This window comes from Sarcophilus harrisii, chromosome 1, assembly GCF_902635505.1.
Source record: "Sarcophilus harrisii chromosome 1, mSarHar1.11, whole genome shotgun sequence".
NCBI classification, from domain to species: domain Eukaryota; kingdom Metazoa; phylum Chordata; class Mammalia; order Dasyuromorphia; family Dasyuridae; genus Sarcophilus; species Sarcophilus harrisii.
The window spans coordinates 440,049,553-440,121,641 of NC_045426.1; positions in this window are offsets into that span (position 1 = coordinate 440,049,553).

Below are 72,089 nucleotides of genomic sequence, written 5' to 3' on the forward strand. Positions count from 1 at the left end.
CTAGCAGACCTGGGGGTTAATCTAGGTAACTCTCATAATTTGGCTATAATTGGAATCACAAGATTAGAGTTAGAGGTGATTTAGAGATTGGTCAATTAAATTCAATTTAATATAAGGAGAATTTATTAAGTAGCTAATAAGTAAATGAGGCTGTGCTTAGAGGTTGGGGTACAAAGGTAAAATGAAAACTGCCCTTTTGCACAAAGAGCTTACATTGTATTGGGTAAAGAAGTGATCAGGGATCAGAGTGGGAAGGAGATAGGAGACAAGATACAGAATGTATTGATATTTTATATAAAGTAATTTTAGATGATGGTTGGTGAATTTTAGAGTGATGATAGGAAAAATATTAGAATTTGGGGAAAATGGGAAGGTCTCAGGTAAAAGGTGGCACATGAGTGAAAATCTGAAGGAAACTCAGAATTCTGCAAGGAAAAGGTTAGGAGGGAGAATTTTCCAGGCTTGGGAAATGGCCTGTATAAAAACATAGAGCTGTAAGATGGAATATTACATATAGGAAAGAGCAAGTAAGCCTCTTTGGTTATTGGAACATAAATTACATGAGGAGTAATATGAAATCCTAGAACTAATAGAGTCATTGAAATTTCTTTTTATAAAAAAATTTTTAATTTATTTCATTAAATATTTCCCAAATACAAATAAACCTTTTTTAATAATCATTTTGAAAAATTTTGGCTTCCAAATTCTCTCTCTCCATCAATTACATTTTCCTTGAGAAGGCAAGCAATTTGATATTCATTATATAAATCAAGTCTTCCAAGATATATTTCCATATTAGCCATGTTTTAAAAGAAAGGACAATTAAAACAGTAAAAATAAAGGTTTTTTTTTTTTTTAAGTATGTTTCAATCTGGATTCAGAGTTCATTTGCTCTCTTTCTGGAGGTAGATAGAATTTTTTTCATAGGATCTTTGGAATTTTCTTGGGTCGTTGTCTTGATCAAAGTAGTCAAATCTTTCACAGTTGATTATCCTTAATAGGAGGGCTGCTACTGGGTAAAATGTTTTCCTGGTTCTGCTCACTTCACTTTGAATCAGGTCATTTGGTCTTTTCAGATTTTTCTGAAACAATTTCCTTTGTCATTTTTTTTTTAAAAAGTCACAATACATATTTATCCTTAACATGTCATATTCTTCACCCTATTTAAACCGAAGAGTTAAAGACATTGTGTGTGACAATAGATTAGAGGTGTTCATCATTTTGTTTCCTATTATTAATCTAGAACACTCAAACCTCAATTATCTTCACAAAAAGGCACCCTGAAAGCAACAGAGCAGTTGCCCTTTCCATTCCACTTTATGATACAAGACTGAGACACTATCATCTTGTTTCAATTATAAGTTTCATGATTCATATAGATAGGTCTCCTTGTTTTCTTTCCCCACCAATCATTTCTTATAGCACAATAGTATTTTGCCACAGACACATACCATAGCTTGTTCAGCTATTCCCCAATTAATGGGTTTCCTTTCAATTTCTAATTTTCTTGAAGGTGAGGAATATTGGTCTTGATGCATGATATAAAATAGCCAATTGACTTTTTCATATATGGTATCCCATTTCTCATCTCTGTGCATTTGGATTGGATGTACCTTATGCCTAGAATGCACTTCTTCCTTACCTTTGCCTCTTAGAATCCCTAATTTCCTTCAAACAACACTCTCCATTCTTCCCTTTTCCAATGCCAGGTTCTAGTGCCTTCCCCTGAAAATTACTTTTTGTCTTTTTGAATATAATTATATTTGCGAGCTCCTTGAAGACATGAACTGTTTCACTTTTGATTTTATATACTTGCTACTTAGCATAGTGCCTGCCTTATAGTAGAAAGTTAATCAATACTTGTTGATCTATGACTTTAAGAAAAGCATTTTGCCAGCTATGAGGAGGATAGATTGAGAGGGGAAAGAACTTCAGGGAGGGAGATCAATTAGAAGGTTATTGCTATAATCCATAGCAATAGTCTATAGCAAAAGAAGATGAAAGTGTGAACTATGGAAATGATTATGTAGGTAAAGAGAAGGGGATGAATGTGAGAGATGTTGTGGCAATAGAATCACTAAAACTTGGCAGTTGATCAGACATAAGAAATGGTAGAGAATGGGGAGTTGAGTATTTATCTGGCATTGAGGACAGAGACCCCTCCTTTCTTCCCCCACATACTCCCATTCTCAAGGTGCTGAGGTTGCATGCTGGGGTAACTGGAAGGATGGTAGGGCTCTCAACAAAAATAAGAATGTCAAGAAGAAGATTTAGGTTAGGGAGAAAGATATTAAGTTTTATTTTGGACATGGTGCATTTGAGATTCCTATAGGAGCATCCAGGTTGAGATGCCTAGTTGATAGTTGTTGATGTGGGACTAAGACTTAAGAGAGAGATGAGGATTAGACATGTAGATTTTGACTTCATCAGAGAGAAGTGACTGTCATCACAAAGATGATAATTGAATCTATAGTAGCTAATGAGATCATCAGTGATGAAAATTTATATAAAGAAGAGGCCCAAGAGTCTCAGAGTATCCTCATGCATATGGGGTAGGAGCCAGCAAAGGAGGTTGACAGGTAGAAGAAGACTGGGAGGGAGCAGTGTCATGAAAATCCAGGCAGGCGAGAGTAGTAGAGAGAAAAAAATGTTCAACAATGTCAAACCTTGAAGAGAGTTCAAGAAAAATGAAGACAGAGAATATAGCAATTAAGAGATCTTGGAAAAAGCATTTTTGGTATAGTGGAAGAAATAGGAAGCCAAATTGCAAGGGACTGAGAAGTGAGCTATGAGGATTTAGAAGCAATAAGTTTAGGAGGCTTTTTTCTAGGGGTTTGAGTGTGAAAGGGAGGAGAAATATAGGACAGTGGCTTTCAGGAATCACAGGTTCAAGTGAAGTTTTATATAGATGAGGAAATTAGTAATATTTCTTTAAACTATTCAATATGAAATGATACATTTATCACATGTAAAACATTTTAGCATAAAATAGGCTAAATTTCTTCTATTTAGTTCCTGAAATTCTGTGAACTCTCCACTTTTATTGTGTATGAATTATATTTCTCCAGATTCCATGTACCTCCAATTATGAGTCCTGCCTATATATATATGTGTATGTGTGTGTGTGTGTGTGTGTGTGTGTGTGTGTATGTGTACACCCACAGAGTCCCAAAATATTCCCTGGACAAATTAGTTTGCAAAATGCTGTGCTAGTCCATCTTGTGATTATATTTTTCTGAAGCATGTACATCAGAGAAGTCTTTTGTAATAAACCCAATATGCTGGAAACCTTTCATGTATGTGACCCAGGTAGAAATGGAGATAGCTTAACAGCTCAGCCCAGTGTACTTTGAGATATCTGTGCTTCTAAAGACTATCCTTGTGAATTGTTCCCATAAGTAAGAACTTTTATTTCCATGTGAATTTCAATGTACTGAGTGGAAATATTTTTTCACTTTAAAGTTTTAAAGAAAATAAAACATTCTCCTACATAAACTACTGGACTCCAACATATTAGCTTTATAAGGAGGAATATAGCCACAACGAGCAATTTCATGAATCACTGAGCTCTGCTGTTACACATAAGGACATTTTTTAGATTAAATCTAAAATACTGCTATGAATAGTTCTCTTCATGAGTAGACTTAAGTTTAGTATCCCTACAGGGAAACATTACCTATTCTTTTAGAACAAAATGTCCTTAAATATAAGGAGAGAGAAAAACAACAGTAGGGCAATACTTAAAAAGGAAACAATATGCAAAATTAACCATGATTCTTATATGGATGAAACCAATTGCAAACTGCTCTGGGAAAAGTCTAGATGATCCTTATCTAGACTCAAATCTGGAAAGGAAGGGAAAAACAAGTCACATTCAAGATCTCTCTCTTGCTAATCAATTGTTGCTTGTATTGCTCCTCTTCCTCCTCCTCCTCTTCCTCCTCCTCCTCTTCCATCTTTTTTGATTTAACATGTTAATTATGGCATGCAATGTTAGAAAAGGAAGAGCTGATAACAGGGGTTTTTAGCCTATGTCTATGAACTTGTTTTATTAATATTTTGATAACTATTTCATTATAGCTGCTTTCCTTGGAATACTTTCTATGCATTTTATTTTGTACATTTAAAAATGTTTTTCAGAGAAGGGTCTATAGGCCTGAAAGATTGCCAAAAGTGTTTATGGTACACAAAAAAAGGTAAGAGTTGCTGCTCCAATGAATTTATAAGTTAGTTTATTAAGAAGAATCAGACTGATTTTATGTATCTATAATTATATTGTTTTCCCTTCCTCTCTTTAGGAGTACCTAGGGTGGTTAGGACTTTCATGGTCTAGGTGGGGTTGTATACTACTATCAGGCCTCAATCAGTGAGGAACAAAAAAGCAAGATTTATGTCCTTCAAGTCAATAGTATTAATTAACAAAGCATCTACCATGAGATAGCCAGCAATAAGGGGTTGAGAGTCTAAGGCATGTCCAAGATTATAGAATCTCAGAATTATAGTTAGAAGAAACCTCAAGAACATCTGGTTTGCCCCATTTCTGAAAAATAATTCCCTCTTAGAATACTTGACAAACATTTATACAGTCTTTTCTTGAAGACCTCCACTGAGAGCAACAGCACCATCTCTTAATCCTAATGATGTGGATTTTGAAACCAGTTTATTCTCTTTCCTTATCAGAGAGGAACCCATCTGGGCTATAATCAACCATAATTAAGTAAGCTAGTTCTTCTAGACGATTCTGTTGGTATAAAATGGTGATATGTAAGATTGTTTATCAACCTCCATTATCTCAATTCCCTCTGAGATTATCTTGATCAGCATATCTTTAAACACGTCTGGGACCTGATCAGCTAGGTGGATTCCACCTGGCTCCTTCTTGTTCCCATTTTTATTTCCTTCCACTCCTGAGATGATGTGAAACCTCTGACGTATCTATCCCATATAAGAGATGTGCTTAAGATTTTTGCCGAATTCTTTTTTCCAAGCCTAAGTCCTTTATGAGATACACACCTTGTAGTGTCTTACTTCTAATGACTTCTTCCTCCTGATAAATTGTGAGTTTCATTTAAGGAATCATATTTTTGTGAATTCACGCAATAAAGAGCAAAACTGTAATCTAATGGAAATTTTGTCATGGTTATTCCATGTAGCAAACAATCTCTATTGTGCTATTTTTATATTATACACCTATCTATATCTACATATTTATATATTTAATATTTATTGCTCTCCTGAAACTATTTCTATTTACCACTTCTGGTGCCTACTTCATCTAGTCACTAGTACCTTTCTCTTTTCATTATTTCCTATTTATCCTGTACATTGTTTGTATAATTGTTTTTATGTTTTTTTCTCTTATTAATTGCGAGTTCCTTGAGAACAACATTTTTTTTCTTCTTATTTCCAGTACTTAGCACAGTGGCATATAGTAGGTGCTTAATAAAAGTTTATTGACCATCTCATGAGATAGACCCTTTCACATTTGGATGATTTTATTAGGAAATTTGTTTTTACATCAAAGCTAAATTTTGAACTACTATTACTGCTAGTTCTGCTCTCAAGAAGCTTACATTTTCTCTGGAGAGACATTAGATAGCTATATGAATGTGTGTAAAAGAAATACATGTGTAATAAAAACAAAATATATTCAAGATAATTTGAAAGGGAAGACACTAGCAGAGCATCTATAATTTTGTGCAGTGGAAATGCCAGTTTGGGCATATTGATAGTTTTGGGGGGCATGCTGTAAAAATATCTTACTGGAGAACTGGCAGGTAGAACACTAAACTTTATAAAAGGCAGAATTTGGACTCTCGGTTCATTGCATTTTCCATTTGTAGCTCTGCTTAGTTTTAACTCCACAGAACAAGATGTCCCCTGCCATAGCCCCCATCTCATATCTCCCAATAAAGGTAACCCTGGGTAGCAATTTAAGAAGTTTGTTCAAATAAAATTGGATTCCAACAGTTTTCCATTTATGGAAAAGACTCATTAAATGTCATGTATAGAACTTTATGTTCTATAAGTGAGATTTTTTTTTTTTTGCACAACTTTAGGAATTATGTGACTGGGAGAAATTGATAGGGCCAAGAATATGCCATAAAATCAAAGATCTCTCTAGCTTTCTTTTATGGATTGTCTTCCCTCATTAGAGTGTAAATTCCTCTAGGGTAGGGAAGTGTCTTTTTCTTATTTGTTTTCCTACCATTTAGCATTTTGCTTAGCACACATTAGCTATATAATCAATGTTTATTGAATTGAAATTAATTGAAAATCATTTTTATTGTTTTATTGTTGTAACAACTACTTCTTTATAACAATGCAGCTTCATCTCCATTTTTCCACTACTCTTTGAAAATTAATGACTTGGCAATAATTATAGCAATGTAGTGTTTGACAAACTTAAAAACCTCAGCTTTTGGGATAAGAATTCACTATTTGACAAAAACTGCTGGGAAAATTGGAAACTAGTAGGGCAGAAACTAGGCACTGACCCATACTTAACACTATACACCAATATAAGGTCAAAATGTGTTCATGATCTAGGCATAAAGAATGATATTATAAATAAATTAGAAGAACATAGAATAATTTACCTCTCAACACTGTGGAGGAGGAAGGAATTTGTGATCAAAGAATAACTAGAAGTCATTATTGATCACAAAATAGAAAATTTTGATTATATTAAGTTAAAAAGTTTTTGTACAAACAAAACTAATGCATACAAGATTAGAAGGGAAACAATAAACCGGGAAAACATTTTTACAGTCAAAGGTTCTGATAAAGGCCTCATTTCCAAACTATATAGAGAATTGACTCAAAATTATAAGAAATAATCAAGCCATTCTCCAATTGATAAGTGGTCAAAGAATATGAATAGACAATTTTTGGATGAAGAAATTGGAACTATTTCTAGCCATATGAAAAGATGCTCCAAATCATTATTTATCAGAGAAATGCAAATTAAGGCAACTCTGAGATACCACTACAACCTGTCATATTAGCTAAGATGACAGGAAAAGATAATGATGAATGTTGGAGGGGATGCGGGAAAACTGGGACCTTGATACATTGTTAGTGGAGTTGTGAACAGATTCAACCATTCTGGAGATCAATTTGGAACTATACTCAAAAAGTTATCAAACTCTGCATTCCCTTTGACCCAGTTGTTTTACTATTGGGCTTATATTCCAAAGAGATCTTAAAGAAGGGAAAGGAATCCACATGTGCAAAAATGTTTGTGGCAGCTCTTTTTGTAGTGACTAGAAACTGTAAATTGAATGGATGCCCATCAATTGGAGAATAGTTGAATAAAATTGTAGTATATGAATGTTATGGAATACTATTGTTCTGTAAGACATGACCAGCAGGATGATTTCAGAGAGGCTTGGAGAATCTTATATGAACTGATATTAAATGAAGTGAGCAGAACCAAGAGATCATTATATACTTCAATAACAATACTATATGATGATCAATTCTGATGGATGTGGCTCTCTTCAACAATGAGATGATTCAAATCAGTTCCAATTGTTCAGTAGTGAAGAGAATCAGCTACACTCAGTGGGAGAACTATGGGAAATGAGTGTGGATCACAACATAACATTTCTACTCTTTCTGTTATTGTTTGCTTGCATTTTTGTTTTCCTTCTCAGTTTTTTTTACCTTCTTTCTGGATCCTATCTTATTTGAGTAGTAAGATAACTGAATAAATATGTATACATGTATTGTATTTAACATATACTTTAACATATTTAACATATATGGGACTACCTGCCATCTAGGGGAGGGGGTGGGAGGAAGGAGGGAAAAAGTTGGAACAGAAAGTTTTGTAAGTGTCAATGTTGAAAAACTACCCATGCATATGTTTTGTAAATAAAAAGCTATAATAAAAAATTAATGACTTGAATTTTCTGAACAGGCGCCTTTTATTTATTTATTATTTTTATAATAGCGTTTTATTTTTTCAAACTACATACAAAGATAGTTTTCAACATTCACCCTTGCAAAACCTTGTATTCCACATTTTTCTCCTTTCCTCCCCTCTTCCCCTAGATAACAAGCAATTGAATATAGTTAAACATGCACAATTCTTCTTAATATATTTCCACATTTATCACGTTGCAAAGAAAAATCAAATCAAAAAGAGAAAAAAAGTGAGAAAAACAACAAAAAAAAGGTGAATCACTATGCTGTGATCCACATTCAGTCCCCATGGTCTTCTTTCTGGATGCCCATGGCTCTCTCCATCACAAGTATATTGGAATTGGCCTAAATCACCTCATTGTTGAAAAGAGCCAAGTTCATAACAGTTTATCATCACATAATCTTGTTGCTGCTACGTATAATATTCTCTTGGTTCTGCTCATCTCACTTAGAATGAGCTCATGAAAGTCTCTCCAGGCCTCTCTGAAATCATCCTGCCGATTATTTCTTATAGAAGAATAATATTCCATAACATTCATATACCATAACTTATTCAGTCATTCCTCAACTAATGGGCATCTATTCAATTTCCAGTTCCTTTCCACAACAGGGGACTTTAAAATGCCTTTACTATAATGAGCTAATGAGAGAACACTAGATGGAAAATTCAATTCAATACAATAAACATTTATTAAGTGCTGACTTTATGTCAGATGCTGTACTAAGATATGGGAATATAACTGAAAAAAAGACTCTTCTTGTCCTCAAGGAGTTTACAATCTAATGGCAGAAGACAAGATACAAGAGGAGATGGGGAGGGAGGGGAACCAGGTTTAGGGACACCTTGTTCTATGGAGATGAAACTAGAAAGAGTAGCAGATACAAATTGGAATGAACTGAAAATTTAAATTTTGCTTTCTATATAGGAAGGCATTAGGAGGAGATTGGTATTCTGCCCTCTCCTTGGAGAGAAAAGATTGAGGAAAATGCTGTCAATCAAGACTTGAGTTAGTTGCATGGTGGTGAGTTCACAAGTGAGTAGCCTTTTCTGGGAGGAGTATTTTATTCCTTAAAGTTGAAATCAGACAGAACAGCAGAAAATGAAAAAAAAAATTAAGAAGATACTTTAGAGCTTTTGATTTTTAAGGGATCCTTTTTTATTTGTAGATAAGACTTTTGAATAAAGGCAATGAATTCAGAATTTTTTTTTAACTGAAAAAATAGAACAAAAAACCAAACAACCGATGCTCTTCAGTGTAGTTGATTGATAAAAGGAGTCAAAATTTTTAAAAGATTTTAGTGATTGCCTAGTTGATTTAAATAATACTGATGTCTAGAATTTAAAGAGTTGAAATAGGTGTAAATCATATGCAATTATAGTCTGAGAAGCTTTGATAGTTTCCCTTTAATCAGTATCAAAATATTTAAACCTTTTGCCACCTTTCCTCCACATAGAAAAGGCCTTGTGTGGCCTCTGATGAATGACTAGAATTCTGTAAAACCGTTTCTTAGTTTAATGACCCAATCTGGATAGCTGATTTCCTAGACAATGCATTATATATGAAATTATCCTGAAAACCATTCAGGGAGTAACATAGCCTGCCAATGTACATTTCCATGGCTTTGCTAGAATTTAAAGTCATACTCATGCCCTTTCTGGCTTATTTATTGCAAATGTATAGTTAAGCTCCATCAAAGAAATTACTTTGTTGGAAAAGTATGCTGACATGAAATTAGAGTGAATTTCAAGTACTACTGCCACTTCTTTCCATTTTTAGGTCATATCCAAGTTCTTTAGGAAGTTAAGTGTTTAAAGCTTATGCTGCTTCTTTTAGACCACATAATTCTATTCATGTATATACACATATGTATGTTTATATATATATATGCATTATACATCTCAGAGACTAGTATTATGCACAGAACAAAAAATGCAAATTTCTTCACTTCATAATATTCTCAGAGCTAAAAGGGACCATAGAAATCATTCAGTCCAATTTTCTCATTTTGTAAATGTGGAAACTGACCACTAGGGAATTGTTCTACCCACTATATCATTAGGCCTCATTCTTTCTCTTCTTTTGAATGGAGTCTGGGATTCTTTTCTTCAGTCCATAGACCATAAATACACAGAAGATGAAATGAGATATGCTCTTCAGACAGTGATCAAAGGTCTTTGACTTTGTGGTATTTTTGACCCCCTCAATTACTGACAGTGTCATATGACTCCTAAGGTTGTGCAAAAAAAAAAATCTCACTTATAAAACAAAAAATATTATAGATGACATTTAATGAGTCTTTTCCATAAATGGAAAAGTGTTGGAATCCGTTTTTATTTGAACAAACTTCCTAAATTGCTACCCAGGGTCCTTTATTGGATTATACTCTTTTAAATATATTGCAAAAAATTGAATTTTAAACATATACATACTTACACATGTATGTTATTTAGACAAGTGCTACAATATATAGAACCTCAGAGTCAGGGAGACATGGATTAAAGTCCTTTTTGACACATACAATGGCTGTGTGATTCATTTAACCTCTTACTATCTCCGAATTGCTCTTTAAAACTAAAAGCTACAGACAAATTGCTGGTATTCATCAGTAAAAAGAGTTTCTACTCTGGGAAATCCATATGCTTATCAAATCTGAGCCAAATATGCATTCACACATTATCTTTTCTTTTAAAATAAAATATCTTTAACTATAAGGATAGAGAAAAACAATAATAGAGTAGTACTTAAAAAGAAACAACATACAAAATTAACGATGATTCTTATATGGAAGAAGCCAATTGCAATCCAATTTGGGAAAAGTCTAGTAGATTCTTATCTAGCTCAAATCTGGAAAGGAATGAAAAAACAAGCTCAGGTATAGTCATATTAAGAAATAGCTCTGTTGCTAATCAATTCCATTGCTCAATCTTTGTGTCTCTGTCTCTGTATGTCTTGTTTTGATTTAACATTTGTTAATTATGGTATAAAATGTACACAAATATATGCATTAAGCAACATCCACCTAGAAGTTTTGCACAAATGTGAATATAAAATATCCCTGATAGCTTTAGTATGGGTAACTTTTCTCCTTTAATTCATGTGGTAAACTAGGTCTTAATAGATAATACCTAATGACTTGCTTAAGGCACACAGAGGTCAATAACTGGATCTAGTTCACAGATCTAGTTCACAGATCTAAGTGTTAGATGCAACATTTAAAATTCCTCAGTTTAAATCTAATTCTTGCAGTGTTGGTGGTGGAGGGACTGGGACTCAGCTGTTCTCTGTACTAGTTATAATAGTTGAAGAGCCATGACAAAGTCAGGTCATCTAGACCTTGACTTACTTTTTTGGTAAAATGAGAGGATTTTGATTAGTTTGAGCTAATACTTATAAGCCATTGGTCCTTAGGCCAAAGAAACTCATGTTAAGAGAGAAGTAGTATCAGTGAAAATACAATAGGTAATTTTAATAGAAAAGTCCTGAGACTTGTGAGTGCAAGAAAGAGGAAAAGGTCATTGGGTGAAATGAATCACAGAGTCATTATCCTGGGCAGCTGGATTAAATTGTTGCTATTTTTTCCTTAATAAGAAAAGGGGAGGAGAAGAGAAAAAATTAATATCCTTAATGAGAAGAGAAAAAAATTAATATCTTTAATGAGGACTTGGGAAAACTAAGTTCTAATCCTGGCTCTACCATTAACTAGTTTGAGGTCCTGTTTATTTACTAATGAATATATTTACACATATGCATACAGATCATATATGGCAAATGAATGAAAAATATTTATGTAAATCAACAGAACAATTTCTAAACAATGTTCAATTATTAATAATTAATTTTAGATAGTAAACATGGTGATAAGATCCATTAACAGTTTCAGTCCAGTTAAGTATCTTTAGGAAACTTCCAACAACTCAGTTGTCATATGAAGACCACAAAACTGAAGGTCAAGGATTTACCTTTAGATGATATGGTCATTTTAAGAACTAATCTAGGTTCCAATCATTCCAGGCACATGGATTTGTTTTGGGATGGTAATTATTAAATACCATCTCACTTTAGTCTCATCTTGAGTAAGTCTGAAAGATGACTAATCCAGTTAGATATGTGAAGAGAAAACCAATAAAGTTTAAAAAAGGTATGACAAAGGGAAATTTAGCAGTGGAGAAGATTAGTATAAATTCACTTTTCACTTTTATAGACAATGCAGCAATCCATAGTTGCAACTCTAATCTTTCTCCTGAACTCAATTTTCACCATCTCTAATTTCTTGCTAGACAATTTTATCTTGATATCCTACTAGAAACTTATACTTATCAAATGCAAAATTGAACTTATCATCTTTCCTTCAGCATTCCTCTTCTTCTAACTAATTATTTCTATTGATGACTAAATCATCCTTCTTTTAAAAGGCTAAAAATCATGGCAGCTTTATAATATCCAATCCTAATTCCTAATATCCAATTGATTGCCAGGTGTTTTTTTAAAATTCTATTTCTATAGCACCTTTTCATATTTGTCTTCTTGTTTCCATTTTCACTGTACTCCTAGTTCAGGCCTTTATAACCTCTCATCTGGATTATTATAATAATATTTTAAATGACCTACCAGTTTCTAACATGTCTGTTAGCTTGATAGTCCTTCTGTAGTGCTAATGTGACTTCAATTCCTCTTCTGATTCAATTCTGTTATCCCAACTCACATTCATATGTTGACATGTTAAGGAGGTTTCTAAAGAAAACCCAGAGTTTGCTACAACTCACTATGTCAAGTGGAAGAATATATTTCTACCACTGTATACTATAACTCCTGAATCCCTCCAGTGTGCTTCCTATTTAACAAATCAGTCAGCTGAACTCTATTAACTTTTTATCAGAAACATTTACTAAAAATAAAATAAATGAAACATAATAATAATGTTTCATTCATAATTAGAGACTTACTGCCCCACCAATTCACAGATTGTCCATGGGGAAAAAAAACAAACTTTCGGAACTGTGGCAGGAAAGCACATATGTAGGGACTATGTCTGCTTAGGACCCAGCATATAACTCCAGATTCTGGACTTGTATGTTTTTTGTCTTCCCAGTGATAGGTGAGGCTGCTTCCCTCCTGACAATTTTTTATTTTGGTCTCTTTCTATATTCTTGCTAAGCAAAATTGCTTTTCTTCTAACTTTTCTGCTCAATCCACTCTTCTTCTGGGTTACTGAAATAAAATTATGCTCTTTCAGCAAAAACAAAAACAAAAGCAAAAACAAATTAAAACAATAAAGAAAATTTCAATGACAACAAACACCATCATTAATTCTGGGATCTCAAATATTTTTCCAGATTGACTTTATGGGTTGGTTTTTCTATGTCTCAAGCAATATGATACAGGAAAAAGCAAAGAATGCATGTCTTTTCCTCCTAGTCCACTTTTATAGGCAGTAGATGGCAGTGCAAAACCTTTCTTCTTCCATTTGTTCTTCCAAGCAACAGATATCAGGGTAATCTGAAATCTTTTGTCAGACCTGACCAAAGGTCTTTTCTGAAATTAGCTCTCAGATTAGTTTAGTTCAGTTCAATTCTGCACAGCTTGTTCAAATGTGTCAAAGGCATCCTCTCTTCAGTGATATGACTTATCTCAATCTCATGGTGATAAATCCCACATTTCTGTCATTTATACCATAACTAGGTGATATCCATCTGTGTTGCAGTCATCAAATAGTTGAAACAATGTGTCTTTCTTAGCTATTACTTTCAAATTTTTATATCAGCCATTTTCAAATTTGATGCTGTGAAATAGGACACTGTGGCCACCATTACCCTGAACAAGTGCCCTTTCTTTATAAGGGTAGTTTTGTCAGTGTTTTCTCACAACGGTCCTTTCCATGAACCAAACTGGCCACAGTTTGGAAAGGCCACCTTTTTATATTTCATATAACTTCAAAAATTTGTTGAATACAAGTCAGAACATAACACTTGTTTATTTGCTCAAAACCCATCACTGTCTCCTTGTTTCTTATATGATAAAGTAAAAGCTTCTTGAATTGACATTTAAATCTATTCACAATTTGGTCCAACCTACCTCTTGAGGTTTATTTCATTTTGTTCTATTATATATCTCTAGCTATATGACTCTTTTTTTTTTAGCTATTCCCTGATCCCATAATTTTCCATATTTCAACTACATGACCTATCTTCCCCTAGAATGATTCAGGAAGAAGCTGTAGTTAGTTTGAATAATCCTACTTAAATCCCCCAGCATGAATCACAGTATATAGAGAGCCAATTGGGGAGAAAGTATATTTTTCTGAAAAGTCTTTCTTTGCTTTATATAGGGACATAGAGACAATATCTGTATAGGGAGAGAAGATGTCAAGCTGTGATATGCCATTATAAGCCACTTGTAACATAACAAGGGTGGCTGTTTCTGTGACCTATGATAGGAAACAGTAAAATATTGCCATTTGCTAAGAGTAGGAGAAGATGGGAGATGTGAGAAAGCCTAAGGCTATGTAGCCAAGAGAGTTATAGAGAAGAATGTTGACATGGAAGAGCAACCACCAGATACTCCTTGTTTAAGATCTATCTGGGATAGCAACTGTGAGTTACTACCTGCTTTAAAACTCCAATGGAGGGCTACTCATTGATATATCATTCTGGTTGGGGAGTTAATTCTAATATGGTTCTTCTGTTTTGTAACTTGTAAATAATCCTACTCATCATGCCTTGTGAACTTTTGAGGTTGCAAGGAGAGTTGGTGATCATACTATAGAATGGAATGAGATATTAGATTTCCTGAATTATTTAGCAATGAGTCCGTGAAGTCATAAACCCTGACACATATAATATGGGTCTTCATTTGACATTAAAACCTCACCATGGATGGGTTTTTGCTATTATTCTTTTTGGAACACACATCTCTTTTCTATTCCATTGTGGCTCTAGAATGAAATCTAAAATTAAGGACATCAGAAGAGTCAGTTAAGATTTCAATTATGATGGGTACATGTCCAAAAAATAAATTTAATATTGCAACATAAAAATGCACTTTTAAATGTGAAAGATGAATTAATATAAATAACTTTTGTTTTTACATCAGTCTTAAAAGTAGAATTAAAGATTCATTGAATTAGTATATATTTCATTTGGTCCATTAGATATATAATTTGTATTCTTTCCCACATAAACACAAACTCACACATTCATAAACTCACAAGGACACATATAAATACACACATTATCTTCATATCCTTCTATTCCAAAGGATATGAGTAACCTTTGAGGACAGAAAAAAGATAATAAAGAAGCCTGTTAAATGATGTAATTCTTAGTTTTCCCATTCTGATTTCATTCTGTTACTGGAAAAATTAAGTTTGTTTTATCCTCATGACTTTCTGCAATTTTCATTCTTCTTTGGAAGAAACTTTTCAATTCAAGGCAAATTTCAAGGCATACACAGAGAATGGCTAAATATTCCCTAATTTAATTTCTCTCTTATAATCAATTTTAGAGCAATGTGTATTGGGCTTTGTCTTATTATAAGAGAGTAATAACCTTGCTTATAGAAGATATAAGATTCAGTTTAGGTGTGAGGGAATATCTAATGCTGAAAGTTGATAAGAACAGGATTTGGCAGCAATTAACACAATGTTTAAATAAACATCACTTATGTCATTTTAATTCTTACTTTCTTAAATAAAATAATCCTCCCTTATTGTTAATTCCAGATCACAAATATCAATGTGGTCTCATTGTACTCATATTATGAGAAGGAGCCCTAAAAACTCCAATTACCAAAATGAAATTTCATTCCATTGCATTTATTTATATTTTCTTGTTCTAAAGGTCATCCAAACATTATATTCAATTAGGTACATCCTATTCCACTTAATATATTATAGGTTCATTTAGTACAAAATTTTCTTTTAAAATCTTTTGTTTGTTTTGTTTTCAATTTATGGAATAAAATAAGCATTTTTATAACATAGTATGATAAAAAGATGATTGCAAGTGGAAATACAAATTTTTATGTACAACCTTTTAAATACATAATAAAGTGTTCTCTAAATTTCTTTTTCTTTTTCACCCTGAAACTCCCCCACCCTAATAATAATGACTATCATTAGACACAAATTATATCTATCTAGCTATCTATAGATATCTCTACCTATATAATATATCTATATACATATATATATCTGCATATATATACACACATATATGTGTGGGAGAGTATACACACATATATACATATATGTAAACATGTATAAAACAATTCTGTACATGCCTCTATTTTTCAGTTCTTTCTGTAGATGGATGCAGTTAATGTGTTCATATGTTCTTTGTGGTTAATTTGGGTATTTATAACAGTCAAAGTGACATTCACTCAAAATTGCTCTTAAAACAATATTGCTGTAGCTATATACAATGTTTTCTTGGTTCTGCTTATTTTACTCTTTAATAAATTCTGCAAGTCTATCCATGTTTTTCTAAGATAATTGAATTCATCATTCCTTGTAATGAGTAATATTCCATCACAATCATATACCACAACCTGTTTAGCTATTCTCCAATTGATGAGCATTCCCTCAATTTCCATTTCTTTGCCATTACAAAGAGAGCTGCTATAAATATTTTATAACATATAGGTTCTTTTCCTTTAATCATTTTTGGAAATAGACCTACTAGTGTTAATTCTGGGTAAAAGGATATAAACAGTTTAATGACTCGTGCATAATTCCAGATTGATCTCCAAAATGATTGGATCATTTTGTATCCCAATTGTATCCCAATTTTTGCATATCTTTTTCAACATTTATTACTCTCCTCTTCAATCATTTAAGTCAATATTTTCTTTATATTTTTTAAGCAAAATTTAAGTTCTTACTAAACTAGAGTTTACTCAGCAGTCTAAGTAAAAATTATTTGCTGTAATTATTATTGTCATCATCATAAATATTATCAACATAAATATCACTATAAATATTGCTAATTATTAATGTGTTTTATTAGAAAGATTAATGACATCAGAAAGCTTAGATGTCAACCCCAGATTAGTCTTTACTAATTGTATTTTTGATTTATGACATATCCCTTAACCTCTTTCTTAATGACCCACGCACAGTAAAATGGGAGTAATAATTTTTCATCACTTATCTTAAGGGTTGTTGCAAAGATCAATTAAAGCAATGTTTGCAAGCCCTTTGCAAACTTTTAACTTCTCTATAAATGGAAAATATAACTATTATTGTGTGTCTTTAAAATTTTTAAATTCTGAACTTAACAAACTTTAATGATCTTTAAATCTTTAAATATTTTTAAAATCTTTAAATCTTTAAAAATCTTTAAAAATCTTTAAATATCTGAAGATGCTGTCAAGCTGTGATATGCCATTATAAGCCACTTGTAACATAACAAGGGTGGCTGTTTCTGTGACCTATGATAGGAAACAGTAAAATATTGCCATTTGCTAAGAGTAGGAGAAGATGGGAGATGTGAGAAAGCCTAAGGCTATGTAGCCAAGAGAGTTATTCATATATAAAGAAAAGAAGATTTTACATGAAAACATGAGGCTTTATTATATAGAGTTTGCATTTTTGGAAAAAAATTAAAATATATTTAAAAACTTTTAAAGGTATACTGCTTGTCTGTTTCCTTTTGGCTTTCTTTTTGTATTCTTTTGTGCATTTGAACATATTTCAATGACTTTTACCTCTCTTTCTTTTTCTTTTTCCTTTTTTTTTTTGACAAGTCCATTGCTATTTTTTATTTTTTAACTCCCCACTCCCCCATATAAAAATAAATATAAATAAAAATAAAAAAATAAAAAAGGAAAAGAAGAAAGAAAAGAAAGAAAGAGAAACCTTATCACAATTATGAATAGTCAAGGAAAATATATTCCCATATTGGCTAAGTGCAAATGTTTAGGTCTTATCCTGTATCCTGAGTCCATTACCTCTTGGTTAATAGATGAATACCATGCTTCATCAATGTTTTCCTAGAATTGTAATCACAGCTGTTCATTGCATTGCCTGGAGTTTTTTAATTCTTCTGAAGCTTTTCTTTATAGTGTTATTATGTTATAATTATTTTCCAGTTTCTGCTCAATAATCTGCATGAGTTCATATAAATTTTTCCAGATTTCTTTGAGACTAACCTTTCATCATTTTTTACAGTTCAATAATATGCATTATACTCATATAACCATTATTTGATCAGCTGTTTCTCAATTGATGTATGCCATCCTAGTTGCCAGTTCTTTGCTATAACAAAAGGAACTGTTATAAATACTTATGTAATGTGAGTCCTTTTTTTTCTCATTTTTTGGGGGGGCATAGCCTAGTCATTATTGGGTTAAATGACATTCAGAATTAGCTGACTTTTTTGGTTGTAATTCCAAATTGTTTTGCAGAATGATCAGACCAATTCAGAGATCCATTTTGCATTATATCTACAAAGTTTCTTGGAGATCGAGTGAAACCAGATATCTAAAGATATCTGGCAATATGCTGCATTCCTCATACTGAACAGCAATGCAAAGACATCCATTGTGGGCTTAGGCATTTGGAAGTTTCCTCCAGACAAACTGACTGAAGCAGCAAAGACTGCAATAGATATTGGATATTGGCACATAAACTCTGTCTATATCTATCAGAGTGAGAAATGCATGAGTCTATTCAAGTTACCTTCCTAAATTCCATAACAGCTTCTTGAGCAGGCAAAGAACTTTATATAGATCATATATGTACTGTTAGGCAAAATGTATTTTTATATTAGCAATGTTGGGAAAGAAAATAGATCCCCCAAAAATCCCACAAGAAAAACAATTAAAATATGGTTCAATTGGGCTTCAGATTACATCAGGTCTTTCTCTGGAGGTGGGTAGCATTTTTCATCATTAATTAGTACTTTGGAATTGTCTTGGATCATTATATTGTTGAGAATAGCTAATTCATTCATTATTCATCATTGTATAATATTGCTGTTACTATGTACAATATTCTATAAGGTTTTATTCAATTAACTTTGTATCAGTTCATAAAAATCTTTTCAGGTTTTTCTGAAAGCATCCTGCTCATCAATTCTTATAGAATATTCTATCACAATCATATACCACAATTTGTTTAACTATTCCTCAATTGATGTACATCCTCTCCATTTCTATTTCATTGACACCACAAAAAAGATGCTATAAACATTTTTGTACATATAGGTCCTTTACTTTTAAAGTTTTTTTCTTTGATATACAACCCTTTAGTGATAATCCTGGATCAGAAGATATGTACAGTTTTACAGCCCTTTGGTCATGATTCAAATTTGTTCTGCAAAATGGTTGGATCAGTTCACAATTATACTAATGGATTTTTGTCCCAATTTTTTCATATCCAAACACTTGTCATTTTCTTTTTTTTATTATGTTAGCTAATTTGATAGGTGTGAGGTGGTACCTTAGAGGTGCTTTAATTTGCATTTATCTAATCAATAATGATTTAAAACATTTTTACATGGTTATTGATAACTTTGATTTATTTGTTTAGAAACTCTGTTCATATCCTTTGCCATTTATCAATTGGGGAATAACACATTTATAATTTTTTGATTATACGTGCCACCTCAGATCACAATAAAACTGAATAAAGTGAAGACTAGAATGAAATTTCAGCTTGATTAATTATTTTTTTTTCTATATTTTTGAGAAAAGAAGTCTTTATCAATCAGAGAAACTTGATGTAAAATTCCCCTCTCTCTTGGTTTTCTGTTCCTGTTTCCCAAAGGACATCTAACAATCATTTTTTCTCCTTTATTGTCACTGCCAGTCTGATGGGTTTTGAGTAGAAACAAAGTTTTAAAAAATCTTCATTTCTTTAATAATTAGGATTTGGAATATGTAGTTATTTATGGACAGCTTGAACTTTCTTCTTTTGAAAACTGTCTTTTCATATATTCTAATATTTGCATAGGTCTATATGTTCATGTGTGAATATATAAATATATATACACACATGTATATATACATAAACATAGATGTATGAGTTTTTTCAGAGGAATTTATTGCAAAAATGTTTTTCAATTAATTTTTTCCTTTTTCATTTTTTACTATAATAATTTTACTTGTGCAAAACCTTTTATGTAATTAGTCAGTTATGATATTAAAACTCTTTTTAAAAAATAATAAACTTTTAGCCTATCCATAGGAAAATTGTTTTTTTTTTCTTCTTTTATTAATGATGTTACCTTTTATATTCAAGTCAGGCATCAATTTAGATTTTATTTTGGTCTATTTTATTAAGTGTTGGTCTATAATTAGTTCCTGCCTGATTCTTTGTAGTTTTCCAAGTACTTTTTGTCAAATAGTGTGTCCACTGCTTTCCAATTTTCCCAGAAATTTTTGTCAAATAGAGTTTTTATCTCCAAATTTTAGATTTTTGCATTTTAAACATTAGACTATGATTTTTTATTGTGTATTTTGTATATAATCTATTCCATTAATTTACCATTCCATTCTATAACATGTACTGAACTGTTTTGATTATAGCTTCGTAAGTTATTTAAATGGAATTTCTTTTTTCTGTCTCTTTGGACTTTGTTGATAATATATAGAAATACTCATGATTTATGTGGCTTATTTTATATTTCACAACTTTCCTAAGTTGTTTATTATTTCAAATAGTTTTTAGTTGATTCTCTAGGATTCAAAGTATACAGTTACATCATCGCAAAGAGTTTTGTTTCCTTTTGCTCATTCTTATTTTTTTAATCTCTTTCTATTCTTACTGCTACAGCTAGCCATTTGTAGCACAATATTGAAAAATAGTGGTGATAATGGGCATGTCTGTTTCACCTCTGATCTTATTAGAAAGACTTCTAGCTTATCCCTATTACAGATAATACTTGCTGATGGTTTTAGATAAATACTACTTATCATTTTAAAGAAAGCTCCATTTATTCTTATGCTTTTCAATTTTTTTTAAAAAAATAGGAATGAATATGTTATATCTAAAGCTTTTTCTGCATCTATTGAGATAATAATGTGATTTTTGTTGTTTTTATTATTGATATGGTCAATTATGCTGATAGTTTTGCTAATATTGAATCAGCCCTGAATTCTAATGCTTAATTTTAAAGCTGTGGGTGGCTTTTATCTAATTTCCAGATATTTTCCTGATGATTTATGCCAAGCTGACTTGTGCTTAGAAGTGTGTATTTTTCTTTTGCATTTCATTGGTCATACATGCCACCTCAGATCACAATAAAACTGGAGTAACATATGAAAACCACAATGAAATTTCAACTTGATTATTTAACTTCTAATTTTCTGTGTCTTCCTTCTAGCCCAGTTTAGAAGAATATAGAATGGCTCCTTTCTCCTAAGCTGAGAAACACAAACAAGAACTGTGTCATTTTCCTTAAGTAATAAGTAGATTTTAATTGCCTGAGGTCAAAAACACTAATTTCTTGCTTCAAAAATATAATATTATAGAACAAAACAAAAAATGTATTAGTGTTCCTATTTCCCAAAGGATATCTAACAATCATTTTTTCCCCTTTATTGTCACTGCCAGTCTGATGGGTTTTGAGTAGAAACAAAGTTTTTAAAAATCTTCATTTCTTTAATATAGGATTTGGAATATGTAGTTATTTATGGACAGCTTGACTTTCTTCTTTTGAAAACTGTCTTTTCATATATTCTAATATTTGCATAGGTCTATATGTTCATGTGTGAATATATAAATATATATACACACATGTATATATACATAAACATACATGTATGAGTTTTTTCAGAGGAATTTATTGCAAAAATGTTTTTCAATTGTTTCCTTTTTCATTTTTTACTATAATAATTTTACTTGTGCAAAACCTTTTATGTAGTCAGTTATGATATTAAAACTCTTTTTAAAAAAATAATAAACTTTTAGCCTATCCATAGGAAAAAATGGTCTTTTTTCTTCTTTTATTAATGATGTTACCTTTTATATTCAAGTCAGGTATCAATTTAGATTTTATTTTGATCTATTTTATGAAGTGTTGGTCTATAATTAATTCCTGCCTGATTCTTTGTAGTTTTCAAGTACTTTTTGTCAAATAGTGTGTTCTAACTTCAGTAATCAATTTGGAGACATTAAAAATACTCTTGATGGTTTTTTTACCCCATATGTTGTATAGCTATTCTGTTCCACTGATTGGCCAATATTCTATTTATTAAATGTCATCTAATTTTTTTTTTGATTACTACTTTCTAGTATATTCTGAAATCCTATACTGCTAAGCACTATACCTTCTCACTTTCCCCCTATTATTTTCTTTTGCATTCTTAATCTTTTGCTTCCCCAAATGAATTTTTTTCTTTAAGCTTTATAACGCGATCTTTAGGTAGTTTGAATAAAACAAAATTAAATTAAATTAAATTAATTAAATAAAATTTTAATTTTAATTATAATAGCATGGTTTAATGATAAGCGATTTGTATTATTTAATTCTTTAGCTATATATGTATATATACATATAATTTCTGTAAAAATGTGTTTTTAGCTATATTATAGTGTCTGTATCTTTTTTTTGGTAAATAAACTTTGAACTACTTGCTATAGACTATAATTATTTTTAATGAAAATTTTTTTCAGGGACATATTGGTAATATCTAGAGATATTGATAGCTTATTTTGCCTTTATTTTACCTTTTTGCTGTAGTTATTAATTTTTCAGTTTTTAATCTGAATCTTTAGAATTATCTAAGAAGTAGCAAATAATTTGCTTTGTTTACTCTATTATAATAGTAATTTGTATTTGTCTTGTTTTATTCTGTATGTGGAATTTGTATCTCCCTACAAAATAATGGAGATATAAAGGCATCTTTAATCATATTGGAAATGCCCCTAACCTTACTCTATTATACATCATGTTGGCTCTTCATTTTTAGAAAGATGTTACTTATATAAATTCCACATACTTAGTATTTTATTTTATTTAATTTATTTATTTATTTTTTTTTGGATTTTACTAAAAAATAAGTTTATTAAAAAAAAGAGTTGTAAAGCCAGACATGATATGGGTCCACACAAATGGGAAGGACTTAATTCTCTTTACAATCCAGAATTTTATGCATAAGTAATCTTATTTATTTATTTATTTATTTTTTATTATAACATTTTATTGACAGAACATATGCCTGGGTAATTTTTTTTTACAACATTTTTCCTTGCACTCACTTCTGTTCTGACTTTTCTCTTCCCTCCCTCCACCCTCTCCCCTAAATGGCAAGCAGTCTTATACATGTTAAATATGTTATAGTATATCCTAGATATAATATATGTGTGCAGAACCAAACAGTTCTCTTGTTGCACAGGAAGAATTGGATTCACAAGGTAAAAATAACCTAGGAAGAAAAATTAAAATGCAAACAGTTTAGAACTCATTTCCCAGTGTTTTTTTCTCTGGGTTTAGCTGGGTTTAGTCCATCATTGAGCAATTGGAACCGAGTTAGATCTTCTCTTTGTCGAAGATATCCACTTCCATCAGAATCCATCTTAATATAATATCATTGTTGAAGTATATAATGATCTCCTGGTTCTGCTCATTTCACTCAGCATCAGTTCATGTAAGTCTCTCCAAGCCTCTCTGTATTCATCCTGCTGGTCATTTCTTACAGAACAATAATATTCCAGAACATTCAAATACCACAATTTCCCCAATCATTCTCCAATTGATGAGCACTCATTCATTTTCGAGTTTCTAGCCACTACAAAAAGGACTGTCACAAACATTTTGGCACATATAGGTCCCTTTCCCTTCTTTATTATTTATAAGTAATCTTTTGGTACCGATTTCCTCTTCAGTATTGCTTTCTACTTTGCCCCATGCAAGGAAACATCTTAATTTCCACTAATTTAATAATAATAATTTACATTGATAGAAAATCAATATATCAGTGACAAGGCATATTGAGACCAATTTGTATGTGAATATAATGCCACCAAAATATTTCATTCATAAGCTTTTCTTTATGCTGTTAGAACCAAATTAGATTTTATTTTACTTCATTTGTGAAACAAGATAAGGTGGTGTTTTTAGCATTATATCCTCAGGGTGCAGAGAAAGTCACAGTGACTTATTTAATCATTGTCTGGCCCTAAGTAGCATTTTTGGCTGTAAAGAATGTGAACATACTTAGTATTTTAAATAGCAAAATGTACGTAATAAAAACTTTCTTCTGCATCAATTTATATCATATTTTAATGTTTATTATTATGATATGTTCTATTTATATTTTTCTTATTTTGGATCAACCCAGCATATCTGGTATAAATTCAAGCTGATAATAATATGTAATATTTTAAATAAGTTGTTGTAGCCTTTATCATCAATATTTTGTTGATTTTGATTTGATATTCATTAGAAATTTTGATCAGTTTTCTTTCTCTTGGTTTGTCTCTCCTTGATTTAGAGGTCAAGTTCAAATTTGTATCATAGAAGGTATTTGGCAGCATCTCCCCACCCCTCTGTTTCTGCAGGCAATTTATGTAATATTGGAGTGTATATTTCTTGAACATTTGCTAGAATTAACTTTTAAATTCCTCTTTTCCTGAGATTCTTCCCCCATGTCTTTATAGAGTTCATTATAGCTTGTTCAATTTCTTTTTCTGAAATTCCATTCTTTTAAGTTATTAGTTATTGTCCTATTAATCAGAACATTCCATACATCTGTAAATATTTATTTATTTATCCTAAGCTTTCAGGCATTTTATTATCTTATTAGGTAAAATAATTTCTTATACCTTCTTTTTCTTAAGCTTAATTTATGAATTTTCCTTATTTACTTTTGATACCACAGATTTGGTATCTTTTTTTTTTAAAATGAAACGAGATGTTTGTTAGCTTTTTAAGAATTAATACACTAGTTTTTTACTTATAATCATTAAAAAAAATCAGCTCTGATGCTTTTTATTTTTTATTTTAGCTTTCAGAATTTCTAATTTGGTGTTTTTAATTTTATAATTATTACTATTTTATCTTTTATTAAAACTTTGGCATATTATACTTTGGCATAACTTCCATTTATGTAATTATTATATAATTAAATGCATAGAGTTTTGAAAACTCATCTATGGACTCAGGTAATGAAACTCAGCCATAGTGCCTTATTGTTAACTCCCCACATTTCCATGCTATTTTAATGTATTACTTATAGTTCTTCTTGTCTAATTTATTTCCCTTCTTCAATCTATCTTCCATAAATCTTCTAGACAAGAATTCTATGCTAACAAAATTCCCAAAATGAATTAGATTAAAACATCATTGAGAAATATTTAACAAAATAAATACAGTACAACACATGGTTCCCTAAACTGATATATGGCCACAGGTGTGTTTTTCTCTGAGTTTGATACTACTATGCTAGACTAATCTTCCATATGAATGAATCTGTTTATGTTATTTCTCGAATAAAAATGTCTTTAATACCTCCCTATTTCTTCTTAAATAATGTCTGACATTCAAAATCCTCTACAATCTTTTTTTTACATACTTTCCTAATTTATTTTAGTATTTTCTCATATACCAACTTTAGTTAAATTGGTCAATTCTTTGTTCATTGAATGTATTTTATTGTATTGTCTTATTTTGCTATGATATCTTTGTTCACACTGTCAACTCACCTGGGATATTTACCCTCTTTATCTTTACCTATTAAAGTAAAGTTTAACTTAAATACCCCTTCTTCCATAAAGTCTTTCTTATAGTCATCCTCTTAGTAATATAAAGGCCTTTTCTCTCTGGGCTTGAAGTAGCACTTTGTCTTTCAAATATCTAATGCCCTAATAGAGTATTGGGTATATATAGTTATCTGTGCTTTTATCTTTTCTACTTCACCTATTTGACTATAAGTTCAACTGCATTAGGGTCTGTCTTACTTAAATTTGTATCTGATACTCAAACACTTAGCATGCTGTTCTATACACATTTAGTACTTGATGCTTCTTGAATTGCTAGATTCTTTTTTCAAGATGCACACAACATTTTTTTTAAACTTTACTATTAAAGGTGAGGAAATAAAATCAAAAGAATTGTAGAAAGTTGGAAGGAATCTCAGCAGCCATTTAGGGCAATCCATATAGGAAAGAAATCCCCAAAATAACATATGCAATAACTGGTTATTCATGCTTTGTTTGAAGACCTCCAAAGAGGAGGAACCCTCCAATTCTTGAAACTGTTTATTCCAATTTTGGACAATTCTAGTTATAAGGCAGACGGGTGGAAGTAGTGTGGAAGATGGAAGTAGTGTGCCTAAAGTCAAGGAAACTCATCTTCCTGAATTAAAATATGACTTCATACTTATTAGCTTTGTGATTCTGTAACACTGTTTGCCTCAGTTTCTTCATATGTAAAATGATTTGGAGACAGAACAATTCTAGTGTCTTTGCTAAGAAAACACAGAATTGTACACAGCTGAAATGACTAAACAACAACCATTGTTTCAAAGTTTGTCCTGACATCAAGTTTAAATTTGTCTCTTTGTAACTTCTCACCCATTGTACATGGCTCTGCCTTCTGTGGCTGAACTGAATAAATTTAATCTCTCTCCCATATTGCAGAACTTGAAGTATTTGAATTTATGTTCTACCTGACTATTCTCTTATTTGAATGAAATATTCTCAGTTTCTTCAGTCATTTTTTTAAATATGTCAAGACCCTTCATCATTCTGAAGGTCTTTCTTTGAATACTTCTGTCCAATCTAATTTGACAAATATTTATTATATTCTTCCTATGAATCAGGCATTAAACTAAGCACTGGGTATAGAATAATTAAAAAAGACAACTCCTGTCCAAAAGAAGCTTACAATCTAAATATACAGACAACATTTAAAAGGCAGTGGGACAGTTAGAGGGTTGGGGTGGAATGAAACACTAACGACTACCCAATGCAGGAGTTAACTAATTCCATGGAGTTGAAACCAAAGAGAATAGCAGATGCAAAATGGACTAAGCTGGAAGTATGGTTTCTTTACTCTATAAAGGAAGGCATTGGGAGGAACTACTATTTAGTTTTCTACTCATAGGGGAGATAATTCTGAGAGAAGTGGGATCAATCAAGGCTTGAGTTGACAGCATGTTGATAAGATGAACTTAACCTGTGAGGGAATTTTTTTATGATATTTCAACTAGGCAAAGCAACAGATGCAAAGTGGAATGGAGAATACTTTCCACTTTGTTAAAGTTCTACTTAAAATCATGTTGTCCAGGAATGAACACTATATTTTAGAGGCGTTCTGAAAAGACTAAGTACAAATTATTTCTATTCTTGGAAGCTATGCCTCTCTTATCAAGGACTATTTTCTATATGAAATTTTTCCTGGTTCCTCAAATGTTAGTTCCTTCCTTCTCTATCTACCTTGTATTTAATTTTTTTTCTTTCTTTTTTTTTTTTTTTTTGCTGAGGCAATTGGGGTCAAGTGACTTGCCTAGGGTCACCTAGATAGAAAGCGTTAAGTTTTTGATGCCATATTTGATGCCTCCTGACTTCAGGGCTGGTACTCTAGCCATCTAGCTGGCACAGTGCCCCATATTTAATTTTCTTGGCTTTATTCTATTCATAATTATGCATATATTTGACTTGTTAAAATGTAAGCTCATTGAAAGTAGAAGTTATTCATTCTTTATATTTGTATTCCTAGCATAGTGTCTTGCACAAAGTAGGTGTTTAATAAGTACTGGTTAAGATCAGCAAGAATTTAGGCAAAGGAAGCTAACCTATAGACTGTATCACATCACCAAAAAGGTCTTTTCATCAGAAAATGGGTGAGTTGTGAGTTGCAGAGTTGAAGGGATGAGTACATTTATTACCTTACAGAATTCTTGCTATATATTGTTCTCTGCCCTCCTCCTCCCAAACCTAAACCAAAAATAAAATTGAATTTGTAATAGGAAGACTGAATTTAATTTCTGATCTTTCTAATTATTGACTATGTGATGGAAAACATCTTTCTTAGTCTTTCTTGACCTCAGTTTCTTTATCCATAAAATTAGGGGTTCTTATTAGATGGCCACCAAGGTCCCATCCAACTTTTACTTCTATTTCTTAAATTGTTCTCTATTTCCTAGCCCTTTAAATATTTAAAGGTTGCTGAAGTCTGAGGCTTCTTTTTCTCTTTTTACTTTCCACTAATTTCCTTAACTCATTATAGCATCACACCATACTGAATTCCTCACCATTCTTGTTACCCTTCTCCAGACTCAGCACAGTGTCTTGCTTCTTTTCTAACATTTGGTCTCCAAAACTGAATGTAATATTCAAAAAATGCAGTCTAATAAGGGGAGAAGACATTACTTTCATCTACTATTTAGTATCTCTTGATCTGATTAGCAAATTTCCCAATCACTGCATTCTTTCTAGTTTCCCTATTCCCCAAACACAAGATGATCATTCACATATACTAAACAATGGTCCAGAAAACTACATCTTATTCATGACATCAAGCTTTTTATCCATTTGTTCACCCTCTACATCCTAATTTCTCTTTGAATGCTCCTACCTTCAATTAGATAATGTGATTAGAGTACCATTGTGGTATTTTAATTCCTAGTCCTAGATTTACTAACCCATACGTACTTTCACATATTCTCAATATAAACTTAAAATGTGATATTGATTGAATTTCTTTCTTTCCTAAAAGAGTCTTTTCCTAAAGGATATCTGTCTCCCTCCCTTTTTCTTTCCTTTCTTTACTTCCCAATCTTTGCATCCTTTTACCTTCCTTATACCTTTCTTCCTTTTCACCCAGTAATTTGATGTTATATATAAATATATGCAAACACACACATATTAAAAATCATATGTGTATATGTATATATATACTGATATGTGTTTATATGCAATATGGACATATATATGTCTATATGACAAATATAATGAAAATCTTAGTGAAGCTTAGTGACAATTTCCATCCAGTTTCAACAGTTATTCCATTTGGAATTAAAAACAATTTTTTAATGCCATTCAACATTTATCTGTTCTCTCAGCCATGCTCTTTCTCTGTGCATTTAAGCATCCTAGAAAGAGAAATTCTGCTCCTGATAATTGCTGTCTATCCTTTGAATCATGAAAAAAACTATTATTCTTACTATTTTGCCATATTGTATTGTTTCTGTGGGGGAGTGGAATTTTAAACAGTGTCTGTACCTTCAAATATTCTTGCTCTTGTCACAGAAATTGTCTAGTGAAGTATGTTGCTGACTTCTCAGAATCTGTGTAGGTATAATCCATTAAGTCATTAGTAATAACTTTTTTTTTTTTTTTAGGAGAATGGAATGAAATTTTTCATCTGATTTAAATTAAGGCAGTCCCTATATTGTTTCAAGTTTTTGAAATCATCCCTGCCCTCTACTGGAAAATTAGGGATACTGCACAGTTTAAATACATACAGTATTAGATCTCATTCAGGTAACTCCAGGTGATTTAGATCATCAGAAAATAAGTGCTCAAGTGTCCAATTACAAATTAAATGAACCGTGGTTGATGAGAATTGCTCACATTTCCCCAACTGCTTTAATGGTCTAATAAATACCTTCAAATGCTGATTAAATATTTTTTCAACATTCATAAAGAGATTCATTTGATGGATTTGCCATTAAGTATGTAGGCTTCTCTCTTGAAATTAAAAACCAAATTCCTTTTTGCTCTATAAAAACAGATTATAGGAAGGCGCCCACTTTAAATAAATGTAGTATATGAAAATAAGGGCTTAGAAAAATAAATGTGTATTATGTAGTAGTAATTATTTAAATTCTCAAAAGTTTATTTTACAAAATAGTTCACTATAGAATTTCTTTATATAGCAAGATTCACAAGTTCCTGAACTGAGATTGTTTATTTTTTAAATATTATTTTCATAATAAAGAAATATAATTCAATATAATTGGTTTCCTTTGTATTTTATGTAGTTTATTTTAAGCATTTAAAGACATTATTCTGAGAAGGGATTGATAAGATTCATCATTCTTACAAAAATGTTAAGAACCATAATACAATGTGTGAGTCAATTTACACATAAATGATCAAGAAATATTTATTAAGTAAAATAAAGTAATTACAATGACAAATCACATTTTCATAGCCCTTTAAAGCTTAAGAAGGCTGTTCTTCCTAGTGACTTTGTGAGGTTGCTAGGTAGTATAGATTTTATTTCTTTATTTCTTTTTAAAAATTTTTTATTAAAGCTTTTTATTTATAAAACATATGCATGGATAATTTTTCAACATTGACCCTTGTAAAACTTTCTGTTCCAAATTTTCCCCTCCTTTCCCCCACTCCTTCCCCTAGATAGCAAGTAGTCTAATACATGTTAAATATATTAAAATATATGTTAAATCCAATATATGTATACATATTTATACAGTTACCTTGCTACACAAGAAAAATCAGATCAAGAAGGAAAAAAAAAACCTAAGAAAGAAAACAAAATGCAAGCAAACATCAACAGAAAGAGTTATGCTATGTTGTGATCCACACTCAGTTCCCACAGTCCTCTTTCTGGTAATACAGATTTTGTTACCATTATTTTTAGAAGAAGAAACTGAAATTCAACTAGATTAAGTAACTTGCTTGCCCATGGCCATGCAGTTCATGTCAGAAACAGAATCTGAATGCATGAAAAACACTGTCAAATGCATTTCTAACATCTACCTTTTTCCCATTCCCCACATTCTCTACTGGTTGTTTAGTGCTTTCCATATGCTTTCTCCCTTTGAAATATACCTATCCTACTTCCCTATCTGTCTGCATGTTATTCAGTACTAGGTGATCTAGTATAATAAATATGATAACGTTATCTGTGATGTTAGGGAGCGCTAATGGCTAAACATTTTTCATAGGCAATCTATTGTAGTAGGAAGCAAACTTCTTTGATTTAAGAGAAATCTGAATAAATACTATCTCTCATATTTATTAGTTGAAGAAACATGGGTAAATCTCTTAATCTTCCTTAATCTCAGTTTCCTCCTCTGTGAAACAGGAATAATAATACCTGCCTCATAGGGGTGGATATATAAGTAAGATAATGTATGCAAATGAGATTGTAAACATTCAAGTGCTACATAAAAGTTTCAGATATGATATTTCTCTTCTAATATTAAAAAAAAATCTAATCCACATTCTCTTCTGTGTATATTGCCTCAATTAAAAGTCCTGACACAAATAACAATGTCAAATTTGTTGGAAGTCAGGAAGATGTTTCAAAGAAGAGGAGGCCATTGGTGCCTCTGTAATCACCATTGACTCAATGGTGTCATTGATGTGTATTTCAGAGCAACTTTATGGATGTGTATTTTGGATCTTTTCAGGACACACACTCCTCATCCTCTACCACTTTAGGCAAGATTTTAACATGACTAGTTTAAAGCTGAGAGACAAAAGCTTCACAGTTCTATGGGGAAAATTACAAAAAGTGCTGTTGAGTGGTGACTACTGACCTTTGATATATTTTTGTTAGAAGAGAAATAATTAGTATTATAAGGTAATATGGGAGGACCATTTTAAAAAGCTTCTGCTCTGTATTGTTTTGTTTGAGGATTGTAAATTGATACATTAATATGCTATAATGGTGCAAAATATTGGCATAGCTGTGACCCTCTGCCTGCTGAAAAGACATTCTCTTTTCAGCATTACTCCCTCTTTATCTCTCTCACCTATTTCCCTAACAGGACCCTACCCCTATTTACCTCTCTGTCAGGATTTCTCAGCTATATCTTTACTTCTCTGTTGGGACCTTGCCACTAAGAAAGTCAGCCTACAAAAGCTGACTTCTCAGTTCTAATAATAGACTTCTTTTGCCAGTCTACCTTTTTGGGTTTGTAAATTCATTTACAAAGGGCACCTGCATTGACCAGAAGGGAGTTCCTACAACTCCCTGACCTGCACTAAATCTCAGCATTGTGAGATTTAGTTCCTAACTACTTTCCAGAATAGCTATACTACTTCTAACTCCACCACAACTCCTGTTTTACCTCAGCAACTCCAAAAATTGTCATTAGCCTTTTTTGGTATTTTAGCCAATCTGATAGATAAGAGGTAGAATCTCATATAGAGTTGCTTGAATTTATATTTTTCAAAATTTTAGTGATTTAGCTTTTCAATGTTGTCCATACCTTGGATTTTTTCATTTGAAATCTATTTATATCTTTTGACTATTTGCTGAAAAATTTTTTCCTCAGATATGTATTTTTTTATAAGTTTGTTTTATGTTGGTGGACAGACAAAAACTTTATGAACTTATATGATAAAAATTGTCAGTTTTATCTTGGTCAATGTCCTCTATCCCATGTTTGCTCAAGAATTCTTTCTCTATCCAAAAAACATTTTTTTTCTTGCTCCTTTAATTTGTTTATGTCTAAGTTATATACCCACTTGGAACTTGTCTTGATATATGGTATGAGAAATTCAACACCTAATTTATGACAGACTGCTTACTCCTAATCTCAACAGTTTTTGTCAAATAGTTTTTATCCCAGTATTTAAGGTCTTTGTGTTTATTAAACACTATCCTTCTGTGTTAGTTTTCTTCTTTATATCAAGTACCTAATATATTCCAGTGATATACTCTGTCTTTGTCTCTGTCTGTTTGCATTTCTGTCTTTTTCTCTGTCAGTCTGTCTCTGTCTCCGTCTCTCTCTCTCTCTCATTAGCTAACACCAAATTATTGTGATGATTGATACTTTTTTGGTGTGGTTTGAGATTTGTTCACAGGCAGCCAAACCCCCTTCTTTTCCATTTTTTCTCTATTATGCCCCTTGAGAATCTTGGTCTTTTGTGCCTTCAGATGAATTTGATTATTGTTTTTCTAGCTCTGTAGCATGAGACTTTGATAATTTGATTTTGGCACTGAATAAGTATGTTAAAGCAGTATTATCATTTTTATTATATTAGCAGGCTTAATAATGAATAATTAATATTTATCCACTTATTTAGGTCTGTCTTTATTCCAGAAAAGTTTGCATTCATGTAGTTCTTATGTATCTGGGTAGATTAACTCCCAAGTGTTTTTATTTTTACTGGTATTTTTCTCCTATTTCCTTGCAGTGTTTTCTTGGTAACATATATAAAAGTTGATGATTTATATGGATTTTTTTATATCCTAATGATAAATTTATCATTTTGGTTAATTTTTGTAGACTCTTGAGGTTTATACAAAGTTCTTATGTTAGACAGATCATAAAAGTATTATTACCTATTGATAGTTTTGTTTATTTTTGCCTTTATTTCTTTGGTTTATTTTTCTTTTCTTATTGCTATAACTAGCTGGTTATAATAGAAAATATTATTCTATATTGTCATTATACTATGTAAAATAGTAGTCCTAATAATGGGCATTTTTGCTTTATCCTCTATATTAAAGTTAAAGTCTCTAATTTTTTTCCATTAGACATAATGTTTGCTCTTGGTATTAGATAGATAATATTTACCATGTTAAGAAAAAGTCTATTCTGATTTCTGGTGTTTTTCTTAATAATGGAAATAAATATTGGATTTTATCAAAAGTTTTTTTTTAACATCTACTTATGCTTTCTTTCCCCTTTCTCTGTCTCTGTTCAAACTTCATTTTTCTAGTTCAGACAAATATGGAGTCTGTGAAATGCATGTTTCTTTCAATCCTTCCTCTATATTTCTATGTTCTTCATCTCATGAACCCTTATTGTATGAAATAATGACTTCCCTCCTCTTTTTCCTTCTTTTTTTCTCTAGCATATGGAGAATTCTGTCTAACCCTTTTTGAAGCTATTCAGAAATCTGTTCTACGGTAACTAGAGAGGAGACCCAAATTTAGTTTTCCTTTTTGTCTCATATCCTAAAATAGAGTTGTCACTCTGCTTTTAAACTCATACTCCCCAAACAAAATATATCTTTGTTGGTGAAGATTGGGGGATTCTTTTTCTTTCAATGTATAATGCTATAAAATATTCAGATTGATGTGGTAAAAAGAGGGTTGAATTTTATGTCAGATGATCTGCGTTCAAATTCTTATTCAGCTGCTTACACGTATAATCTAGGAAAGTTATTTATGTCTTTGGCATTTATAGTTTCTTCTTTAAAGTAAGAGGATTGGATTATATGATTGCAAATATTACTTAAAGTTCTAAATCCTTAATCCTGTGATGAAACTATCTTTAAGGAAGGCTAGGGAATTATTATTTGCTTTGTTTTTGTCAGCAAAAGAAGTCTAGAAGATGGCTGTGTAATTCAATTTACTGATTATTGCTATATCATGCCTCTGTGCCAGTCTCATGATATGTTTTTCAAATTCAATGATTTCATTTTACTTTCATGATGATTATGATGACTAGAATCCTCTGGTAACAATGCTACTTTCTTCTTCTTCTTCTTCTTTTTCTTCTTCTTCTTATTCCTTCTTCTTCTTCTTTCTTCTTCCTTCTTCTTCTTCTTCTTCTTCTTCCTTCTTCTTCTTCTTTCTTCTTCCTTCTTCTTCTTTCTTCTTCCTTCTTCTTCTTCTTTTTCTTCTTCTTCTTCCTTCTTCTTCTTTCTTCTTCCTTCTTCTTCTTCTTCTTCTTCTTCTTCTTCTTTCTTCTTCCTTCTTCTTCTTCTTCTTCTTCTTCTTCTTCTTCTTCTTCTTCTTCTTCTTCTTTCTTCTTCCTTCTTCTTCTTCTTCTTCTTCTTCTTTCTTCTTTCTTCTTTCTTCTTCTTCTTTTTTTTTTGTCTCTGTGGAACTTCACCAAATGCTATCCACTGTACTTACCCCCATGTAGCATCTAGATTTTCTCATGTGTATTTATTTTCTTGATGTATAATTGAAGAAATTGTATTAGATATTCTGAGCACTATTCCAGAATTAATGAACATTGGGGGAACGTCACACTGCTGTTTTTTCTGAAGTGATGAGTTAGTTTTGAATTGAGATGGTTTAGCTCTTTTATTTTCCCTACTTTTTTTCCCTAATGAATTCTACTCCTGATCTTTGTTGTGGTGTTTATCTATATCTATCTTCTTTCCTATCCTTGCTAACTCTTCTACTTTAATTCTGCTCCTTAATTGGCCTTGCTATTACTTGATTTCTCCCCATCCACAGATCCCTCCTTTGTCTTTTTCCTTTGAGCTTTGCTTCTCCCTCTTGACCATTCCTCCCCTCTTACTTCTTTACAGATTTTAAAGGCTGCTATAATCTTTATGGTATATATGTGGTGTTGCCATCTAACCCATTTCTAATGTGAGTAGGTTTTCAGAATTTTGAGCTCTCCTCCCTCTAATGCCTCTGTATTTATTTTTTTCTGCATTTCCTTTGTATAATATGATTACTTTTTTTTTTTACTTTTTCCTAGACTGTTTTGCTTTGTAGAGTCAGATCATACTTAACTCTCCCCTAATCTTTCTTTTGAGAGAGCCAATTACTGATCTCAATTTTCACATATAGTATACATTTCCATGTAAAAACTGTAAACAATTTGTCCATGTAAAATTCCTTGAAATTAATCTTTGATATTGGTTCCTATATGTTAAATTTTTTATTAAGTTTGGGTTTGGTTGAGAGAAAATCTGTGAGTTCATTGAATTTTTTTTCATTCAATATTATGGATAATTTTGGAGATATGATTTTTTTGGTTGCAGGCTTAGTTCTTTTGGTTACCAATATATATGATTCCAGGATTTGTGGCCTTTCATTGTGGCCTCTAAATCCTGTACAATTCTAATTGTAACTCTAGCATATTTGAATTGTTTTTTCTTATTCCTTGAAACATTTTCTCTTTAATTTGGGGGTTTCAAAATTTGACAATGATATTCCTAAGTGTTTTCTACAAAGGATTTCTTTGAAGTGGTAATCAGTGGATTTTTTTCTGTTTCTATTTTCTCCTCATGTTTTATCACTCCAGATTAATTTTCTTGGATTATCTCTTTCTTTCTTTTTCTTTTTTTGGTTATCTCTGCCAGGCAGTCCAATCATTCTTATATTTTTTCTTCTTGATATGTTTTCTATGTCTATTGTTTATTTTATGTTTTACATTCTGTTCTATTTCTTTATTCTTTATATTTTGTTTTGTTATTTCTTGATCTTTTGTAGCCTCACTGACTTCCCCTTGCCCAATTCTAATTCTCAAAGAATTATTTTCTTCTTTAAGAGTTTTTATCCCCCTTTTCTAGTTGGTTAACTTCACCTCCCATAATCATCTTCTTTTTCTTAAATGGCTTTTATTTTTATTTTTTAAAGTTTTTTCCTCATTCTCTCTCATTTGATTTTTACATTTTTAAAAAAAAGTTGTTCTATAAATTCTTTCTGGGCAGGGCACCATTTCACATTACCCTTTGGGGTAGAAGAAACTTTTTATACTTCATTGTCCTCTTTTGAAGATGAACACTGGTCCTTCCCTGTTCCCATAGTGAGTTTCTATGATTAGATTCTTTCTTCTTTGCCAGTTCATTTTTTTTAAGTGAGAAGTATTAGTGTAAGATCTTTTAATCCTGGGGTGAGAGGGTGGTGCCTATAGCTTCACTTCAGTTTGCCCCTCTGACTTGGAACTTCAAACCAAAAATTCCCCAATCCTGTAAGTGCCCATAGCCAGTAGCATCCCTGCCTCACTGATTCTGCACTCATAGATGTGCTGGTGCCTTCTTAGCCAATGCCTTGGCTTTGCAGCACAGCTGTATTCCTAATCAGCTAAGATTCATTCAGTCTTCTAGGACTCAGAACCCCACTCAAACACAGTTCAGAGGTAAAAGTTTCTGTGGCTCCTGCTGAGGCTCCAGCCACACACAGCTAGCCACAGGGACCCCCACAGGCTGTTTCTGCAGAGCTAGTCTGAAGGGGTTTGCAGTTTATATTTGTTAATCTCTGGCTTGGGTCTTTTTTCAGATTTTTTCAGTTTGTACAAGTCTTTTCTGCTTCAAGTCTTTTTAATTTTTTATCAGGCTGTTTGCCCTGAAGCTCAAATTTGTTATATTTGTGGGGGAAATCTGGAGAGCTTGAAATTTACTGACCTAGTCTACCATATTCCCAGAATCCTCTGGTCCAACCTTTTTATCCAGAGAAAACTCAGTTCAGTCACATAGCATTTTCTTGATCTCTTTTTTGAGAACTATTATTCTATCTGAATGAGGACAGAAAGAAGCAAACATGCATGTATTACATGTCTATTGCATGTCAGGCACTGTGTAACTACTTTATAGTATCCTCAGTTTGAACCTTCTATGATTCTTGTGAAGTAGAATTACCTCCATTTTTCCAACTGAGGAGAGTGAAGCAAATAGAATGATGTATCTAGGGTCAAACATCAGAAAAGTAATTTTACCTTGGGTCATCCTATATCCAGACATACTCTTCTGTCCTCTGTTTTATATGTCTGCCCGAATAGTGGAATAGGGAATAGGGAATAGGGAATAGGAGAAGCCATTATAAGTTTTTCTGTTTCTAAATATCTACAAGATAAAATATTTCAATCTGTCGTTATCATATGAGAAGATGCTTAATAACAGACAACAAATGCCCAAATTCAGAGAAATTACACAATTTGTGAGTGGCAGATGTGGGTTTTGAATATAGGAGTTATGGCACAGTGGAAAGAGCAGTTGATTTGGGGACAAAGGATTTAAGATTAAATCCTGTATTTGCCTCTAACAACCTGGGCAAGACTCAGCCTCAGTTTCCTCATCTATAAAATGAACAGTTTGACTACATGATCACTTAAGTGAATTCCAGTTCCAGATCAATGATCCTCTTCTGCCTCTTTCTAAGGCCCTTATATTACTGCCTTGTAGAATTTTGGTAGGAATATCAGTCAAGGAAATTTTCCTCTATTTTAAATTTTCTTTTCCTTCTTTTGAAAATTGGGGCAACATTTGTTGGCTTCAGTCATGTATCCTTTCTCTTAATTTTCACATTCCTTCCCCCATTCCTTTTCTTGAGATCAGTCTATAGTCACCTCTCCAACTTAAATTATTTTTAAAATTAAAAAAATGACTTTAGTAGTATTTTGTTTTTCCAAATAATGCAAAGATAATTTTCAACATTTACTTTTGCAAATTTTCTTCCTCTTCTTCATCCTCCCCTCTCCCCAAGACTTCAAGGAATCCAATATAGATTAAACATGTACAATTCTTCTAAACATATTTCCATATTTGTCATGCATGCTGTGTAAAAAAAAATTAGAAAAGAAAAAAAACATGAGAAAAGAAAGAATAAAACAAAAAAAAATAACAACAAAAGGTGAAAATACTATGCTTTGATCCACATTCTGTCTCCATATTAACTTAAACTTTTTATTCATTGCAACACAGATCCTCTAGCCTTGGTGACATGTTCATTAAGGACAGTATAATGATTTCTAACCATTTTTTCCAATTATCTTGAGTTTTAATTCTCAGATGATTGCTTTTGATCTTGCCAGTCATATTTTGTAGATTATCTTCTTAATCTAGAAAATAGTAACAAAATTAGAGTTGAGGAAGCTTGTTTTCTCTCCATAGTCTAACATCTTCTTTCTATTCCTTTCCCTTTCTTCTTAATTTAATAATTGAATTCAGAAACACAACTTCTGTGAGTGATCAGGAGAAAGACTTTCAATAAAGGAAGGAAATTCAAATAACACAGACTATTCACCTATTAGAAACTGCAGTAGAGAATGAAATAATATGATTCAAAGAACAATGGATCACAGAATCCAGCCCAGGATGCAAATCTGAATTTATCCATAAACAAAAAAAGACATTTAATAATAAAATGTTCTACCAAGGGAAGTATCCTTTCTGTTACCTGCTGAAATTGGCAATATTTTGGGATATTGCCCACTGTTCCAGTCCTCTACAAAGGAGAAACCAGAATGGATATCTTAGAAGTTTTAATTTCATAAGGAGTACAAGGAATAGAAAGAAAATAAATAATTATAGAGTTCAAGAACACAGACTGGCAGTTCTAGAATAGACAGAAAGTGAGGTTAGATAGCAAGAGTGAGAGAGACTCTTTTTGGAAAGAAGTACATTAATTTACATTTAAAATTAAAAAATTTAAAACTAAATTTCAAAATTTTAAATAAAAATTAAACAATCCAATAAAATTATAATGAAAAAGAATGACTAAAACCCAAAATCATATAATGTGCTTATAAGAAAAATAAAAGTGAGGGAATGGGAAGAATTATTATGTATCAAATGAATCCAAAAAATAGGAGTTGTAATTATGCTATATCAGACAGAGCAAAAAAAAAACAAAAAAACAAAACAAAACAAAAAAAAAACAACAACACTCAAATAAAGAGAGAATAAGAAACTATGTTATGCTGAAAGGAAACAAATCAATATCACCATTAAACTTACATATTCCAAAAACTTTAGCATTTAAATTCACATAGGAAATGTTAACTAACTATAAGAAGACATAGACAATAAGAAAATGGTGACAGGGGACTTCACTGTCACTCTTTAAGTTTTGGCTAAGTCTAACAGAAAGATAAACAAAAAGGAAAATATGAAACTGAACAAATTGCTATAGTAATTAAATTAAAAGACTTAATGGTGTCTTCCACATGGGATGGCAAAAGAATATAAATATTTCTCAGCACCACATGAAACTTTTACAAAAATTGACCACATATTAGAGAACAGAGAGATAGGAAAAAAGTAAAATTGAAGAAATAGTTAATACATCCTTTATAGACTATAACACAATAAAAAGAAATGATTGGTTCAGTGACCATACACAAGAATGTGCAGGCCCAAATCAAATCTTTAGAATGAAATTTTTACTGAATTGGATAGAAAATAATAATGATTATCTGAAATAAAATGATAATGATAAAACAATATTCAAAGTTACTGGAATTCAGCCAAAACAATCCTTAGGGAAAGATGTTTTGTCTACAAACATACATGAACAAGATAGAAACGTAAAAGATTAATGAACTGAATATTATTTAAAAATTAGAAAGCTAAAAAATATACAAAACAATCACAAAAATTATATTTCAAAATTAGGAAAAATATGGAAAAAATCCATGGAAATAATACATAAAACTAAAGGTTGATTCTTTGAAAAGGTTAGTAAAATTGATGAACCTTTATTTAGCTTCTCTGATTAAAAAGAATGGTGTAGAAAATAAAATCAATATAATGGAAAATAAAATAGGTTCAAGCATAACAAAACCAGAAGAAATAAGAGAATAATCAGGCCATATATAGTTGTCAACAAAACTGAAAACACAAAAGAGAGGAATAGCTTCAAAAAATATGAGATACACAAACTATACCCAAGAGACCAGACAAAAATCTTAAACAAACCAACTTTAGAAAAGAAAATAAATCTAGGTGTAAAATTATTCCTACATGCCTCCTGGTCCTATTACATTCACCAGAGAATTCCATCAAAGTTAAACAATTAGTACTCATATTTAAAATTATTCTCAAAATTGATAAAGAAAGCACCTACCAGAATCCTTTTATGGGACAAAATATAGTCCTAACAATTAAAACAGAAAAAGATAAAACAAAGAGGTAAAAACTGTAGGCCAATACCATTAGTTTTGACCCAAACATTTTGAATAAAATCCTGTCAAATAACTTAGAAATTTATCATTTTGACCAACTAGAGTGTTCAGGGAGGATAAGTATCTCTGCTAAGGAGATCATGCTGAACCCTTTACAAGACTGCTCATCCACTTTTGGTGTACATTTGGTGGCACACTCCAGTATAACTCTCTTGGAAGATAGTCCAACCCATGTTGAGGGTAACTGACAGGTCTTAAAATGTTGGTGTATTAGAAGGCTGTCTATCTCAAGCATGTGAAAACTTTACTGGTGGAATGGGAAGAAGAAAATGATTTGTTCTAACAATCATAAAAGTGACTAAAGCAGGCTCTGTAGAGAACTTAGAGCTTGGTCATACATCAAAGTTACCCACTACATGCTGAACTATCACCAGTCATCATGACTCTTATCTTGCCACTAAATATGATAAGTATAGAAGAGAGAATGAGGCTGATGACTTTGTGCAACTCTGCTTCACTTAAATCTAATTCACATGCAAGTCAGGACATTACCTATGATATCACTAATCTTCTTCAAACACAGGATGAATAACAAGAACAGGGATGCAAAGATGATTCAACATTAGGAAAACAATATAATTAATTATATTAAAACCCCAAACTACATGATAATCTCAATAAATGCAAAAAGGCCTTTGACAAAATGCAGCAACCTTTTATTTTCAAGATGTCTCAAAATATAGACAGACAGATCCAAATATCATAGTAAGCATCTATATAAAATCTGAAGCATATGTAATGAGGATGCACAAAAACCTGTTCCAATATAAGAATAAAGCAAATATTCCCATTTCACCCATTTTTTTTATATACTCCTGGAAATGCTAACAATAGCATAAGACAAAAGGATGGAATTAAAGGGATAAAGATAAGTAAAGAAAAGGGAACTCCCTGTTTTCTGATAAAATGCAATGCTTGAAAAATCTTTGGAAATCAGCAAAAACATTGAGACTATGAATAGCCTCAGCAAAATTGTGGGTTATAAGACAAATCTTCAAAAATCAACTGAATTTATCCTAAAATACAAGAATCAAAAACAGGAATGAAAAAGAACTACAAATGCATAGGATATCTCAGGATTGACTTACCAAAGGACACACACACACACGTACTGAAGAAGTGATGCATACAAAGAAGTATGGAATGATCATGGAACTGGCGGAGAGGAAGTAAGCAGAATAATGAAAACATTGTATATATTAACTATAGCAATGGAAATAACAAAATAACAAATCCAAGGTGAATGAAACAAAATTATTAAGATCAAATAGAACTTGGGTTAAAAGACATAAAAAGATATTTCAGACTCACCCCTTTATGGAGATGAGCTATTCAGGCATGTTGCACATTGCACAAATTTTTAGACCTTTTCAATGTATGTCAATTGTGCTGATTTTTTTCTTCTTTGAAAAATACAACTTGTTCCATAGCTTGGCTATCTGGGAGGAAGAAGTGGTGAGATATTGAGGATAACCATGATAATATAAAAAACAGAAGACATTATAAAAATTATTTAAAAAGAATGTATCTGAAATAAAGGAAACAAAGAAAGCAAGAATAAAGAGAAGAGAGAAAGAATTCCAGGCATGGGGAATAACTAGTGAAAATGTAAAAGTTAGGAAATGAATTGTTTTGTGGGAGGAATAGCAAAGGAGGTCAGTGTTACTGGATTCTATAGCATATGGGGACAAGTTAGGTGTAAGAAGATGAAAATGTATGATAGGACAAGATTATGTCAAACAGAATTTTTACATTTTATCCCAGAGTCAATGATCTACTGGAATTTACTAATGTAGGAAGTATTATATTTAAATATGTTCTTTAGAATGATTAATATAAATATAATCAGTAAATATGGGATGAATTGGAGTTGGGAGAAACCTCACAGGGAAACCAATTGCAGCAATCTATTAATACATATATCTTAAGCAGACACTATGTATGAGCAAGTATTTGTGTCCAGAATTTACTATGAAAAAGATGTGAACTGGATTACATGTCTTACCTTTTTCTTTTTAATTTTTTATCCTGTCTTCTAAATTATATTGATGCTGATCTTTGCCCTAATAAGTTAGTGGTCTGATTTTATATAGACAGCTGATCTGAGAATTATTCCACCTTTGTAACCAGCCATTTCCTATCTGTTAAAAATAATCATTTTCATTTTTTGATGATATTATATATTCCAGAATCATATGATCTCCAAATTATAAGGGACCTTCTAGGTTAACAAGTCTAACCTGCATCTGATAGTTCTACATAGTTGAGAAATAATCATAGAGACTTTGTTTAAAGATTTCTAGGGAAAAGGAAACCCTTTCATTTCCCATCTTTCAGAAAACAGTATTGGTCACATCATGAATCCAAAAGAAAAGTCTTGGATATACATAGTACATAATTTACACATATATGCCTGTATAATTAAATTTTCATATTGCTAACAAATCTACACTCTTAAGCTAAGGAATTCAGCCCTTCAAAGAATGCCCTGGAAGAATTGAAGATTGTTAATACAACATCCTTTGTCTGTGAATAATTTGCCAGAAATTTCTAAGCTTCCCTTTCAACTTTATCAGTACCTATTGTATTTAACTGGGGTTGAAATAAGAGAAGAAAAGTAGGCCAGGAATGGATCAAGGAATAGGATTTTGCAAAAGCTTTAAATGGAGAACTGAGAAGGTCAGACAGGCAAGCAGATACATTTCTATTGCCCCTAAAGTCAAATGGACATTGAGTTGTGGTTTAGTGGTCTAGTCAAAATACTTGCATGCATAGACTTCTGAGTTCTAACCCCATTCCTGGAATAATAATATTTCCTTTCCAAAAATACAGTAAAACAACAAAACACATTTTTTTTCAGGTCAAATGTGTTCGAAATTTTATAATTTTAGAAGCCACTAATACATAGAAAATTCTCAGATGTGATTGCGGCCAAATGTGCTGCAGTTGAAAACCAAATTGAATTCAACAATAATTTTCATTTTCTACTTCACTTAAATGAGTAGGGATTTTGGGAGATTGTTTCATTCTATTACCTATTATATTTTACTTTAAAAATTCAAGAATTTTGTTTCAAATTTATTTGTAATTTTTGTCACAACTATGTAAATATATTATAAAATTAGTAACATTACAATACCACATGTGAGTATTACTAGAAATAAAAAAATTTGGAGGATTATCATCATGTCTATTTTAAAAAAATATGTATTTAAGATTTGACATCTGACTCAAATGTGAAGATGTATGGTTCATTATTAGTCTTGTTTATTTGACACTTTTGATTTCTTGTTGTCTTCAAAATAGCAACTTTATCTAATTTGCCATACTCTTTGGTACAAAGTATTTAGAGCAAAAAAAAAAAAAAAACTAAAGTTACAAATGGACAGGATTCCTATGTACTTTGTTGGTACAAAAGACTTGCTTGCACAACATACATCCTTGTTTATGTTTATTGAAGCATTTTAAGATAAAATGAACCAACTTTTTCTTTTTTGCTTTTGCTGAGACAATTGGGGTTAAATGCCTTGCTCAGGGTCACACAGCTAGGAAGTGTTAAGTGTCATATTTAAGAGGCGATATTTGAACTCAGGTCCTCCTGACTTCAAGGGTGGTGTTCTATCCACTGTGCCACCTAGTATCCAAGAACCAACTTTTTCATTCATATGTACAGATGGTACTGAAATCTCATTACTTTTCTAGTTCAGATGAACATGTATACTGAAAGAGAAAACTAAGTAGATAGGTTTATTCTGTTTTTCATTCAATACAATACCTTCATAGAACTCCTAGGATGCTTTATAGATTGTTTGACTTTTCCATTTTGAAAATGCTAAACTAATTATATCTCCAATTTATTTCAAATCCATAAATGTAGTTTTAACCCCAACTACAAGTGACATGTGACAAATTGAACTTTTACTCCGACTAGAAGTGTCTTATTTTCTGTATCTCCAAGCCAACCTTCCCTTTTACTCCTAAGGAGGATCATTTTCTTTCTAATTGCAAATATAACTAGCTCACCCTGCCATCGATAGTTTTTTACTCCAAAAAAAATTAATTGCTCTTCTAGTTATAAATATCAGCACAAATTTATTCTGTGTCTCAAAAAACTCAACAAAGAACTTTTGGAATATAAGGAATGTATTCCTTCCAGTGATTATTTTATTTTATCCTGCTTTTTATGGAATTTTTTTTTTACCCAATTACATATCAAGACAATTTTTAGCATTCATTTTTATAAGATTTTGAATTCCAAATTTTTCTTCATTCCTCCCTCCCATCTTCTCTTCCAAAAATGTTAGGCCACTTGATATAGGTTATACATATATTATCATGTATAACAGTTCCATATTAGTCACACTTGTGAAAGAAAATAAATCAAAAGGAAAAAAATCTCACAAAAAAGAGTAAAGTAAGTGAAAACAAGTTGAATCAATCTGCATTTAGAGTCCATCAATTCTTTTTCTGGTTGCAGATAGCATTTTCCTTGGTGAGTCTTTGTACTTGTCTTGGACCATTGTGTTCCTAAGAGGAACTGAGTCATTCATAGTAGATCATTACACAATTCTGATTATACTTTGTATAGTATTTTTCTGGTTCTACTTATTTCATTTGTATTAATTAATACAAGTCTTTGTAGGTTCTTCTAAAATCTGTCTGTTCATAATTTCTTAATGTACAATAGTACACCATTACATATTTGTATGGTATGTATGTATTGGTGTGTGTGTGTGTGTGTGTGTGTGTCTGTGTGTGTGTATGGATCATTTCCATGTTTTATGATTTCTTTGGTATACAGACCTAATAATTTTATTGCTAGATCAAAGGCTACACACAGTGTGATTGTTCTTTGGGCATAGTTCCAAAATGCTCTCCAGAATGTTTGGATCAGTTCACATTTCCCCCCAAGAGTAAATTTGTGTTCCAATTTTCACCTATCCTCTCCAATATTTATCATTTTCCTTTTTTGTAATAGTAGGAAATCTGATAGGTGTGAGGTGGCATCTCAGAGTTGTTTTAATTTGTAGTTCTCTAATCAAAAGTGAATTAGAACACTTCTTCATTTGGCCATAAATAGCTTTGATTTCTTCATTTGAAAATTTCTTGTTCATATCCTTTGATCATTTATTAATTGAGGAATGGTTTATAGTTTTATAAATTTAACTCAATTTTCTATATAATTGAGAAATGAAGTCTTTATCAGAGACACTTGATTTAAAGATTATTCCCCAGCTTGTATGCATTCCTTCATTGCCTATGCTTTGTTTGAACAAAAGTTTTTTATTTTAATATAATCAAATTATCCATTTTACATTTTATAATGCTCTCTATTTCTTATTTGGCCATAAATTCTTCCTTTCTCTATAGATGTGACAAACAGACTATTCCTTGCTCTTCTAATTTTCTTATAGTATTGTCACCTTTTGTGTCTAGAGCACACAAACCATTTTGACATTATATTGGCATATGGTATGAGATATTGATTTTTATCTAGCTTATGGTCTATTTTTAAAAATTTTCCCACCAATTTTTTTTTTTTTGTGAAATAATGAGTTCTTATCCCAAAGACTGGGGTCTTTGTGTTTGTCAAACACTAAATTATTATGGTTATTGACTACAATGTCTTGTGTACTTAATCTGTTCCACTGATCTAAGCATTCCATTTCTTAGCTAATATCAGAAAGTTTTGATGATAATGACTTTACAAAATGGTTTGAGATATGGTATTTCTAGGCTACCTTTCTTTGTATTATTTCTTTTAATTGCCTTAATATTCTTGACCTTTTTATTTTTCCAAGTGGATTTTATTATTTTTTCTACCTCTCATAATTTATTGATAGTTTGATTGGTATGATATTGAATAAGTAAATTAACTTAGGAAGATTTGCTATTTTTATCATATTCCTCCTCCCCCATGGACAACTTGTATTTTATAAATTGTTTAGGTCTTATTTTATTTATGTGAAAAGTGTGGTATAATTGTGTTCATATAATTCTTGAGTTTGTCTTGAGAGATAAACTCCCAACCATTTATATTGTTTTATAATTATTTTAAATGGAATTTCTATTTTTATCTCTTGCTGCTGGACTCTATTGGTCATATAAAGGAATGCTGGTGATTTATATGGGTTTATCTTATGTCCTATTACTCTTTTAAACTTGTTAGTTATTTTCAAGTAGTTGTTTAGTTGATTCTCTAGTGTTCTTTAAATACATCATTATAATATTGGCAAAGGGTGATAGTTGTGTTTCCTTATTGCTTACTTAATTTTTTCAATTTCTTTTTCTTCTTATTGCTTTAGCTAACTTTTTTTTAGTATTATATCGAACAATATTTCTGATAGTGTTATTGCTGGATCAAAGGCTTTTTTCTTTTACCCTGTGATCTTATTGGGAACCCTTCTATTTGCTTTACAGATAGTGCTTGCTAATGGTTTTAAATAGATAATACTTATCATTTTAAGGAATGCTCTCTAGTGTCTTTAATAGGAATGGGCACTGTATTTTGTTAAAACCTTTTTTTTTTCTATTGAGATAATCATATTATTTCTATTGGTCATGTTATTAATATGATCATTTATGTTGTTAATTTTCCTAATATTAAATAAACCCTGCATTTCTCATATAAATCCAGCCTGGTTATAGTGTATAATCTTTGTGATATATTACTGTAATCACTTTGCTGGTAGTTGGTTGAATTCTTTTTTCTGTTTTAGATCTTCCTGGTTCAAACATCAGCACCATATTTGTGCGATAAAAAGAGTTTGGTAGGATTTCCTGCTAATTTTCCTAAATATTTTATATAGTAATGCTATTAATTGTTCTTTGAATGTTTGGGAGAATTCACTTGTCAGCCCATTTGGCCCTGGGAATTTTTTCCTAGAAAGTTCATTAATGGCTTATTAAATTTCTCTTTCTAAGTGCAGTTATTTAGGTAATCTATTTCCTGATTTATTAGTCTAGATAATTTATTTTTGTAAATATTCATAAACTTTGCTCAGATCATCAGATTTATTATATATATATATATATATATATATATATATATATATATATATACATGTAAGCAGGCAAAACATTTCCTAATGTTTGTTTTAATTTGTTCTTTATTGCTGATTTTTTTCCTATAATTTTTGATACTGGATATTTAATTTTCTTCTTTTTTTAAAACTCAAATTAACAAATGGTTTATACATCTTTTTTTTCATAAAACCAACTTGTTTTATTTTTTACTTGAATAGTTTTATTACCTTCGATTTTATTAAACTTACCCTTGATTGTCAGGGTTTCCAATATGGAAATTAGGCATTTTTGAAGGATAGCTTTCAATATTTACCATTGCAAACCTTGTGTTCCATATTTATCTTGGCTTGTATTTTGAAAAAATACAATATAAAATATAAAGCTAGAAGTCAAGACAGTGGAGTGAAGCCAGGAAGCTGCTTGAGCTCTCCCAGTTTCCTTTGGAAACCACAGGAAACCAAGCTTCTAAACAGAGTATGAGGGAATGAAACCTCTCTCCAAACTAGATTGGAAGGACTTTGAGAAAGATCAGTTTCACTGGGATAAAAAGGGATGCTCATCTCCTCTCAGATAGTGTCCAGGAAACTCAGTGAGAGGGTCTTAATTACAGCAAATCAGCAATTGAGACCTCCAGTCCTGATTCAGTAGCTGAGCAGACCAGTGGGGCATCCTTTAATCCCAGTGCAGAAGACAAATTGACAGCCCAAGAAATGAGACTGTTGCCTAGAGAGAACAAGTAGGGCTACCTCATGCAGTGAACAAGACACCAAATATGTGGGGACCTGATGCTCAAAACTAAGGGTAAGAGCAACACAAGAAACTTATGGCAGTGTCCCCTATTACCCAAGAGCAGAGCTCAACCTTAAAAGTCAGAAAATAAGAAAAATAAGAAAAAAGAAAGTAAGAAAGAAAATAAGCAAGCAACAGAAAAGAACCTTAACCATACAAGGCCACTATTGTAATAGGGAAGACCAAATCACCAACTCAGACAAGGACAAAATGCCCACAAAGAAAATATCATGAATGGTCTCCAGCCCAAAGAAGCTTCTTAGAAATGGTCATGAAATATTTTAAAGGCAAATAAGATAGGTAGAATAAAAATTGGGAAAAGAAATAAGAGGCATGCAAGAGAGAATCAACAGCTTAGGAAAGACTAGTCCTTAAAAACCACAATATGTCAATAGGCCAAATGAAGAAAATAATACATTAAAAACTAGAACTGGGCAAATGGCAGCTAGTGACTCCTGTGAGACATTAAGAATTAGTTAAACTGAAAAGAATGAAAAAAAAGTAAGAAAATGTAAAATACCTCATTGGAAAAACAGCTGACCTGAAAAATAGAGCTAGGAGAGACAATTTAAATATTTTTGGTGTTCCTGAAGTTCATGACCAAAAAAATGGAGCCTGGATAAAATACTTCAAGAGATCAATAAGAAAAACTGCTCTGATATACTAGAATCAGAGGATAAAATAACCATTGAAAGAGTCCATCAACTATCTCCAAAGAGATCTCACAAAGAAAATCCCAAGGAACATTGTTACAAAATTCTAGAACTATGATCTCAAGGAAAAAACACTATAAGCAGCTAAGACCAGACAGAACAAGAAACAAACAAGAACAAGAAAGAAAGAAACAATTCAAGTACAGAAAAGCAACAGTCAGGATTACTTAGGATCTGGCAGTTTCTATACCATCAATAGCAAAACTAACAGAAATCATCAAGAAATCTCAATAAATGCAGAAAAAGCTTTTGACAAAATATAGCACTCATTCTCTTCCTTAAAATGATAAGCAGTATCTATATATAACCATCATCAAGCATTATTTGTAATACAGAGAAAATAGATGCATTCTCAGTAAGATTAGAGGTGAAACCACTATTATTAAATATGTCTTAGAAACATTGGCTTTAAATAAGAAAAAAAAATTAAAGGAATTAGAACAGTCAATGAGGAGATGACTTTGCAGATGATATGATGATAAACTTAGAAAATCCTACAGAATCATCCAAAACTTACTTAAAATAATTAACTATTTCAGCAAAATTGCAGGATATAAAATAACCCACACTAATCATCAACATTTATATAAATGTGATACTAAAAAAAGTCTAGCAACAAGGGATAAACAGAGAAATTCCATTTAAAATAAATTGTAGACAAAATAAAATGTTTGAGTGTTTACCTGCCAAAATAAACCCAGGAACTATATGAACATAATTACAAAAGACTTTTTACACTACAAAGTGGGGGGGGGGAAGCTATAAATTGTCACCTATATACTGCTTTGGCTGCATCCCATAAATTTCGGGATGTTGTTTCATTGCTGTCATTCTCTAGCGAGATTGTTGATTGTTTATATGATTTGTTTTTTGATTAACTTATTTAGGATTGGATTGTTTCCAATTAATTACAAATGTATTTTTTACTGCTATTTGTTGAATGTAATGTTTATTGCATTATGATCTAAAAAGAATATATTTAATATTTCTGTTTACATTTGACTTTGAGAAATTTTTGCTCAACATAGTCAATTTTTGGGTATATGTCATATGCTGCTGAGAAAAAAAAAGTTATATTCCTCTCTTCTCCCATTTAGTTTGGTCTAAATTTCTGTCACATTTAACTTTTCTAATATTCTATCCACTCTGTAGTTTTTTGTTTGTTTGTTTGTTTGTTTACATTTTGGTTGAATTTATCAAGTTCTGAGAGGAAACTTTCAACATTTTCCACTAGTATAATTTTGGTATTTCTTTTTGTTAATCATTTAACTTTTTTTTTAAAATGGATACTGTATGACTTTTTGCACATATGTTTACTATTTATATTATTTCATTGGCTAATTTTTTTTTAGCAAAATGTAGTTTCTTTCCTTTTTTCTTTTTATTAGGTCAATTTTTGTTTTTGCTTTGTCTGATATCAGAATTGCAAGCTCTGCTTTTTTATGTTAGCTGAAGCAGAATCAGTTCTGCTCTAGCACATCATCTGCACTCTTTGTGTATCTCTGTTTCAAGTATGGTTTTTTGTAAACAGTATAATGTGGGATTTTGATTTTTAATCTATTCTGCTATCCACTTTTTTTTTGGGAGAGTTCATTCCATTCACAATTATGATTCCTAATTTAGTTTTTCTGTCCATCCTATTTTTTTCTATTTCTTCTTTCTCTCCTTTCACCTTTTCCATCCTCACTAGTGTTTTGCTTTTGTTTGCTACTTCACCCTATCTGCCTTTTTTTCTATCAGCCTCTCTACCCCTTTTATTTAATCTCATTCCCTCCTATTTCTTTGTAAGGTAAATATATATTTATACATTCAAATGATCATATATATTATTCTCTCTTTGATCCAATACTGATGAGAATAAGGTTCAAATGATGTCTATTACCCACAATCCTTTCTTCCCCTTCAGGGTAAGAGGTCTTTCAGTGCCTCTTCATGTGAAATCATTTTTACCTCATTCTCCCTCTCTCTTCATTCCCTATCTATTTTACTTTTTTCCTCCTCAATTTTTTTATATCATCCCCTCCAATTTACCTCATATACATACCCTCTGATTATGTGTAGTCTTATTAGTTGTACTATTAGTGATACAATTTTTAAGATTCACAGTTATCTTTTCCCATGTAGGAATGTACACAATTCAGTTCCATTGAATCCCTTATGTTTTCTTTTCCCCTTTTTGGGCCTTTCTTGGTTTTTGACATTTGAGATGATTTCTTTTTGTTCATGTCTGGTCTTCTTCCTATGAAGGACTGAAATCCTTTTATTTCATTGAATTATCATTTTTTTCCTTTGAAGTATTATGCTTAATTTTGCTGGGAAGATGATTTTTTATTGTAGTTCTAGCTCTGCTGCTTTCTGTAATATCATGTTCCATGATCTCTGATTCTTTGAAGTTGCAGCTGATAAGTTCTGTGTAATCCTGGTTGTGGTTTCCCAATATAATTATTTCTTTTTGTCCACTTGCAGTATTTTTTCCCCTTCTATTTTCTAGGTCAGTTTTTTTTTCTTATCAGGTATTTTGCATTTTCTTCTATTTTTTTCATTCTTTTGAATTTCTTTGATTGATTTTTGATGTCTCATAGAATCATTAGTTTCCATTTGTCCAATTCTAACTTTTAAAGAATTACTTTCTTCAGTTTTTTTAATGTCTTTTTTCCATTTGGGCAATTCTACTTTTTAAGTAATTGTTTTCTTTTCCAAAGCTATTAAGTGTCTTTTCATAATTCTCTTATTTCTTTCCCCAACTTTTCTTCTTCCTCTCTTATAATCATGAATTCTTTTGGATTTGAGACAATTTTCCATTTTTGTTTGAAGTTTTGCCCATAGGTGTTTTGCCATTGTTATCCTCTTTTGAATTTGTGTCTTAATCATCTTTGTCACCATAATAATTTATTATGCTCATTTTCCTTTTTGTTGTTTTTCTTTTGCTCAGTTTTTGGCCTTTTCCCTTTCTTTTAAATTTTAACTCTGCTCCTGGGGATAGAGGAAGGTGGGAAACTTTCATTCTCTGCTGGCTAGAGGCTGCTGGCCCTGACTGTTTATCTAATGCTTCACTGATGTTGTTGTTGGCTTGTTGGGCTGCTTCCTGTCCTGGGTTGTATGTACTCTCCTTTTACCTGAGTGAAATAAACATTTGTTTACAATCTTCCAAATTACTTAAGCTAAATGATCTTTCCCCCCTGATCTTTTTGCTAGTTCTGCTCTTCCAGAATTTATTTTGGGAAACTATTTTACAGTTGTTTGTAGGTGAAAATGGGATAATTATGGTGATTTTCTGCTTACTCTGCCATCTTGGCTCATCTAAGTCTTTTCTCATAGTCATTTTCATTTCTGCTATTCCTCATGTCATGCCTAATGCATACCAACTTCTTTGAAATTACTAGGATTCATCCCTGCATTCTACAAATTTTCCTGAGAGTTTAATAACAATTATAATAACAAAAAAATGTCAAGGCCAAATGTTCTTAATTTAATTTTAACATTAGACTACATGGTTTTTTCTGGGCTTTTATTGTTCATTAAAAAAGTATTTAATGACCAACAGGGTGATTTCAGAAAGGCCTGGAGAGACTTACATGAACTGATGCTGAGTGAAACGAGCAGGGCCAAGAGATCATTATATACTTCAACAACAATACTATATGATGACCAATTCTGATGGACTTGGCCATCCTCAGCAATGAGATCAATCAAATCATTTCCAATGGAGCAGTAATGAACTAAACCAGTTACTCCCAGTGAAAGAACTCTGGGAGATGACTAAAAATCATTACATTGAATTCCCAATCCCTATATTTTTGCCCACCTGCATTTTGGATTTCCTTCAGAGGCTAATTGTACAATATTTCAGAGTCTGATTCTTTTTGTACAGCAAAATAATGGTTTGGTCATGTATACTTATTATGTATCTAATTTATATTTTAATATATTTAACATCTACTGGTCATCCTGCCATCTGGGGAGGGGGGGGGGAAAGAGGGGAAAATTTGGAACAAGAGGTTTGGCAATTGTCAATGCTGTAAAGTTACCCATACATATAACCTGTAAATAAAAGGCTATTAAATTAAAAAAAAAGTATTTAAGAGTCACATTACCTAGAAATAATTGCCCTATTAGCAATTGAGTAATTTCTAGATTGAATTTGATGTTTTGGCTTCCATTGCACTTGATAAAATTCTGGGCCAGCATTTGGCAAAAATGGTGAAGTTGCTAAAATGTATTATCATCACACCAATTTTACTCTTTTAATGCCCTTCTTCTTTCCCTCTTACACTCCCATTACTATTATATAAGATGTACAAGATTTGAACTGCTTCTCAACTGACCAAAGTTATTCAGGAGTCCATTAGCCATCAGTCTTGCCATTGCCTTGTACTTAGATTTTTCATGACACTTCCTCTTGCCCTCACATTTTTCCTATTCTATGTCTTTAGCTCTCCTGCTAAATGATAAACCAAGTTGTTTTTGACTGATAGTGGTATATTGGATTACCTTTCCAGATGTCTTTTTTTTTTTTTTTTGCATTTTAGCACCTGCCTTCGATATATATGACCTAAATGAGTGAATAAAGATGAGCAATTTCAGTGAGATTAATAAGGAATGCATTTTTCCCCTACTGTTTTGGATTACCTTTTTCTGTGGTAACACTTTTAAGTCAAGAAAACAAACAAATATCAAAATGAATATGATGTTATTTTCCTCTCAATTTCCATCCTAATTTTCATCTTCTTGTTTAGGGCACATTTGAGTTGGCCAATATCTTATTAATGTTTCTATATAAAGCAAGTATTGTTTACTATGGACTAGGTGCTTTTCTAAATAATAGAAATACAGAGAATGGTAAAAACACAGTCCTTGCTCTCTAGGAATACAATATTCTAATGGGAGAGATAAACATAAATACTTTCAAAAACTGAGAAAAAATTGATTAACCTTATGAGTTTTTAGTATTTTATAAAATTCCATTTAAAATTGTCTTCAAAAATATCAAGTATTTCACTTTTGGAAATCTCAATTTTATTTGGAGTAAGAAAAGCCTTTTAAGTCATCCTTTTTTTCAAGTGTAAATCCTCCTCCTCCTCCAACTCCATCTTCTAGTAGCTTCAAACGGGCTTAAGGTAGAATGGTTCATCTTTTTTCCCTACTTCAGTAGCTATGATATATATATATATATATATATATATATATATATATATATATATATATATATATATATATATATATAGTTCCAATTTCCAGTCAATGTCATATCACTGTGGGCGATTGTCTGACTGACTTCACATCATCCTCTGCCTCATTCCACATGAACCATGGAAGGTGAATAACCCTTTAAAGGTAGATGACCAAGTATTGTTACTGATAAAGGTCAATGGTATTGGTCACTTTAATTCTTATCTGATAAATTATTCTTCAGAACTGGAGTATTGTATTTAGCTTCCCATACATTCTCCAACAATTTTCATACCACTGCAAGGGTTGACAGAGTATCTAAGAAGGCTGATATTAAGTTTGAGATTTCTTTCATTTAAGATCAATTCAAAACAGCCGCTATTCAATGCCAAAGTGAATTCATTACAATCTGTAAGCAATTATATATAATAAATTGATGGTTAATACAGAAATTGATATTTCTAAGTTGATGCTAATGGACATCCTAAAAATGTTCTTTTTTCTTGTGAGGATATTAGTACTAGAGCTAAAAGACCAGGTTCAAAATCTTTACACTTATCTTGGCCAAATCAAAAATGGATTTTCTCATTTTAAATAAGAGGATTATACTAGATAGATCTTTCAGATCTCTTAAAGATGTCATGCTATGTTGAAAATGAACTCATTCAGTCAATCAACAAGTATTTATTGAAATGGCTACTTTATACCAAGCATTACACACTGTGGTTTTTACTTATACAAAGTAAAAAAAAATCCTGTTATAAAAGAACTTGGATTCAATTGGGAAAACAACATACAAAGGTAGTTAAGAAAGATAGTAGGAGATAATGGGTCAGAAACATTTCATGTAGAAGATAGTGTCTTCTATTATTTTATTTATGTTTTTCTTTTTAGAAAGGATTACTGCACAGTTACTAAGGTGGTAGTTGGTATAAATATTCTCTCCCTCCCAAAGTCCATGATATATTCTCCCCCTGGTATATACATACAGAATCCAAAGGAAATTAAGCTTAAATTTATGTAATGACGGGTAGGCAACTGAGCATCAAAAGAGTGCCTCTGATGCAATTCCTTCATGTAGGAGAGGTCATGCATCTTGATTCTGGGGAGTGTACATGTCAAACAATTGAAATGCCCTAAGGAGACCCTGGAGCATGGGCAAATATTCCTTAATTGGTTCTGGTTCTTCTGTTTGGCTGCATAGCATTCCAAAGCCAAGAATATAAGAGTCTTGACTTCTCTTCAAAAGATTTCTTGCTACCTGACATTTTCCAGTGAGAGAAGGAAGCCAATGCTGTGAAGATGAAAAGCTGTAAATACAAAACTTGTTTCTTCACCTCAGCACTTATTCCTTTCAATCTAGTCAAAAGAGATTGGAAATGACTGTGATTCTGTCAGCCTTGAAAAGTTAGTAAATGAAGCCACCAGGAGGTCAAAGGATGGAGTCTATGGAGAGTTTTGTAACCATCAGGCTTGGATCTGAGGCTCCGTCAATATGCAACACAGTGACAGCTGAAACAAGGACTCAATGAGAAGCAGTGTTTTATGTAAATACAAACTCAGTAGAACCAATGTCAAGCAGAAATTATAGTCTTCCCAAAGCCTGAGCCACTTTAGAGAAGAATGTGATACCTGGTGGTGGGAGAGAAAAATACTTGCATTTCTGCTCCTCTTATACGGTTAATGCAAACATCCATTAGCAAAGCCTTAATGGTGTTCACTGGTTAAATGGAAGTAAGGCACTAATACTGGTGAAGACTTGAGTCAATATTAGTAGAAAAGAAATGCCCCAATTCCTGAAAGGTAACCTATGAACCTTGAGGAGAAGATACAACTATTATATCACTATGGGAGAGTGGGGTCTGACTACTTGTTTCACTTAACACGTATGATAAAAGAGTAATTCTCCCTTTCTGAGCATTCTCAAGCAGAACAGTTTCTAGGTTTCATCCACAAACTGTGAAAAGTCTGCTATCAAGCTAGGTAGAATTTCCCTGAGCAGAATCTTGAAGAAACTAAAGACATCAAGGAAAAATCAGATGATAGGCAGGGGAATGGCCAGTGCAAAGGAAGACAGATGGAATATGAAATGTCATATATGGAAGATAATAAAATGAATTTGGCTAAATCATAGAATGAAGGAAGGGGAGACATATATAATAAGTCTGGGAAAGTAGGTTAGAGCTAGACTATTAAAATCTTTAAAATCCAAAAATGTGTGTTTTATTGTTGAGGTAATAGGAAATCACTGCAGTTTATTGAGTAGGAGAATGACAAAAATTCTATGATACCCTTTTCAAGAGGCTATTATTGATGTGTGATCTATGGTGTGGGGTTTGTCAGGCACAAAAATTGGGGTTTAGTCATATGAAGAATTCATAATGGCCATTCTCTTTGGCAAAAGGTAGATTTATTTAGGGAAATAGGTTACAGACAAAATGAAGGGATACAATAGATACTGGGAAGATTAATATAAAATAGAGTTGGGAGAGCATATGAAAGACAAATTCCTCAGTGGAACTCACAATTACATAGTAGAAAGGGAGTATACCATGAGTATGGCACATGCCTTTAGCTGGCAAGCTAAATCCTGAAAGGGACTTAGCACTCTCCAAGAGTTAGTTAGCTGTAAAAAGGATAAATCGGGTTGAGAAGCATAGTGGAGTAGGGGAGATACCATGTGGCATGGGGAAAGGGAAAGGGCACTATAAGGCAGAGTCCTGTGATGGGCTGACCCAAATGAAGTCAGCAGCCATGGGATAGCCCACATGTAGGCTTTATAGGGAAAATTTAACCTCAAGGAAATGACTGGGCTACAGAGGGTGGGTCTCAGGAGTTTGATATAACTTGGATTTTAGACTGGAACCACCTCCCCAAAGGGTGGGACCATGGAGCTAAACTGATCTCTAAAATAGTCTTCTGCTGGCTTGCCTCAGGGATCAATTCTTTAGTTATTCTTAGTCCAAAACAATATTCAGGGTCTCACTATTTTGATTTTTGTTTCTATGGGAAATCCCACAGATTCATAATCTTGAATATTCCAAGGCTTTTGCTTACTGTTGCTATGATAACTCTCATTCATTTTTCTTCTTATCTCTTTCCATAACTTTCTGGGTGTTTACTGGCCATCCTGAAATTTTCCTCAGTGTCTGGTATTTCTTTGCTACAGGATCATTTACCATCAATGCAGCCTACTCGCCCTCAAATCTTTCTCCACAAGTCTTGCCCTCCTTCTCTCAATGATATGTTCCTACAAAGGAAATGGCCTTCCTTTTGTGAAATAATCCATAGAGGCCTACCTTCATTCTCCTTCAAGTTCTATCTTTTATTTTCTTGATTTCAAAACCGCGCCTATCTTTTTATCTTCTTTCAGCTTTTCAATTTTGTGTATTGATTTTCCCTATTGAAATGCAAGACCCTAAGCACAGGGGCTAATTTTTTTTCTTTTTAATTCATATTTGTATTCCTAGTACTTAGTACGTGGTGAGCTTTTAGTAAATGTTTGTTTCATTTCTTCCTCTACTATGTGTGAAGTGCCTATACCACAAATATGCTACTTCCATAGTGCTGAATCTGAGACTTTCAAGCTTTGTTAAATGGAAGAATGATAAGGTTAAATATAATGGTTAAAGACTCTAGCCCTTCCTTAAAACTTGCATCTGAATGTAATCAGAATTAAAATAATTCTAACAAAAGGATAGCTTTGAAGAGCAAGTAGGCAGCTCCTTAACAATTCCATGTCAGAACAAATATGAGAGGATTTGTCTATTCCTGGGGATCAGGAGAACCTATTTCCCTAGACACTGGAGGGAATCCTGTACTGTGGCAGCCTGGCTTCTTGATGGATGGTTCCAGTGCTCTAACTGAGTCTTATATGGATAACAGATATATAGTGATCTTTGTCAGCCTGTCAGAGAGGTTTAAAACAGGGAAGGAAGTTAAAAGATAGAGAAGTACTCAAATACATGAGGTAGAAAACCTTTCCCAATCCCATTATTCCATTCTTCTTCTTCCCCCTTTGCGTTCCCCTCATTCCTAACCTCCCCAACCTTTACCTCATGCAAAAACTCACTATCCAAAGTCTTATGATGCATCTCACTAACTAGAAAGTATACTCTTTTTTGCTCTTCTTTAAAGCACATATGGTCACTCAAAATACTGTTTTTTACGGAACTTGGTATAGCCAAAGTGTTTGGAAAAAAGAAGTAATAACTTAATATTGCATTTGCCCAGAGCTTATCTAAATTGACATTTATTCTCTGAAGGATATGGTTTTCTACCAAAAAAATATAGTTTCTAATTTGAAAGATAGATTTCTGACTCAGAATTTTCTCAAATCATAGCATCAAGGGTTCAGATATCAGCATTTTATCTTCTTAAAGTAACTATGCTAAATTTGATGTTTGTATAAATGTTTAGAATGTCTGTAGCCTTATAGTTTAGTTGCTTTAACCAAAGCACTAGTGAAGCCAAGATTGTGAGATTGCTTTTCATAGGTCTCTTATCCTTTTTTTTTCCTTTCCCTTTCTCTATAGACATCAAATAAGTACAGCAACAACAGTAAACAATTATCTTTAAAAAACAAAAATAAGATGCCATTAATAATGTGGACCAGATTAAAAACATTATTTCAAAAGTATGGCAAATTTATAAGAGAATAGGTAAAGATTGTGTGCCTACTGTCATATCTTAGATATCACGGGACAGAAGGGAGGAAGAGAAGTCATAGGATCTTAGATCTATAGTTGAAAGTCATTAAAAGTCATTTGGTTTAAGATCTTCCTATTGTAGATCAAGAAGAAATGTCTAAATGACTTCTCCAAAGGTACACAGATGGTAAGTCAGGTGGGGTTTGAACTCAATCTGTGTAACTCTAGAGTTAGTGAAATTTCCATAGCAATATGCTGAGAAAATGATAACTATGAGAAGATTATGTGTGGGTATAAAGTCTACCACAGAAGTAGACTTGTCAAAGGAGAATACATGGCTTTATGTAGAAAATAATGAGGTTGAAGTCAGGAAAAGCAATTAACCTAATTCTGCCTCAGACACTTCCTATCTGTGGGACCCTAGGCAAGTCCTTGACACTTTCTCAGATTTAGGAAATTGAAGATTATAGTAATTATAGCACATATCTCAGTGAGGATCACAAGGAAAAATATATGTAAAGTGCTTTGATAAGGGTGGGAGTCAATTGAGTAAATCAATCAGTCAAGCCACCTCACCCCATTTGAAATGCATAAGATGCTACTTTTAGAGGCCTTAATCACTGTAGAACCTATCCTACTCAATTAATCAAAGATCTTAAACAAAAGGAAAGGGGGGATGTCATATAAGAAATGTATTTATATTTGCTCAGGAAACCTATTCCTATCCTGGGAGGCTTGTCCTTTATTTTCAAAGAGGAACACCAGTTGATGTCTTGACTTGTGAGTGAATTGAAATTAAGTAAGGCAGAGGGTCACAAAGTCATTTGCTTCACTCTCTCTTCCAGAGTCATCAATGTCCATTGGTAGGACAAAAGTCAAGATGACTGGTGATGGCCAATTATGCAATACATGACTTGGTGTCTTCAGTGCCTAACGGAGTTCTAAGGTCTCCACATTGCCTGCTTTAGCTTTAAGTGAATGGCTAAAGATGAAATAGATAGCATTTGTCAAAATTAAGACTTTAATCCAAGTATTCTGATTCCAAGTCTGACTCTGTCAGCTACCTCACATGGCTGCTCTGCATTATTACATGTTATAATTACCAGGGCTGCTGGTCATCTTACATTTTGATTGGTGAAGCTTGGGAGATGCCCTGGTTTTTTAATTACATTCATGAGGCAAGCTAGTCTCATTAGCACATTTGCAGACCATTTGCTTTGGAAAGTTAGTTCTGTAACCATTTTATCTCAATTATTTTATTTTTATTTTGCTTGTCTTCGATTTTAGATGGCATCGTTTCTCACCTTGTTCCCTAATTCTAGGTAGATATCCTCTATGGATTCAGTAGCCTCTTAAACACTATTTTTAAAAAATATATATCATAAGTTTTTATCATGTGTTGAGTGGAAAATAGACATTCAATGACAAAAGGTCCCTTCCTTTTTTTTTGCGTGACCTTTGTCATTTAGGGCTGATTTGACCAGCATTTATACATATTCCATTACTAGAAAAACAATTCAGTAAGTCAGTGTCACAATCTATAGGGGTAAACATAAAAGAGCAATGTGCAGAATAAGACTGGCAACATTGCTATCGGCAAATGGATATTTCTTTCCTATAAGATCTGGACTAACTTCTTGTGACTCTTGTACCATATTTTCAATATTCCCAGTATCAGACTCAGGCAAATTTGCTTAAAGTAGTTGGTTCAGTTAAAGTAATATTACAAATGGCCAGTAGAAAAGCTAGAGACAAGAACTATTTAGTAGTTTATTTACAATTGGAAAGGAGTCATAAAAATCATACAGTAACACCAACTCATTTTACATAGGAGATACCAGGCTTAGAAGTTAAGTGACTTGTCCAAATTTACATGTTAACAAGTAGCAAACTTGAGTCTTCTGACATCAAGATATCTTTTGTCACAACTGCCTTATGAGGAAAACAAAATGTCATTTTTTCCTATTTTACAGGTAAGAAAACAAGTTGAAACTTTAAAAGACTAATCCAAAACCAGACAGTTTAAGTGTTTTAAGTTGGATTTGAATCCACATCTTTCCAGAATTGAGCATCAGTCAGTGTGCTTTCCATTTCATTTTTTTCCTCCATTTTCTGGACCCATTATGGAATTCAAATCTAATTATAGATGTAACCAGACAACCATTAATGCAGGTATATAATCCAAATGGGACTAGGTAAGTCACACACACATAAAAGAAACTGAGTATTCAGTAGTGGTAAATACTAAGTTGAAGAAAGAGAAAAGTGGGTTGTCAACAAAGGAATACTCATGAGTCTCTATTAGGAGATCAGAGATCATAGCCATAAACAAATGAATTGCCAGGGACTTTGAAAGGTTGCCTCAGGGATAGCCAATGCCATCGATAAAGCTCACAAACAGAACAGACACTAGGAGTGGCAGTACTGGAGGGAGATCAAGGGAATAGGTTGCATGATCCAGGTAGACAGCTTTAAGAAGTCACGATTGTTTCTGCTTCTATATGGTTGCTGGCCTTTGAGATGTACTTGGGCCTTTAAAGGTCTTTTACTAGAGAAACCATGGAAGCTCTGACAGCTTTTTTGTGGTGACTCAGAGGAAACACTTATCATTTTTCATAACAGGAAGTTCTCAGGACAAATACCAACCACATAACTCATGAAATTCTACATTCCTTGTTATATAGTTTATGTCACAATTATTTATGTTTATGTTAGGCTACCCTCCCTGACTAGATTTCAAATTCTATAATAGCAGAGCCCATGTTTTACTCAGCTTTTTATCTGACTCCAAACTGCCTTGATGGGCTTAATTTTTCCAATGATAACTTTTATTTATTATTCTTAAAAATGTTATATATATATACATATACACATAGGTGTATATATTTTTATTTTTAGTTAATAAAATTTACATTCTCTATGCCTCCAACACCTTTCACTCTCTATCACTGAGAATAAAGGAAAAACAAAACCACATTACAAACATGTATGGTTAGGCAAAACAAATTTCATTGTTACCCATGTTCCTTCTCCCCATCCTCCACCAAATACAATGTTTCATTTTGTGTTTTGAATCCTTTGTCTCTCTATCACAAGGTGAGGGAAACATGGTGTTCCATCATTAGTCCTCTGCAATCATTGCTGATCATTGTGCTGATCAGAATTTCTCATTCTTTTGAAGGTGTTTGTCTTTACTATATATTGTTTTCCTTGTTTAAATTGTTCTGGTTCTCTTTCACATCCATTCACATGTCTTCTTAGGTTTCTTTGAAATTATCCTCTTTATCATTTCTTAGAGCAAAATAGTGTTATATTACATTTATATGTCATCATTTATTCAGTAATTCCCCAATTTGAGCTCACCCCTCAGATTCCCATACTTTGTTATCTAAAAAAAGAGCTACAAATATTTTTATATATGCTTAGGATTTGTTTTGATTAAAACAAATCTCTCAATCTACTCTTTCTAATTCATCTTTCTTCTGTTTCTGCTTTTCCTTCTATTTTCCTACTGAGTGAAATGTATTTCTGTATTCTCTGTGTGTAACAGAGTTTGGGTATGTGTATATACATTTTCCCCTCTTGTTACCAGTTCAGATAAAAGTGAGATCTAAGTATTAGCCACTCCTCCTGTTTGTATAGCTGGAACTTAAACAGATGAGTTATGTAAGATAATTTTCTCTAATTCTTTTCTCCCTTCTTCCTCAGTATATTTCTCTTCTACTCACTTTCCACTCTTTTTTAAGATGATCAAGATGTAAGAGGATCACTTCCAGGTCTTGTTTATTTGGACTCCATCTATGACCACTAATGATGATAGGCTTCAGGATAGACACATTGTATTATTTCCACATATTAGAATACAGACAGTTTATTCTTGTTTAATCCATTATCACTATTTGTGTTTACTTTTTAATCTTTTTTCTTAACTCCTATGTTTAAACTTCAAACTTTCCACAAGTCTTATTTAAAATGTTTGGAAATCCTATATTTCTTTAAAGTTTCATTTTTTCTTGCAGTAGAATTAAATTCAGTTTACTGAATTTTTGGATTATATACTGTGTTTTCTGTAATATTATATTCTAGGTTTGCCACTCCTTTATAATGGTGACTGCTAAATCATATGTTGTCCTGACTATGGCCTCTCAATACTTGAATTCTTTTTTTCTGACTTTTTTCAGTAATTTATTTAATTTATTCATTTTTTTTTAACTTGGAAGCTGTGGATTTGGCTATTAATGTTCTTGGGAGTTGTCATTTTGCGTTTTCTTTTAGGTGATGGATTCCTTTGATCCCCACTGTGTTTTCAGCTTCTAAGAAAGCTGAGCAATCTAAAGATTTCTTGATATATGAAATTTAGGCTTTTCTTTTGGCAATGGTATTTAGGTAGTCTGATGATTCTTAAAATTTTGTTCTCCTCAATCTCTTTTCAAGATCAAGTATTTTTACTTTGAAATACCTAATACTTTCTCCTATTCTTTCTCTCTCTTTGGACTTGATTTTTAATATTTCTTATTGTCTCATGGAGTCATAGGCTTCTATTTAGTTACTTCTAATTTTTAGGTAGTTTGCTTTTTGGGAAAGTTTTTGTATCTAGTTGTGCCAAGCTGTTAATTCCCTTTCCAATTCTTTCATTGCTCTCATTTATTTTCCTAAATTTTTCCTTTAGCACTTTAATTTCATAGACAAAAACATTTTAAGATTCTCTTTGAAATAACTCTTGCTCCATCTTTTCCAAGAATTCTTGTTGAACTTGTGGCCAGACTTTATTTTTTTCCCAGATTTAACTTATAGATATTTTGGAATAATTCTCTTCTCATTTTGTTTGTTGAGTATTGTCATCATAAAAACTTTTTGTAATGGAATTCTTCTTCTTTTTGGTTCATTCTTCTAGCCTACTTTCTAACTTTGGACTTGATAGTATGACCTGGCTCTGTGTAGTTCTGTAGGGAAGATTTGAGATAGTCCTGTTGTTGTTTTCCTTAGATATTGAATGTTGTATTGTTCCAGTATCTCCAGGTAAGCTAATTTTGGGGTTACAAGCTTTCAGTGCTCCCAAAGTGGTCTGATCCAGTGTAGAATATAATTGTTTCCATCTTAGTCTGAACTCTGTAAATTTCTGACATGGATTTGAACATGAGCAGCAGTAGATTTCTGAGATTGAACTCAGACACGGACAGCCAGCTGGGACGTTCTGCTGTTTCAAAGTTATAGAGTTGTAGATTCCCTTTTGGTTTGGGATTTCGTGTCTGGTTATTCTTCTTCAGTCTTCAGGTTGAGCTGGAGATTAAAACTGATAACTTGCTCTAACTCTAACATCTGAACTTCACTGCTACTTTAACTCACTCCCATAGCTATGGGCAGAAGACCATTTATCAGTCTGCTCTGTATCTGTGATCTACTACTGGGCAGTGACCAACAAAACTGTCTATTGCTCTTAGGTTTGAGTCTCCTTTTTGCCCTCTCTTTGGTTACTCTATGAGAAGTATGTTTCATTTCAGGCTTTTGTCCACTATTTCTCTAACTTTCTGTATTTCTGTGGCTACTTGGACTAGAAAAATGTCTCAATATGACTTTTTTTTTTGATTCTTCAGTAGGATTTAATCTAGTAAATTTTCTAGATCTGTTGAGAGGAGATTTTTTTTTTTTTGAGGATGGGGATATGGGTAAGAGTGTGCTTCTTGTTGCATTACTTCTACTCTGCCACCTTGATTATCCTGATCCCAGAAATAATGATTTAAAAAATTAATCTGTCATACTGTAAGGGATAAAAACAAATAGAAACCAAACCAAAATAAAATTCATAGCAAAACCCACAAACCAAAAAAAAATTTTCAATAGATACCAACAGTCCAATAAAACAAATTGCCAAATTAGCCATATTGGCTATGTTTTCTGGGGTCATTATATATTACTTTGCTTTGCATGATCTATATTCTATCAAAATTGCCAGGGGGCATTCCATTTGTTGTTTCTATAACTGTAAACACTCTTTATTTTTCAGAATGCCTAGCTTTATTTTTCAGAATGCCTAGCTTTTTTTTAAAGCGCAGCTCAAATATCATCTTCTAAAGGTTTTCCTGATCTTAAAAGCTAGTCTTTTCTTCTTTATTAGCTTTGTTTATTTTCTACATATTCTACACATTTCTTTGTGTAAATGCTGTCTCCTCTGATGGAATGCAGGTTCTTGGAAGACATAGATTGCTTTTCTATCTTCAGTTGCTAGTACAATGCTTGGAATGTAATAGGCATTTAATTAATAATTGTTGATTACTCACATATACAGGTATTTAATAACTATTTATAGAATGGAATCATTCCAATCAATCCAATCAAAGCAACTGGTGTTTCCATTTATATGCATCTAAAATTCATTTAAAGTTTATTTATTAATATCTTTATAAGTAACTGGTATTAAATATCAGTCAATATTCTTGCTACCTGAATTATGAGAAAATGAACCTTCCCTCAATATAGAATATTAAATGATTCCAACCTCTGCTGTCATGCAGGGACTTATTTTGAAGAAATAATACATCTTTTCTTTGCAGGGAACTTCCAAATGAAATAAAACTTCATTAAACCTGGATCAGTATCTGATGTTGCTGTGACCCACAGATGTATTTCCTTTCATTCGGCTTTCCTTTTTGCACTTTAAAGTAATAACTTCAGTACAGAGCAATGGTTCTGATTCATAATCAAGAAAGGTCAGCTGGGAGAATGGTGTGATATAACTTAGAAGAATAATGAAAAGACCAGAGACTCAAGAGTTCTACTGAATTTTTAAAGACACTTTGGTATGTATTTATGGGTGCCTTAATGTCTTTCCTATAAAAACAAGATGGTAGGCGCAATGATGGTCCATAGGACTGGAAATCTCATCTCTCACTTGACTTTTCAGCATTCTTTTTTCCCCTCTATCAGTATTGACCCTTTTAGTCCCAGGCTTTAATACCCCTTGGGTCCCATTGGTGTACCAAACCTAGTTCTACTTCAGCTATTAGTGCCATAACAATAGCACATGCATTTGTTCTTCTTCCTGCCCCAGTTTCCTTATTTTCAGTCTCATTGTCTCACAGCTGGAGGTAGAGTTGGAGAACAATTAAATTAAAATGAATTCAATTTATATTCATTTAAAATTGATTCCATTCAATAAATGGCCTCCTTTGAGGAGAACATAGACCCTAGTTTTGTTCAAAGGAAGCACCATGAATTTTAGATGGAGAATCTCTGAGTTTAAGAGATAGTCTGTCTCTGCTTTGTATATGGTTTCCTTCTCCGGAATGCAGAAGCCTTAGTCAAAAATATGACATGTTGAGGTATTTTTCTGATATCTATGTATGTATGTATGTATAAAAGAATCTTTGAGACTAACTACTTGAGATTAACTACTCCCAATCTAGCAGCTTATTGAGAGAGAAGACTTTGTCCAGATAATTCAGAATAAAGTGTGAATTTAGCCTAACATGGTTTAGGAGTTATTTAGGTTGTTCCTATTTATATTTGACAACCGAGATCCTTAAGTTGAAGAGTTCAGTTGAAAATTTTTTTCATCTGTTTTTTTATAGCTCACTCTTTGAAAATATAGCCTTTGTGAAGATAGTTATTCATAATGGAGTTTATCCAAATTTGTCCATCAGTCAATCAATAATTATTTATTTTATCTTCCTTATATTCTTCTAGGTACACTTAGAGCAAGGAGTCAAAGAAAAGTAATACACTTCACTAGTTTTTTTAAGAATACACAGTATTCTATTTAATTTGTTCTAGATTCATGATTTCATTGATGTGAATAACTCTCAGAATGGAAATTTCCTTAACTGATGTTAGATAGTTCTTCTGCAAAATTAAGCTGGGATGATTGCTTAAGGGATTAAGAAATTAGGTGATTTATTCATACTAACAGAGCTAAAATCTATCAAAAGCAGGATTTAAAAACCCCTCTCTTCCTGACTCCAAGAAAGGTCCTTTAATCATTTAATCAGTACATCTTGCTGTTTCTTTACTGTATCATTGTAAGAATCCCTACCTTGGGGCAGCTAGGTGACACAATAGATAAAATAACTGGTCTAGGAGTCAAGAGGACCTATTAGCTTGTTGACTCTGGGCAAGTCACTTAACTCTGATTACCTCCAAAAGAAGAAGAAAAAGGTGAAAAAGAAGAGGAAGAGGAAGAAGGATAGGGAGAAGGGGAAAGAGGAGGAGGAGGAAGAAAAATAGGAGGAAGAGAAGAAGAAGAAGATCCACTGCATACACTTGAAACAGAGGACAATTAAGTGCTAGACTGTATGTTATAATTTCTAAGAATAATAGTAATTCTTAGAAGAGAGAGAAGTTAGTTGGAATTTATTTGAAAATTCTTATCTTCTGAAGAGACTGTCTTTACCTCTTAATCATTTGTAACATATATTTGCATATAAAATCCAGTTATCTTCATGGTGGCTCTTTGTTTATACTTATTATTAGCTTTGTAATAGAAAATGATCAAGATTTCTATGAAATGATATTTTTGTTGCTTTTGGGTACAAGATGAAATCATCTCTATTTATATTTGTTTTCTTCTCTGAACTGATTCTGGGAGTCATTGTTCTATTCATTACTAAATACATTTTGTCTTCTGGTTTTATATAATGTCAGAATATCAAAAGTGATAATGTGTCAGTTCATCGAAAAAAAAAGCACATCATTTTATTGGTCATTGGACAAAGATTTTCCTCCCTCTCACTTTGTATATATTTATTAGTATGTTTTTTCTGCTCTCCTCTTTCCCCCCACCCCATTTGACTGTAAAGTCCTTGGAATCAAGGATGGTCTTTTGACTCTTTTAGTATTCCCAGAACTTAGCATAATGGTTGATGCATAGTAGTAAGTGCTTAATGAATGACGATTGATCAATAGAATTACAATACCTACAATTAACATTTACAAGCTGTCCAAAACTTTTCCACTTTTAGCAATTTTTGCCTCCTTTCCACTACTCTTCACTGGAATAGCAGAGTTGGAGATGCACAAACCAAAGGCCACTTTTTATTTCTCTTTACTTTTGGGATCACCATTTCCAAAGAATCCATCATCTTGTGGCTAGCCTACTGTGATCAGCCTTTTTCTACAGAACTTTTGTTGAGTCTTAGATAGCTTACTAAAAAGTCTGGCACAAAATACTACCCGACCCAGAGTTTTCAAAGGCTATGCCAGTATAACAAAACCCTGGCTGGGTTTACTCTGTTGCTAAGGTTTAATTTATGGTTCCAGTGACATACTTAGGCAGGATTTAAATAAATTTGAGAATTGACAACAAACAAGAATAGGTTTTCTACAGCATGAAAAAAATCTAAACATAGGAATGAATATGGACTCCATGGGTGATAGCAAGGAGGTTGAGCTGCTATTAATAGTAATAATTAATAGTATTATTAGCAGTAGTCACAAATAAGTTTGGTTAAATGGAATTTGGTCCAATTGTGGACCTTTCACAATACCTTCCTCAATTTCCAAACTCCTCTAAAATATTAGTGTGCTATATTAAGTAAAAGTAGGAAAAGTGTAGATCTTTGTATAATGAAAAGATAGGTTGAAAACTCTTTTAGGAAAATAGGTTAGGAAAGAGTATACAAAATATACTGTGACAGTGAGGAGCAAAGTGAATTAATAATAATGATGATGATAGCTAGAATCATGTGCTAGATACTGCTAAGCACTTTACAAATATTATCTCATTTGGTTTTTACAACATTTTGGGTAGTAGATGCTATTAAATGCTGTTATTTTCACATTTTCAGTTGAGAAAATTGAGGCAGAATTTCAGTGCTTGACATCACACAGCTAGTGTGACCTTTGAAGGCCAGATTTAAACCCCATTTTTCTGACTCTAGGCCTAGTGCTACATGCATGGCAAGAAGGGATTTTGAATCACATAATAAGAGATTTAAATAACCCAAAGATGTTAAGGAAATGGATTGGTACCTTGGCAGAGGGAATAGAGGAAAAGAGAACCTGAAAGATACTTTGAAGAAAATCAAAACTTAGAATTTGTTGCTAATTCAAATTAATTAAATATTTATTATTTTGTGCAAGGCACTGTATTATATGCTGGAAATACAAAATATTAATTAAAAAAAATCTATTCCTCATCTCAAAAATCTTTTTAAGAGCTATAGTTGGTGAAGGTAAGGGAAAAGTTACAGGAGATCCCAAAGAGTCCACCCTAGAGTATTGGAAGAATGATGGTGTCATTAACAGAAATTTTATATTTTATAGAGTCATATTTGAGGGAAATAGAATAGGCATAGATATGTTAATTTAATGTTATCTAGAAGCCAAAATATCTTATCAATACTTTGAAACACAAGATTGAAACACAAGTATGTTTAGGTCTAGAGTTATGAAAAAGTCAATAAATATATATTGCATATATATTGGATGAGGTAATGGATGGATGAGGTATGGATGCCTTCTATGGATGAGATAATAAAATTGGTCATTAAAACCATGAAAATAGACTTTCCTCAAAGAACTGGTTCCCTATTTCTTTGTTTCTCTAGCACTTAGCACAGCGTGAATTGCTGTTTTTTAAATCCCTAGTATAGCAGAGCTGCTTGACTGAATTGGCAACTGATTGAACTATAGTGAATAAAGAGTCCATTTGAGTATACATTTTGGGTATGGGAAAAGGAAGAGAAACCCACAAAGAAGAAAAATCCAATAACTTAAGTTTTCTTATATTGGGATTTAAGGTTTACAGTAGGCTTAACATTCCTTTATTAGATCATTTGATGCTCTCACAACTCTGTAAGATATTATGCAAATATTACTATTTTCATTTAACAATAAAAAACAGGAATATAGAAAGGTGAGGGACTTCTGGCTTTTAGTTTCATTTTATTTCTGCTACAATAGACTATAAGAATATGTGCTTTTGTGAAGCTTAGGGAAGAGAAAGGGTTACTGGATTTAGCAAAAATAATCAACTTTTTATAAAAATAGCTTCAGTAGAGTAGTAAGGTTAGAAACTAGATTTTAAGAAATTGGTAAGGTTGTGGGGGAATAGAAAGTAGAAAAACTGGACTTACATCTCATATTCTAGAAGTTTGTCATTAAAGGGAAAGAAAGAAATATGATAATAGTTAAAAGGAAAATGGCCTCAGAAGAAATTGTATTTAAAAAAAAACATATCATGCAGCTCATTCAGTGGTTGAAAAAGCTAGAAAAAAGAAATAATTCAAAGAACAAGATTTTGTGAGGTATTAGGGAAGGAATGGAATTTAGGGTTCTCTTTAGAGAAAAAAGGAAACCACTTCCTTTGAGCCTAGAGAAAGGAAACCACTTTTTCTGAGCCTAGAGGAAAGAATGAGTGGATATAAATAGGAATAGTGATACACTGAGGTGAAGTTGGTGATACATGGAGTAGTTGTTGCCAGCTGGTCTCAATTATCTTTGCAAAGTTGAAGGTTAGATTATCTATTAAATGTGAATGGTGAGGAAGAGAATTGGCAGCTTGAGGAGAAAAGATATGGTTTGGAATAACTACTTTTGGAATGTATTAGGAAGATTAATTAGGAGAAATTTTTTAAAAAATTGGTGAGTTGGACAGTGTGAATCTTTAGTGGGTCCAACAGAGATAGGTTTCCATCATTTTCTAGCCTCAGAACAGGAACAGAGAAAAGGGGAACAGTTATGATGTAGAACTATAGATCCTATTGTAGATGGAAAAAGAGAGAACCCTAATCAATTAAATTCTCCAGGACCCTTCATGAAAATGCAGAATATGAGGTAGATTGTAATGCTGGAGAAACTGAGGCAAGATAGAGATTAGAGAATATTTAATAATTTATTAAAAGGGAGAGATATACCCGGGGCCAAATAGATCCATGGTTTGGTCTCAGGGCTGAATGAGGCTATCGTCTCCAAGAATCCAGCATCCAGACAGCATCCAGACAGCATCCAGCCAGCATCAAGAAGCCAATGGGAGTTCTCAATGATGTATTTATACCCAGTAGCTAAACAAAGGCAGGAGAGTGAAGTCCAAACTCTGGTGAGTGGGAATCTCCAGGCAGGAACCATCAACTCAACTCTGACAGGTTGGGGGTAGGATCATAAATGCTTACAAGCTGGGGGTTAAGAAAGTGTCATATTCCAGACACAAAATCTGGAGCCCCTTTTTCTGAGTTTACACACTGACAATTTGTAACCTTAGAGCAAATAGCCTTGAGTTATATCAGTCTTCATGAACTAGAGGGGATGGGGTTTGCAAATAAGGAGATTAAGGCAGAACAATTAAGGAAACCACGGCAGGATCAATTAGGGAAACTGAGTCAGGACAATAAGGGAAACTGAGTCAGGACAATAAAAGAGAATTGTGGTACAACAGGTAACAGAGAAAAATGAGATTTTAAAGGTTTTGTTCTTTCAGATTTGGAATAGTCTCATTTGTCCCTTGCAAAGGAGTTGCCCTTTGATGATTTTGAGAAACCACTCTGAATATTACAAAGGTGAGAAAACTCAAATAGTTTTTAAATTGACTGACATTGTCCGATTTTACAGGAATGAAAATTGGAGTAATCCATTCACAGCTTATAAAAGAATATAAATTATGTGTACCAAATTTCTCTATTTTGAAATTTGAAGAAGTTTTTCTGTCTCCTTGATGGAAGTATGGTGTGGGTAATCATTGGCTAGTTGCAGGGTCAACCCTAGCTCTGGTGGCCTTTAAAAAGGAAATGAGCCAGTTACAGTCACTCTGTGTAAGGAGGAACTTCTGGTAGTTAAGAAGAGAGTCAATTAGAGAGGAAGAACCTAATTCTCAAATCTCCTTTCACTTTGTACTTATTCTAGAGTACAACAGCAAAGGAAATATGAGACGGTTTGCTTAAGAGGATATTTCTTGCTAGGTAGAAGCAGGATCTTGAAGCTGAACTGCAGAGAGGAGCAGCTCTAGGTGATTACCTAGCAGAATAATCTTCAAAGATGATATACTGCACCCAAGGTAAGGGGAAGCAACATGAGAAGAGTTTCTGCTCTTAAGGAATGTGCATTCCTTACTGGGACAGATAATATTTAGAGAAAGCAACACATAGGGGAAGGTTCACTTGTGAAGTGAAGGGATCCTCATACTATGGCCCGCGGGCCAGATGTAGCAGCTGAGGATGATTATCCCCCTCACCCAGGGCTATGAAGTTTCTTTATTTAATGGCCCACAAAACAAAGTTTTTGTTTTTACTATAGTCCGACCCTCCAACAGTCTGAGGGACAGTGAACTGGCTCCCTATTTCAAAAGTTTGAGGACCCCTGTCACA